At 40.7% G+C, this 54,923-nt stretch overlaps 1 protein-coding gene across 7 annotated transcripts; it reads left to right on the top strand.

Annotated features, from left to right (window-relative positions):
• Positions 1-18,971: 18,971 nt before the first annotated feature.
• Positions 18,972-48,653, top strand: LOC101431419 (zinc finger protein 616-like). 7 transcript variants are annotated; one of them, XM_058279424.1, is made up of 5 exons: positions 18,972-19,140; positions 37,667-37,749; positions 37,876-37,905; positions 40,384-40,510; positions 45,592-48,653. In XM_058279424.1, the coding sequence occupies exons 2-5, from the start codon at positions 37,735-37,737 to the stop codon at positions 47,988-47,990; spliced, it is 2,571 nt and encodes an 856-aa protein (XP_058135407.1). In that variant the 5' UTR covers positions 18,972-19,140; positions 37,667-37,734; the 3' UTR covers positions 47,991-48,653. The 7 variants fall into 7 exon arrangements, with proteins under 7 accessions (XP_058135407.1, XP_058135410.1, XP_012375900.2 ...); XM_012520446.3 differs by having other exon boundaries at positions 19,039-19,243; XM_058279425.2 differs by lacking the exon at positions 18,972-19,140 and adding an exon at positions 19,327-19,498.
• Positions 48,654-54,923: the final 6,270 nt, after the last annotated feature.

Genomic DNA, 54,923 nt, shown 5'->3' with positions numbered 1-54,923 from the left:
TTTTCCACCTTTTTCTGCTCTCTCTCTGCTCCTATTCCTTTAAGTTTCCTTTGTATTCTCTGCTTCTCTTTATATAGGAGCTGCTTTTATGTTACTACTATCAGAATATATGATTGGCTCTTACAGTGGCGTACCTATCATGTTACACATACTGATTAGCTGGCACATGGTTCAGTTGGAATCAAGTCCACCCCAGAAGCTGAGTGCAGTTTTGCTGTGTCACTGTTTCCCAGATGTGGCCAAGAAGTATCTAGGACAATTAGGCCATTTTACTATTGGGCTCTAGCTACTCCTACATTCCACCCCTTAAACAGCCGGCATCTTAAGGACTCACTGCCACAGGGCTGCACCCTGGGCCCAAAGGCCACAGCAACAATATAAGGCACAACAAAACATAACATAAAATTACAAAACCAATGCCAGTTAACACAACCCATTTCCAAATGGATCTTAGATGTTCCCACCAATACCTGGTTCAATTATTGACTACAGTACAATTGCAAAGAAATTGGATGGGGCGAGGGGGCCCATCCTACTCTTCTCTGGGAATCATTGCCACATTGTTCAATACACTGGGCTATTTCCCTTAGTGTTAAGTGTTAAGCTGGAAGCCTCCCCACACCATTATAGATAGCATAACCTACTGGGGGGGCAGATGCTGTCCACATCTCTGTGGAGCAGTGCTTCTACCTGTCTTCATGGTGTTTCCCATTCTGGTATGGATCAGTTGGTTGGGTGAAGCCATGTCCAGTTAGCCTTGGTTGCCAGGACAAAGATCCATGGAAGGCCTTCTGCTGCCTCTGCTGGCAGGTCAGTGCATACCCAACACTGGGTTATGTTGTGAACATGGGCATAGGTATGCGCCCGTGTTGGTACAGTATTGGCTGTCGTCAACCTGGGCAGAAAAACAGTAGGGCCAAAGATACCATGAAAGGTAGATCATGTCCCTCAGATAATACACATGCGACCTATTCATCTTGGGACAGAAAGGTGGAAGGCACTGGTGGCTGTCCTGGTCTGGAATACCATACATTGTCTCTCCGCACTGAAGTTGACCACAAAGGGGATAGCTCCACTGGGAACAATGGTGTGGCCCACATTTGTAAGACAAAAGCTCTCCCCAGAAGGGTTCCCCTGAGTTTCAGACTGTGCGACTCATACCTCAGATGGCCATTTATAAACCCATGGTGTCAATCCCCTCTTCACGCCATCTCCATATGATAACAGGACGGATCTCCAAGTGGGGACTTTAGTTACAATGGTCCATGGCCACGCCCATTCTGCTGTTTGTCCTGGCCCCAAGGCAGTGGGGCCAGGCAATACCAAAGTTCCATTTAAAACTTTAGGAAATGCAAGAGAGTCTGAGGTGCCCATTATTACATGTAAGGGTAAAGCATGTCCCTGTACAACCAAGTCTAGGGGAGACTGCCTCATTTGCACAGCTACTCATTTAGGAGACATACTGCCTGTGCCAGGCAGGTAACCCACCCCTGCAAGGTCAGCTCTGTTGGAGACATCATGGGTAATTTGTCCTTTAATAAACCATTATAACATTCAATCAAGCCTGCAGCCTGCAGTTGATATAGAACATGTAAATGCCAATCAGTGTCTTCATTTTTTGCCCAGGTTTGCACTTTGGAATCTGTGAAATGGGTGCCTCTGTCACTCCACACTTCAAGGCGACAACCCTACCAGGCACTCAAAATATTCAATGCCACAATGGTACTCTTTTGTGACTATTTGGAATGGAAGGGCAAAAATTAAACCTGTGTTAGTATCCACAGCTGTGAACAGGAACTTATATCCTTATCAGAGGGCAGGGGTCCACTAATCTACCTACCATACCTGTAGGGGTCTATCTCCTTGCTTTACAACCCCTTCTTTCATGGGTACCCGATGTCTATGTGGGTATTGTTTAGCACAGCTCATAGGCTGTTACTGTGTTCATTGCATCTGTAGTAGTTAATGGGATAACATATCGCCTGGCTCTTTGCAGGAGGGTTCGAGCTCCCACATGCCCCATGTGCCAATGTAACCAAATGGCCTGTCCATCCATCTAATGGTATAAAGCTTTTGCAAGTGCTAGACTGTCTGCAGCATCATTTCCTGGGCCTATGAGAGGTTTATGCCCTGCAATATGAAACAGTTATGCTGCACAGTTGCCCTTTGAACCACAAGTCCTTCCAAAAATTTTGTCCCCAGAGAGGTTTTTACCAATCATCCATTCTTGCTGTTACCACTGGGGCAGCCACAAAGTTAGTCCTTTGTGTGTTTTTTTTTGTTTGTTTGTTTGTTTTTAAGATTTATTTTTATTTATTTAATTCCCCTCCCCTCCCCCGGTTGTCTGTTTTCTGTGTCTTTTTGCTGCATCTTGTGTACAAAGTTAGTCCTTTGTACACGGTCCAACTATCTACACACAGTAAGGGGGCCAGATTCATGCATTATATCTAGCCATACAATTCTCAGTTCAGCCCACTGGCTGCTTTGACCAAATCCAGTTTCAAACCAGATATCTTTTGTATCCACTCAGATACCTACAGTAGTCCAAGACATCACCATGCTTTTCCTGGACTCATCAGTATACCAGGCATCAGCTGGTATAGCTCCCCTAGCCTGTTCCATCTTTATATGGGCTAGGCTTTAAAGCCTGGGGACCAGGAAGTTCTCTGGCCTGGGGGGTCAACTTGACACTCTACTGGTCCTAACATTTTCTGCAACTGTATAGATGGGGCTAGTACTCAAGATTGCCTAGTGTTTCAAATATATGCCCATTTGGCCAATGTGGGCATCTGAGCCACCCCAGTCCTGGGGGCATTCAAACACAAACGTAACCATCCTGCTACCAGGAGGGAGGTTTGTACTAGGACTCATTGTGGTCCTGAAGGGTGGCATACACTGCTGCTAACTGGCACTCGGTGAGAGAATAGCAGGGTTCTTCCCCTTTCCATAGTTGGGACCAGAACCCTATGGGTACCCTGCATTACCCATGTGTTTGCCAGAGGTCCCAGTCATACCCGGCATCATGACAAGTGACATCAAGGTGGAAAGGCAGGGAATGATCAATAACTTGGAAGGCCCGAGCCTGATTAACTGACTGCTTGGCAGCTTGAAAAGCATGTTCATGGGTATCAGTCTAATCCCAAACATTTCCCTTCTCCTAGAGGGCATACAAGGGGTGGAACATCTGTGCCAAATGAGGTATAAACACCCTCCAATATCCTAATAGGCCAGTAAATGCCTGTAACTGTTTTACAGTAGTAGGTCTGGGGTACACTTGTACCTTATCTATGATTGCCTCAGGGATAACTTTTGTCTTACCCACCCAAACAACTCCCAAGAACTTGACAGATACTCCAGGCCCTTGGACCTTTGCTTCATTGACTGCACAACCCCATGTTGTCAGCCTATCTCGTAGGTCCTTGGCTGCTTTTAAATCTGAAAGAGAATCAGAGGTTAGCATAAAATTACAGAGGATTTATGCATCCAAGTAGAGAGATCCTGCGCAACTGCGCAATCAAACCTTGACAGATGGTTGAGCTATGAATATTCCCTTGAGAAAACACCAAAAAGGTCCACTGGCATCCTTCTTACATAAAGGCAAATTGTTCTTGACTCTCTTGGGCAATATCTACAGAGAAAGAAAGCTTTAACCAAATCCACCACATAATGATATTGTCCCAACACATGTGATAGCTGATCCATGATCTCAGTCACTGATGGGACTGCTGCATGTAAAGGTGGAGTCACTTATTTAGTTCACGATAATCTACCGTCATGTGCCACATTCTGTCAGGCTTCTGGCCAGGCCACACAGGGGACTATGTGCAGCCTCTGGTCCTCCAACCCCCCTAATCAGGCTACTTGGCCCACTTGCCAATTTTCATAGTCATTGCCCTTTGGTTCTGCCTGTAAAACATCTTGTAAATGGAGAGGACATCCCATTAGTGCAGACTTTTCCCCCCACAACTTTGTGTACTGCTATTCTGGCATCAGCTCCTTCCAGAATGTAGTAGCACCTCATTAGGTTGCTGTTTTATCTTATCTGTGTTCACACAGGCAGCAATGAGGTCTGCCCACATTTGCAGTCTAGACACTTCCAGTGGCTTCAAGGTCATGCTCCCCCGGGGCCTGTGTTGGATTGGTCCCTTGCCCCCCACTGGCCCCCTCCATCTGCTGCTGTGGAAGGGGGAGGGACCTTTTGGACTCCACAGTCTTGCTTTATCCATGTATGGGCTAAGAAGGCTGCTAAGGAACCAAAAGTACCTAGTGAAACTAACCAGAATCATGTCCTTCCTACAGGTGGAAGAGTTCACTGTCCGGGCCTGTGGAATTCTCTTGGAACATCATGTGGTGCATTCCCATCTCACACACAATCTGAGCCAGGTCCATATAAGTGACCCATGTACTAACAGTCTCGGGAATCTCCCCAGCGCTGTGCCATATCATCCAATACAGAGTCCTGGGAGTGGTGTGGGGACCCCACACGGGGCTCATCCCGAGTACTTATAGCACCATCGGCCTCCCCAAGAGCCGTCTCTTCTTCCAGTGCACTCAGGCAGGCCTCCAGTCCCTCCTGCTGCCCTGTAAATCTCTGAACATGGGCTTGTGCAGCCAAAATTTCCTTGTGCTGTTCCCACAGCATAGTCAGGAACAACCACGGCATTTTTTCAGCCCATTCCTTCTGGGAAAGGGTTAACATGGCTCCCAAAGATTCCAGTGCCTTTGCAATAAACTCTGGAGTGGGATGAGCCATATCCCAGCTCTCCAGAGGGGCCCAGTACAGGAGAATCACTGCCATCAGATACCAAGGACCCGAAAGAGGCCACAGCATGCACTGTCAGGTCCACCAAGGCTAAAGATCCACTCACTGTGCTCACAACATCCTGCTGACCACACAAAAATGTTGGGGTCCCAGCCAGACCCCTCAGTCAGACTGGGGGAGGCAGGGCCATTATCAAAGTTAAAGGCACATGGAGCTGCAGGGAGTTTATGCAATTGAGTTTATTCCATGCTCTTTTCCACCTTTCTCTGCTCTCTCTCTGTTCCTGTTCCTTTAAGCTTTGCTCTCTCCACTCCTCTGTTTACATGAGAGCTGCTTTTATTTTTCTTTTTTTTTTTTAAAGATTTATTTATTTATTTCTCTCCCCTCCCCCCCACCCCAGTTGTCTGTTCTCTGTGTCTATTTGCTGCGTGTTCTTCTTTGTCTGCTTCTGTTGTTGTCAGCGGCACGGAAATCTGTGTTTCTTTTTGTTGCATCATCTTGTTCTGTCAGCTCTCCATGTGTGCGGGCCATTCCTGGGCAGGCTGCACCTTTCTTTCACGCTGGGTGGCTCTGCTTATGGGGCGCACTCCTTGAGCGTGGGGCTCCCCTAAGTGGGGACATCCCTGCGTGGCACGGCACTCCTTGCGTGCATCAGCACTGCGTGTGGGCCAGCTCCACGTGGGTCAAGGAGGCCCAGGGTTTGAACCACGGACCTCCCATGTGGTAGACGGACACCCTAACCACTGGGCCAAGTCCGCTTCCCAAGAGCTGCTTTTATGTTACTACTATCAGAATATGTGATTGGCTCTTGCAGTGACATACCTATCATGTTACATATACTGATTAGCTGGTGCATGGGTCAGTTGGAATCAAGTCCACCTTGGAAGCTGAGTATAGTTTTGCTGTGTTACTATTTCCCAGATGTGGCCAAGAAGTATCCAGAATGATTAGGCCATTTTAACTATTGGGCTCTAGTTATCCCTACAGGGTCCATGAGCTTGAATTTAAATCCATAAAATCATTGCTTTTGTGGGGATGTCTTGGTGCAGGTGTGATATATTTATTAAATAATACGTGGACTCAGTAAGGGGTACATGGTTTTCACCTGACTGGTAAAGGGGTCTGTGGAACAAAAAAGATTTAGAATCCCTGCTCTAAAGTGATGAAGTAAGTTTAAGGTAAAACTTTGCATTAAACTTGGAGCAGTGGAAGGAAAGCCATTTGGAAGGGAAAAATCATGGATTATGGGACTTGTGGGATTCCAGTGGAGCAAATTTGATATTTCCTCAATTTTAGGAGAGACTTAATATTGATTTCTCTATATGTCGGAGTCACGGACCCGAAGGGTATCGGGAATGAAAGACAGAGAGATTGGGATCAGGGGATCTGAGAGCATTCAATCCTCAAGCTCATCAGACGAATTTATTGGTCTCAAGGGCTTGCTTGTATATCCTAACCGATTGTGAGAAGCAGCAACTATTCCAGATAACTATTACCATTATCTCATTCTTAATAATACAGTGGATTAGAAAGTAACCAAAGCTTATAATCTTCTATTATGTTATTGAAACAAATATATACATAAATCTTGTTGCCCAGGTCATTCTGTACTAGCAAGTTCTGGTTCCGCCAGAATGTTACATTTCCCTGAGAGATCCATGACCTGCACGTATGCCTCTAGGGACAGCATGACCCAGTGGTCAAGGAAGTAACTTGCTATTATGAAAACAACATGCCTTTGTTTCCCACATCTATATTTCCATTGGGAAGATGATGGAATGTGTTAAGGATACAGTAATTTGAAAAACAGATTTAAATTGGCCTAATAGATATTTATTATACCTTGTGTCACAAATTTACAGAGAAACACATTTTTAACTCACAGAAGACACTTAAATATTTAAGACATTAGATGACAAAGGAATAATTTATTACCTACATTTGTGTGTATGTGTATACATGCATATACTTTGTATGTGTTTACAGGTTTTTGTATATGTGTGTATATATATATAAATACACATATACGTATGAAAATGTCAAATTATGTTTGTTATTAATTGTGGCAGTTTGAGAGTATTTATGAATCCTCAAAAAGAGAGATTATATTTGCAAACTAGCCTGTTCCTCTGGGTGTGATAACCTTTGAGTACAGTAGGTTGAGCTGACATGTTTTGATTACATTACCTAAGATTAGGGCTTTGATTTGACCACATCACTAGGGCGTGTCTCAGGGTTGAATCCCCGCCTCCTTGGTGGGCTGGTATAAATGGACACTCACTCAAGAAGACACACAAAAGAGGAGAGAAATTGGTCATTTTGGTCCTGCCATGTGACAGAAAGGAGAAGCCCCAAACAACTGAAGATTTGCCATTCACATGATATTTCGCAGCTGAAGAGACCAGTACCCTGAGCAGCTGAGAAGGCCCAGAAAGGAAACACACTTGAATAAAGACATACAATTCTCAATTAAGTGTCCTAGATACTGATTTTTTTTTTTAAGATTTATTTTTTCTTTATTTTTCTCCCCTCCCCTCGCCCCCCATTGTCTGCTCTCTGTGTCCATTTGCTGTGTGTTCTTCTGTGTCTGCTTGCATTCTCGTCAGAGGCACCAAGAATCTGTGTCTCTTTTTGTTGCATCATCTTGCTGCGTCAGCTTTCCGCGTGTGTGGCGCCACTCCCAGGAAGGCTGCACTTTTTTGCACAGGGCAGCTCTCCTTGCAGGGGCGCACTCCTTGTGCATGGGGCTCCCCTACATGGGGAACACCCCTGTGTGGCACGGCACTTCTTGTGCACATCAGCACTGCATGTGGGCCAGCTCACCACACAGGTCAGGAGGCCCTGGGTTTGAACCCTGGACCTCCCATGTGGTAGGCAGATGCTCTTATCTGTTGAGCCAAATCTGCTTCCCGATAATTTTTTTAAATCATACAATATGTTACACAGAATATTTGGTTCATAGTAATGCAGACATTCAGTATTGCCCTTTTGTGTCTGGCTTGCTTCATTCAACATAATGTGCCCCAGTTTCACCCATGTGGTCATATGCTTTATGACTTCATTTCTTCTTGTCCTAAGAACACGAGTAAGATACAGAGAGCACACAGTGAACAGACACAGAGAAGAGACAGCAGGTGCAAACAGTGGGGGGGGGGGGGCGGGGCATGACTAACATGACTAACTTTTTAAAAGTATGCTGAAATATCTAGGTTAAAAAAAATGATAATGAGAACAGAGCTTCTGAGAAAAAGGGTTAAATATATAATTATTTTTTTAAATGTATACAGAAGAAGCTAATTTAGAAAGAATACGAAAATGAAACAGAGTCATTGTAGAGAACAAAAAGACTGAACATTCAAACCCAAATACATGTTTTTATATTAACTATAAATATTCTAATTGTTAGAATAAATATTCTAAATGTTACCATTGAATCAAACCATTTTTTACTATATTTAATTGGATGTTTCTCAAGTGAGAAACTAAAATATAAGAATTAAAGTAAAGAAAAATACTTTCCATGGAATTTTAACTTTGCTATAGAAAAGAATCTGCTGCCTTTTCTTTTCCATCTCCTAGAGGCTGCCCACCCTCTTTGAACTACGGTCCCCTTCCTTCATCATCCAAGCTAGCAATCATAAGTTGAGTTCTTTTCACATTAATGTCTGACACTCAACTCACTCTCCTTCAGGCTAAATTGAGGGGAGCAGATATGGCTCAAGCGGGTGCTTGCCTGCTTTCCACATGGGAGGCCCCTGATTTGGTTCCCAGTACCTTTTGGAAACAAACAGGCAAACGGGAAAAAAAAAACAAAACTTGGGAGAGATGACTCCTGTGTCTCAGTGGTTGAGTGCCAGATTCCCACTATGAGGTCCCTGGCCCTGGTACCAAAAAAAAAAAAAAAAAAGGTTAAACTGTGTCCCCAGATAATTCAGGTTACCCTCCCCATTTCAAGATTTTCATGTTAGGGAACACATTCACAGGTTCCTGGAATTAGGGATGTGGACTCTTGGAGTTACTATTCTGCCCCCATGTGAGCCAATGGTTTTGGGAAGTCAAAGAAATACCTCATGGGCAGAGATCACTTCAGGAACAAAGCAAGCCCAGGGTTTTCATGTTGTGCCTGAACAAGCTTAACAGGATGAAGCTAAGGCCTTCTTCCACTGTGACCTCAGGCCATGTCTCTACCAGTAATTTGCCCACTCCTGTAACTTCCATCCAACACACTGACTAATGGAGACCACCAAGCAGCCACTGCATTAGGTTTGCATGATTTTCTCTGCCTGAACAGTTTGTCTCCACAATGTCTTTAACCCCTGCACAATGACATTCCAACCTTCAACAACAAACTTTGCTGAGTGTCACAAGCAGAACCTTGGCTTCATTGGCAAGGTCAATGGTTATAAGCCATTAGGGGGAAGAGGAGGCCCCTCTCCATGAATCTGCCTGGTCCTCAACAACTGGCACCTCAAAGGAGGCATCCTGCCTTCAGAGTCCATGAGTCAATGGAATATGCAAAGACACTTTCCACGCCAGGGTTGGTTCTCTGTTCATAGCTAATTCTGGTGCTTAAACACACCCAGGCTGAGGCCCAAGGGAATGAACCTTATCTTGGTGCCCATGGAGGGCAACCCTAGAGTCATTGTTTTAAAGAAAATGGAGGGATTATTCCCCTTTTTGTTGCCTTGGTGTTCATTTTATAATATAATATGTATTTTGCTTAAACAGTGTCAAAGATAAGGGAAATTATACCTGTCAATCTCCTTGTCTATCTGCCTGTGTTCTGTAATTAAGTATGTAAATAACAAAAATAAACCTTAGTTTCATGCTGCTTTAACCCTCCCACTTGTTTATGTCTGTGGATGTTTCTCATTAAGGGATACAGTGTCAGGGACTTCATGACCCACAAAGCCTAAATGTTTACTGTCAAGCCCTTTACAGTAACTACTGTCCCTTGATCTAGGTGTTTAGATGCCGGATGCGAGGAATGTCCCAAAAACTCTCCTTACTGGGCTCTTGTCTCAGATTTACTCTCCCAAAGTGTGTTCGTTCATTCCATAAACGTTTCCTCCCCTTGCCCCTTGGGGCTGGGCCTGCACCGGCAGCTGAGACTCCTGGAGGACTTCCAGCTGAACACACCCCTTGAAGAGCTCCTCTGGTGGTGGAGAGAGAGCCAGAGGGTGGTGGTGCTATGACCGAGGGAGGAGGCTCCAGGAAGTGTGGAGACCAAAGGATGGAAAAAGGGTGTTTGAGACTCCCCCACCCCGAATTTAACAATCAGCCCAAATACACTGCACAAATAACCCTCTTCTCTCCTGTCCGTCTGTGATTCTGCCTTTGCACATGGGAAATTTTTTTTTTAATTTTTTATTGATTTTGTAAAAATATTACATTAAAAAAAAATTATATGAGGTCCCATTCAACCCCACCACCCCCACCCCACCACTGCCCCCCCAGCAACACTCACTCCCTTCATCATGACACATCCATTGCATTTGGTAAGTACATCTCTGGGCATCTCTGCACCTCATGGTCAATGGTCCACATCATGGCCCATACTCTCCCACATTCCATCCAGTGGTCCCTGGGAGGATTTACAATGTCCGGTGATTGCCTCTGAAGCACCATCTAGGGCAACTCCAAGTCCCAAAGGCGCCTCCACATCTCATCTCTTCCTGCCATTCCCCATATCCATCAGCCACCATGTCCACTTTTCCCATTCCAATGCCACCTTTTCTCTGTGGGCCTTGGATTGGTTGTGTCTGTTGCACCTCTATGTCAGGAGGAGGCTCAGATTCCACATAGATACTGGATGCAATCCTCCTGTTTTCAGTTGTAGGCACTCTAGACTCCATGGTGTGGTGGTTGTCCTTCTTCAACTCCATCTTAGCTGAGTGAGGTGAGTCCAATAAATCAGATTGTAGGAGCTGGAGTCTGTTGACGCTCAGGGCCTGGCTATCCTATTGTCAGTCCAGAGATTCAAATCCCCTAAATATATCTTAAACCCCAACACCAACTACAATTCCAGTAAAGTAGGATGAAAGTCTTATGAAAAGAGATCCCATCTGAGTCCAGTTCCATCATGCAGAAACACCAGCTCCAAAGAAGGGCCATCTGACATGGCAGTGAACCCCATCTGCCATGACCATAGAACCTGCACATGGGAAATTAGATGTAAAAGGGGCCGTTTTGGGGATGCTTTTCAATTCCTCTCTACTCTGTAGCCTAAAATATATGCAACACAGTTTAAAGAGACAAAAGTAAGAAACCATAGCAAAACTAAAAGAAAAAACTATCAAACTTCTAGGTGAGGGAGGAATTTATAAATTTAGAAGCAACAAGAAGTAAAATGGATCCGAATGGGGGTGTAAGGTTTATATAGAAGGATAATAATAAAACATTAAACTAACTGATGATAACATACTATTTGGAGCCAAAGAGTGGCTCATGTTTTTAAAGTACAGCATGAATTTCTTTGGTCGGTGTGATGGTTAGGCTATTGTGTCTACTCAGCCAGGTAATTGTGCCCAGTTGTTTGGTCAAGGAAGCACTGGGCTAACTAATGCAAGGGCATTGATGAACTTCAGTCACCATTGACTTTACTGCAGTGGTAAATCATAGACAGCTGGTTATAATTAATCAATCAGGGAATTGCCATCAGCAATGAGGGATGCTTAACCCAATCAGCTGAATCCCTTAAAAAGAGAAGTGATTCCAGCATTGAGAGAGAATTTCCCAGCTTGTCTTTGGACAGCCAACGTCTCCCAGAACACATCAAGAATTTTCAATGGACTTTCATCGGAGCTCCTGGTTGCAGCCTGCCTGTGGGACCTGGACTTGTGCATCCCCATGGCTGCGTGAGAGACTTTTATAGAATCGCATCCTATTGACTGATATCCCTTGTTGATTCTGTGTCCATAGAGAACCCTGACTAATACAGTCGGTCTGACATATCCCTCTCAGTTTGGCGGGAAGCTGTCATTTTACACAGCTCCCTGCTATACTTAAAACAACTGGGTCAGCATAGATCATTATTTTGACCTGTCTCATGTGACAGTTTCGCTACAGCATCTCCCTGACATTGGGTCCTCACAGAACCACACCAAAAACAGGGGCCAGTCCAGGGCAGAGAGGTTCTTCTTGTCCTCCCTTATGTCAAGGAGGAGAATCTTTCCTGGGAGCTTCTCAGTGGACTTCCCTTATGTTTCTTTGTGAATTAGTATTCAGATTGGCTGTATGATATAACTCCAAAGAGCAGGGACTTAAATAAGCTTGAAATTTATTTCTGACACATGATTCAGAAGTCTGATGGCAGGCCAAAGCTGCTATGATACTCCATGGCAGTAGGGTCCTGTTTCTTACCATTGTCCTCTGCTTGCATTTTTTTCCAGTCCCATGCCACTCCCACCAGGATACCTCAAGGTTCCAAGATGGCTTCTGAAGCTCCGCCCATTATGGCTCTATTCTGGGCAGAAAGAGGGGAAGAAGGATGTACACTCCATACCCCCATAAGGACACTTCCCAGAAGTTGCACATAATATATCCACCTGGATTTCACTGGCCAGGTCTTAATTTTGGAGTATTTCCAATTTAAGAGGATTTTCTGTTCTTTTATGTGAAAAATAAAATTAAATAGAAAAACTAGAATTCCAAATCTTTGGAAGCATCATTTATAACATTAATAAGTTTTCATTTGAAAATCTGAGTCTTTTCTTTTTCTTTTTCTGTGGAAATTTTGAAGGTAGTGCTGGCTAAATTTTGGCCCTACCAGACCACAACTGCATGCTGCAGAAATTTCTAAAAGATAATTTCCATTAGAGGGCACCATTCTGTTTTTCCCAGAAATAATACCAGTGTCTTAAGCTTTTAAGAGTTTGGGAAATTTTCCCCTAATATTTTATAGAAAATTGTTTATTTATTAAAGATATATATATCACACAAAAAATTTATTTTTAAAAAATAATTACATGTAGTACCTTTTGTGTAGTTTCTCTCACTTGGTATATTTTCATTCTTTTTTTCTTTTACTCTTAATGGGTGATTTTTTTTTTTTTGCTTTTGTTTTTTTTTATTTTTATTTTTTTTCATTCATTTTTTAAAAATTATTAAATTCAAAAAATATGAAGTCCCATTCAACCCCACTGCCCCCACCCCCCACTCCCCCCACAGCAACACTCTCTCCCATCATCATGACACATCCATTGCATTTGGTAAGTACATCTCTGGGCATTGCTGCACCTCATGGTCAATGGTCCACATCATAGCCCATACTCTCCCACATTCCATCCAGTGGGCCCTGGGGGGATCTACAATGTCCGGTAATTGTCCGTGAAGCACCACCCAGGACAACTCCAAGTCCCAAAAACGCCTCCACATCTCATCTCTTCCTCCCATTCCCCGCACCCAGCAGCCACCATGGCCACTTGTCCCACACCAATGCCACATTTTCTCTGTGGACATTGGTTAATGGGTGATTTTTAATATACTTTTATACACTACTGAGGGAGGCTAGATTAGGAATCAATCGACAGATCTGGAACCTGGCAGTAAAACCACCACCATTAAACATGTGGCCATCAATACCCCAAAAGATGGCTGGTGGAAGAACTTGCAAAGAACCACAATTCAGACTGAGATTTCCTCCAGAAGCCTGTTGAAGCCCTGGATATTCTTCAGGGGCCTTATCATTGGTTTGTCCCAGGATATTGATGGGTGTAATGAATGGTGTAAAAAGCAAGTGCAAAGTCCAAAGCACCGTGTTCTTGTGTTTTTCCTCTGTCTGGAACAGCACAAAAGTAAACCTGGGCATTTTGTAATCTGTAATGGGGAATTGTACTCTGTAAATCAGCCCTCTTTATCCCTTTCCAGCCCCCTTTCCTCTCTACGTGGGACCCATAATCTGTTCTTTTCTCCCATTTCTCTTCTCTCCATTCCTTAATAAACTACTGGCTTAACTAAACTGGTTTGCACTTAAAATTCATTTTTTGTAGCTTAGCCACGAACCTAGAGAAAATCCGGCAATACTGCTGTCCATATTTTGCATGTCGTTAGACTCAGTCTATACAAAATATAAATACAAACAAAATTAAAAGATAGAAACAGAATAGCAGCTATGTATTACTACAGTAGGGGAAGTATAGAGAAATTGAGAGATCACCATGAAGGAGTAGAGCTTTTTTGGTTTATTTTTTGTTTATTATTCGAATAATGAAAATGCTCTAAGAATGTTTGAAGTGATGAATGCACAAACTATGTCATTATACCAAATACCATTGACTGTAGACTTTGGTTGGACTGTGTGTGTTGGAAACTGAGGCACAGTGGTCTCACAATGAGAGACGTGCTGTTTCCTTGGCTATGCTTTCACCCTAAGGAGTGCAGTAATTAAGAGTTCCTGGCAAACAGGATGAAGCTGTTCAAGGCTGAAAGAAAAGATGAGCACGTACCTTTTGTAGTAAATACAACACTTAGACTTTGTACCTTGAGATAAGATTTTTTGAGTTCCTTAGAGTTCCTTAGTAATGCTAATAGTTAACTGGCTAGTTGCTGCTTGTTGTCACGTAGACTGGGGTATATAGAGAGCCCCTTGTAAACAATGAAGTTGTCTGAGGAGTCTTTACTGCAGACCCCCTGATCCCAGCTCTCTCGTTTTTCCTTTGTTTTTCTTTCTTTCTCTTTCATTTCCAATACCCTTCCGGTCCAAATCTCCAGCATGTATGCTTTATTAATACATATCAATATAATTGATTATTTAAAAATCAAGAAATTAGATGCTTGAACTTCAATGGGTTAAAACATTGGTATATGAATTTATCTTTGGTAAGAGGACAAAACAAATAAGGCTTATATTGATGTGGGCTATGGGTGGGAGGCTCTTTGTCTCTTAGGAGATAACCTAAGCTGTCTGTCCTGACTTGTGAGTGTGGGATGGTAAGAAGCTGCAGTCCTGCCCTTGGTAACCATGGCAATGACTCCAGTCCCAGGAGGCAATTTAGTAGTGCAAACTATACATACCAGTCAGTCCAGGGAAACTCTGATGGTGGTGATGCTGAAACTTAAGGGAACTTGGACTTGGCCTTGAATGGAAAATATAGCCTGTGCATAAATTCAGAATCATCTAATTCTGTATCCAAGTGTGCCTAGTCTCTAGAAATCCAGTTAAGTGATAAAGGCTTTGAATGTTCAGAAAGGATGTAAGACTGAATGTGTATTCAAAGTTGCATCCAGACAGAACGTGGGCAAGATGCTAATTCAAGCTCACCTGAAATGCAGGTGATATGTCAATTCAAAACCTATCTGGTACTCAGGCAAAAACTTAACAAAGAAAGTAGTTTTCTTTGATAAAAGCACCATTTGACTCCCCACCCTGTATAAAAGGCACTAGAAAATCTTGTTCAAGGTTCGGGTTTGAAACAGAAAGCGTCCGAGTCCTGCCGGCTATCAATCATTTTTCCTTCTCAAAATCATTCCTGAGTCCTGGCCTTTCTATACGCAAATAATTGAACCTCTCTCAACTTCTACAATATAGGAGAGATACGTAGAGGACCAGCCCTGCCCCATCCCATTCCCCGCCCCCCGGGTTCCCAAGTCTGAGTTGAGCTCTGCTCACTCCTCTCAAACCTACAATGAAGCAGACTCAGATTGAAGAGCCAAGGGTCAAGGGGCTCCTGATACCCGAACTCCCCACTTACTATTTCTTTTAGTCTCATCTGACATGGGGGAGCCCAACCCACCTTCTTCACCAAATATTCTCCTCCCATATAACATGTGCTTAGTAATTCCCCAAATTAACTGATTTTTTTTGTATCTACATCAGATACATTAAGAGCCATAAGATGTTTCTAAGTAAACCAAGATCTGTCACCACCTCTTAGGGTCTCTGTTTTCCCAATTCTTATTAAAACCTAAACTGCTTCCTATGCACACATCATTCTGTCCATTTTTACCTAGAAGTATTTTAAATATGCTACTTCACAGCCCCAAGTCATATATTTCAACTGATTGCCTTTCCTTTCAGGATTTAAGGTAAAAACACAAAACTGGTCTTCAGTGCCCTGCAGTGTCTGATATATATCCCGCTCCATCCAGGGCTACATGCTACAGAGCCATTGTTTCTTTGGCATATCATATTTCAAGGTAAATGAGTAGACCAGTGATGAGAGGGCCAGGAATCTATGACCTACACCACCATTGAACACACACATTCTAGCATACTGTCAGAAAAGGATGGTGCAAATTAGCTTTTTATATCTCCTAGCATTCTGTATAGCATGCTGTATATTGTGGTGGGCTCTTACAACAACACAGAGAAGAATCCATCCAGTTAAGTGCATACAAAACCCTCCAAATGAAGGGATTCCATTAACAAATTCCTCTAACCAAGGGTACCCTATGGGATCTGGTCAATTACTTAAGAAATGACTCATTTTTTAAAATGTTTCCACATTTAAACACTATTTTCATAAATTATATTTGAATAAAGAATTTATATGGAATTACATATGAGTTATTATAAAGTGATTACCTCTGGTGTTGTTAGTTTGAACTAGCACTCCTTAAGGAATAGCCATACTCCTGAGTGATTGCATTTATTAATGAATGCCCTTAGTCTATTGGAAGATTTTTTTTTTTACCAACTTGTAGGGCTCATGAATTCATAAATTAGCTGTAGATATCAGGTGCTTTTTAAAATATATATATCAGGTGCTTTTGATGAACTGAAAATTATACCATACCTGTGGGAAACATCATGTAGCTATAATGTAGGTAATTATACATTTACCAAATAAGATAGGGATTTTTTCCCTTTTTACTTGAATATCATCCCTGTACATTGCATGAATGAGAGATTTCCCATATTTCCATCAGAGTAATATACTTGCTTTCATTCTTTTTTTAAGATTTATTTATTTCTTTCTCTCCCCTTCCTCCCCACCCCGGTTGTCTGTTCTCTATGTCTATTTGCTGCGTCTTCTTTGTCCGCTTCTGTTGTTGTGAGCAGCACGGGAATCTGTGTTTCTTTCTGTTGCGTCATCTTGCTGTGTCAGCTCTCCGTGTGTGTGATGCCATTCCTGGGCAGGCTGCACCTTCTTTTGTGCTGGGCGGCTCTCCTTACGGGGCACACTCCTTGCGCGTGGGGTTCCCCTATGCGGGGGACACCCCTGTGTGGCATGTCACTCCTTGCATGCATCAGCACTGCACGTAGGCCAGCTCCACAAGGGTCAAGGAGGCCCCGGGTTTGAACAGCGGACCTCCCATGTGGTAGACGGACACCCTAACCACTGGGTCAAGTCTGCTTCCCTAAATATTTTTATTTGTAAGACATTGCTTATTAAGTAGTTGGTTATTATACTCCTGTTCTAATTTGGTGGTAAAAGTATTCTTCAGAATTTGCAAGTACCTTAGTTTTTCAAAATTGAATGAGAGCACACTATAATAACCCTGCTGTTCATTTAGTGTAATACAGCAAAACTCTGAAATCAAAATATATATATATACATCTAATCTCTTTAATTTTCACTTTAAAAATATTCTTCTAAATAACTAATAAAGATAAATTTTAAATTACTAAATATATTGAATAATTAATGTCTTAAGCAAAATACAAGATGCAAACCAGTATGTCTCCCAAGTATTTGAATTTAATAGTCAGAAAAGTGTGTATTAAGGATCTTCCTCATGTAAGCAGGTATAAAAATCTCTAATTCTCCTTCCTAAAAATAGCTGAGCCGGCTTTCCATTGGTCTTCCCTCAGTAGCTTGTTAGCTCTTGTACTTAAGACATTAACCAGACCTTCTCAGTCCTATTTGCAGGAATAAGATACCTTGTAAAGCCAGACCAAATGGTGTCAGCCGGTACACTGTGGCTCAGTAAACAAGTACTTCACCTTTAAGGACTGAAGGCTGGACATGCCCGACTCTTCAGCAGAAAAAGGAGTTTTGGAAGCCCTGAATTTAGGGTACTGTATGAGATCTAACTCTGAGCCGTGACTGATTAATTACTGAAATCAGGATAGCAAGAAGGCTGACCTGCTTGAAAAAAAACAAAATTGAGGAGTGTACCGTTTCTCATTACAAGGCCCTTGAAGAAATCTTGTATCTTTGCTGATCTGGCAAAAACTGTACCATGTAGCCTTAAGTCATTTTGTGTTTTCTTTCCCTGCCTACAAAAACCCTAACGCCTATTCTCTCGGGGTGTTGGTTTTGGGAATACTCTCCCAGTTCTTTGCTTGTGCACTTGGAGTAAGTCACTGTCTCACTGAAATAAATGTAGGGTGGGATTGGGTGGTTCTTTTTTTTTAAAGGAGGTACCCAGCATTGAACCCAGGATTTCCTCCTGGGACATGTTAAGCAGGCACTCAACCACTGAGCTATATCCACTCTCCAAAGAGAGTTGTTTTTTCCTTTTTTTGCTTTTAGGGGTTACCAGGGATCTAACCCAGGACCTCTTATATGGGACGCAGGCGTTCAACCACCCGATCCCCTGTGCCCTTCTCTTGTAAATATCCATGCTTATAGTAAAAAATGCACGAAGTGCGGACTAGAAAAGCATGCTAAATGTAAAGAAACAAAAGTGAGTTTATATCTACACAAGCAAAAGTTTTTCTTGTTTTAGAGCACCTTCTCAGCCCCCCCGTCCCCCCGTTCCTCAATCCCGGATCTTGGCCCCATATTCCCTGAACCCTGGGTTGCTCTGCCAGGGGGGAATGGGGGGTGGAAAATGAAGGGAGGCGACACTAAACTGCACATGCTGCACCAGCAGTTTCGCATTTCACAGCCTTGTTCCCATCATCAACGCAAACAACTACAACACTCCCTCGGTTAGATAAAAATTTCTGATGGCCTGGAAGGAACCTCAGTGTTCCAGGAACCAGCCACAGCCGAGGTCCCAGCGCCCGATTTACTCGCAGGACGCAGGCCCCACCCGCCAGCACAACGTGCTGGTTCACTTAAACCGCTCTGAACATGTGGGCTTCCAAGAGCTTTGAGCTCTAACCGTGCACAGTTTGAAACAATCACATGAAATAAGGAGGACGCAGTCTCGCCCCAAACGTGGGACCAGCAAAAGATTGAAAAGCGCAGACTCCACTTCGTTGGGCGGAAGGAGAAACGCGGTCACAACCCAGCCCAGGGCAAAGGCGGGGCGAGGGCGGGGCGACACCCGCCCCACACCGCCCTTCCCCGGCCCCGCCCCTCTACGCGTCGTCAAAAGCCCGGCCGCCCCGCCCGGCCCCAGCTTCTTCCTTTTACCTTCCTCCTTACCCCGCCCCTCGTTAGCTCCTCTCCCGTGGCACCCTCGCCGAACGTCTCCCGACCCCGCGCACGCGCAGCTGCCTGCAGACCCGGAAGCAGATCGAGCCGAAGGACGGACGCGTCAGGGTGAGAGTGTCCAACTGTCCGGTTCAAAACTGCGGTTCGCGGTCCCCTAGGTCCCCTTCCGCACACCCGGGGGTCGTCCCGGAGGTTAAAATCCCTGAACCTGGTGAGTCCCGGTGCTGTGACACATTCCGAGTCATGCTGCAGGGTCACGGGCTCCCCGTCCGTTTCCGGTTACAGTCACTTAGGGGCCATTATGCCTTTCTGCCGCGTAGACACCGCCTGCCGGCGGGGGGGTTGGGAAGGGTTCCTTCTTGAACAGTTCCCTGACTGTCTCCACCACTCTCCGGCCACCTGCGCGGAGTAAAGTGCTATTCCGGGAGATGGGTTCAAGCACTACGCGACCCGGCCCTCAAAGACAGTAAGGGTCCCGCGTCCTCCCTGGCACTGGGGTTCTCCAGCCTTAGTCTTGTGAGTCAGCCGCTTTCTCAGGGCCTATGGAATAGGGTCCCGGCCCCCCTAGCCTTTCTGGTCGCAGTCCACGCCGTGGGGTAGCTCCTTACCCCGGCTTTCGCAGAGGTGGGCCGCAGCTGTTTCGTGGCGCTGCGTGTTTTTCCGGCGCAAAAGTCGCATTGCACTGGCTGTGTTTGTCGTAGTGTGTTTACATTCCCAGTGCCCTAGTGAAAATGCTCCTTCTGGGCAGGGGACAACTGTTCGTTACCTGTAAATGGGCAGGGCCGGCATGGGGGTTGGGGGTTGGGGGTTGGGAGAGGGTGAAAGAACGCCTGAGGGAGGGGAAAGTCTGTAACAGTGTGGGGAATAAAGACAGAATGAGGCCGAAACGGGGCAATGTAGAAAACAGAGTGGTGGACTTGGGGAGAGAGAAAAAGAGTGAACCACAGAAAGAAGCAAAGAGAAAAGGAAATAAGAGAAATCTAGAGAAAAAGCAATCCCTGGAATGATTTGTAAAATTGTATGTGGAGGGGGGCAATTTTCTGGGAGTTGGTGCTGGGTTGTAATTAGAATATTAAATGTTCCTAGTTCTTTAAATAGTGAAAACAATGGGAATAAAGGCAGCATCATAAGGGCAATAAATAAAGAGACCTTCCTTCCTACCTCCCTTCCATTACCCCTCCCACCCTCCTGTCTGGTTGTGTTTCTCTCTGTCAAGAACTGCCAAAGTTGAGTCTGCTCAGACAAAGTGGCCGTGAGTGGTCACTTCACTGACTTTCTGGTTGAACTTGAAATAGGAAACTTGGAAACATCAGCCAGAGGGTGAACTAATATCACTGAGCTTCTTAGTCATTTATCTGTTCAGTACCAATGTAGCCTCTACCGTGTGACAGGACTTTTGACATTATATCGGATTTTTTAAAGTGCTAAAAAGATGGTATATTCTCCTGAACTTCATTCAGATTATTTTTGAGTGCTGGAGGGAAAAAAAAACCCGTTCAGTTAATAATTATACAGTCAAAAGATGACCCAAAGAGATGATGTGGCTCAACCAGTTATGCTCCTTCTTCCCCGTGGGAATTCCTGGGTTCAGTTCCCAGTGCCTCTTAAAAACAACAAAAAACAAAGAAACCACCTCAGGGGGGAGCCCATGTGGTTTAGCGGTTGAGCGCCAGGTCCTGGATTCAATCCCCAGCTCCAGTACCTAAAAAAAAAAAAAATTAACTCAAAGGCTCCCTAATGATGTCAGGACTGATGTAATCATTCTCTCCCATGTCCCCAACCTCCTCGCTGCTTCTTCAGATCATCATCACATCCACATTTGCCTCCTGTGTGCTTATCCTGGTGTGGCTGACGACAGCTAGAGGAAAACTGGTCTCTCTTCATATTCCTGGCCAACTTTCTCTTGAATTTCTTGTATATCCCATACCTTTTCTTCTAGTATGTCTTAAGTCCAACTCTTTCCCCATCTCTCCTCTCAGCCAAAAACCTTGCTTCTTACTCCAGGAAAGCAGTGGCAGAGGCCTTCCCCCTCTGGACCACCTACTTGCCTCTGACTTGGATCCTCAGATTTGTGTTGGCTGGGAAAGGTCTGGTCCTACTTCTGGCTGTTGCCAACCTTGCAAATTGTGCACAAGTCCCTAGCTCCCCTCATAGTCTCAGGAGAACACTCATTCTTCTGCCACTGCATCATAGTTTTTTTTTTCTTATTTAATGACAGAAGTTGTAGGTGTGTGTAAAATCAAGTAAAAAAAAATTCATTATTCCCATATACCCCTGTATTGTTGACATTTTGCATTAGAGTGGTATCTTTGTTACAATTGATGTAGGAATATTAAAATTGTATTATTAACTGTAGTAGATAGGTTATATTAGGTGTCTTTCCCCCCACATGATACTCTTATTAACAGCTTGCATTTATGTGGTACATTTGTTATATAGTTCATGAAAGATCATTTTTATGCTTGTACTATTAACTATTACCCATAGTTTCCAATAGGGCTCACTGTGTTTTACAGTCCTATGTTTTACCTTTTAATTTTTATTCTATACAGCCTAAAATTTTCCATTTTAACTGTATTCACATGTATACTTTATTGCTATTAATAACACTTGCAATATTGTGCTACCGTCACCACCATCCATTTCCAAAACTTTATAAAATATAAATTTTGTACAAATTAAGCATTAACTCCCCATTCTCTACCCCCAACCCAGCCCCTGGTAATCTGTGTTCTAGTTTCTAACTTTGAGTTTGCTTATTCTAATTATTTCATATCAGTTAGATCATATAATATTTATCCTTTTCTGTCTGGCTTATTTCACTCAGCATAATGTCTGTAAGGTTCATCTGTGTTGTCGCGTATTTGAGGACCTCACTCCTTTTTCCACCTGAATAATACTCCATTGAAGGTATATAGCATATTTTGTTTATCCATCTTCAGTTGATAGACCCTTGAGTTGCTTCCATCTTTTATCAGTTCTGAACAATACCCTTGTGAACATTGGTGGGCAAATAGCTATTTGAGATCCTGCTTTTAATTTTTGGGGTATTTATCTAGCAGTAGGATTGCTAGGTCATATGGTAATTATATACTTAGCTTTTTGAGGAACTGCTAACCCATCTTCCACAGCTGCTAAAACCATTTTGCATTCCCAGTGGCAATAAATGAGTGGTCCTATTTTGCCATAGTTTCCAAAACTTTTAATTTTCTGTTTTTTCAAATACTAACCATTCTAGTGGGTGTGAAATGGTATATCATTGTGGTTTCGATTTGCATTTTCCTAATAGCTAGTAATGTTGAGCATTTGTTCCTTGTGCTTCCCCCCATCCCCCAATTCATCCATGTTCTCATTTAATTACATTCTCTCCCTTGGAAAAATGAGTATTCAAGTCTTACCCCATTTTAAAAATAGTGTTGTATGTCTTTTTATTGTTGGATTGTAGGATTTCTTTGTATATTCTGTATTGTAAAGCCTTATCATATATGTGGTTTCCAAATACTTGTCTCCCTTTGACTAGGTGGTCTTTTAACTTTTGTGATAAAGTCCCTTGATGCAGAAATTTTTAACTTTTGATGGGTCCCCATTTCTCTGTTTTTCCTTTTGTTGCTTATACCTTGGGTTAAAGCCTCACAAACGATTGCCTAACACAGGATGCTGAAGATAACTTCCCTGCAGTTTTATCTGGGAGTTTTACAGTCCTGGTTCTTTTTATCTAGGTCTTTGATCCAATTTTATATGTGGTATGAGATAGGGATCCTCCTTTATTCCTTTACATATGGATATCTAGTTCCCCCAGCACCATCTGTTGAAGGGGCTATTCTTTCCCAATTGAGTGGACTTGACAGCCTTGTCATAAATGAATTGGCTGTAAATGTGACAGTCTATTTCTGAACTCTCAGTTCAGTTCAGTTCAGTTCCTCTGTATATCTTTATGTGTGCCACTACCATGCTGTTTTCACCACTAAAGACTTATAATAATTTTTTGTTCTGGGTTTTTCTTTTTTTTCTTCTTAAATAATAAGTTTTAAAGTTAAGAAATATGAGTCCTCCAATTCGTTCATCTTTTTCAAGATGTTTTTGACTATTTAGGACCCCTTACCCTTCCAGATATATATTTAATAATTGGCTTTTTTTTTTTTTAAGATTTATTTTTTACGCCCTGTACACCCCCCCCCCCCCCCCCCCCCCCCGTCGATTGTCTTCTCTCTGTGTCCATTCATTCACTGTGCATTCTGTGTTTGTCTTCTCTTTAGGCGGCACCAGGAACCTATCCTGGGACTTTCTGGAGTGGGAGAGAGATCCTCAATCTCTTGCACCACCTCCAGTCCCTGGTCTGCTGCATCTCTTATTGTTTATCCTCTGTGTCTCTTTTTGTTGCATCATCGTCCTGCACCAGCTCTCCAGACAGGCCAGCACTCCTGTGCAGGCCAGGACTCTGCTCAGACCAGCTCCCTACACAGACTAGTACTCCATGTGGGGCAGCTCTCCATGCAGGCCAGCTTGCCTTCACCAGGAGGCCCTGGGAATCGAACTCTAGACCTCCCATATGGTAGACGGGAGCCCAATTGCTTGGGCCACATCCGCTTCCTATAATTGACTTTTTAAAAAAATTTATTGAAGTATATCACTGATACATAAACATATATAAACAATAAGTGTATAGTTGTATAGTAATAGTTGTGAACTTACAAAACCAAACATACATAGCATCATGCAGGACTCTTATAACTCACCCTACCACCAATATCTTGGATTATTGTTAAACATTTTAAACTAATGATTGAAGAGCACTGTCAAAATACTACTACTAGCCAAAGTATTTCCACCAACCCACCCTGTTATTATAACATTTATATGAACATACATAAACAATAAGTGTACAGTAAAAGTTGTACCAAAGCACACATGCAAAATATTATACAGGGGTCTCATACATTAACCCTCCACCAACATCTGACATTGTTATGAGAGATTCATTACAGATTATGAAAAAATATTGTAAATATCTTACTACTGGTTACAGACCTTAAATTACATTTGATGTATTTTTCCCATAACTCATGCTATTATTATTTTTTAAATGTATATTTTTTATGACAGAAGTTGTAAACTTATAAAACAATCAGGCACATGTGCAGAATTCCCAAACATCCATCTATCAACACACATCACTGTGGTGGAACATTTGTTACAGATAAAATAATATCATCTGATTGTAACCACAATCATAGTGTACATTTGGCATACATTCTCCATATCGCCCCATTTTCACCACAGTAGATCTTTGGCATAGATGCAGGCATATTACATTTTACTGTTAACCACAGTCCATAGGTCACTCCAGTTGTATTTTTCCTATGTTTCTCCACTTTCCCACCACCCTGCAGTGGTGATGTACGTTTGCTCTAGCTCACAAAGGACACTATTGCATCTGTACCATCAATCACAGTTCTCATCCACCTCTTGGTTTACTGTGCTATTCAGTTCCTAGATTATTCTCTAGCGTTCTGTCAGTTGGCATTTATATCCCTAGACTACCATTTTCAGCCACATCCCCATTTATAAACTAGCTGTTACTCAATATTTGTTACCATCCACTCTATGCATTCCCACACTTTTACATTAAAGCTAATTAAAACTTCTACATATTTTAAATATCAGTAGTACATCTCAATCCTCCTCTTATCTCCTTTAAGAATCCACCACCTACCACCAGGCTTGAAGGTATTTTCCTACAATTTCTTCTAGAAGCTTTATGGTTCTTGCTTTTATTTTTAGGTTTTTGATAGATTTTGAGTTAATTTTTGGATAAGGTATGAAATGGGGACCTCTTTCCTTCCTTTGGCTATTGATATCCTGTTCTTTCAGCAGCATTTGTTGAATGGACTGCTCTGCCCATGTTGTGTGGGTTTGGCAGGCTAGTCAAAAATCACTTGACCATACATGTGAAGATCTGTTTCTGAACCATTAGTCTGGTTCCATTGGTCTGTATGTTTGTGTGTATGCCCGTACCATGCTGTTTTTACCATTATAGCTAGGTAATGTAATTTAAAGTCTGGAGATGACAGTTTGCTTTTCTTTTTTAAGATGTTTCTGGCTATTCAGGACCCCTTGCCCTTTCAAATAAATTTGATAATCATGTTTTCAAGTTAAAGAAAAATGGTGATGAAAGTTTTTCGAGATTGCATTGAATCTGTATATCAGTTTGAGTAGAATTGACATTTTAATGATATTTAGTCTTCCAAACCATGAGCATGGAATGTTCTTTCAGTTATTAAGACCTTTTTTGATTTCTTTTAACAATGAATTGCAGTTTTCTGAATACAAGTGCTTTACATTGTTCATTAAGTTTATTCCTGTTTGAGTTTTATCTGTTATATTTTATTTCCCGTACTCTTTTGACACTTTTGGTTACTTTTATTGATGTTATCTTCATTTCTAGACTCTCTTCCAGGCCTTTCTCTCCTGTCTTTTCTTTTCAGGCTCTAGCACACCCTTTAGCATTTCCTGAAAATTGTCTCGGTTAGATATTCTCTCAGTTTCTGTTTATCTATTAATATTCTAATCTCACCCTCATTTTTGAAAGAGAATCTTGCTGGATATAAGATTCTTGGTGGAAGTTTTTCTCTTGTAGTATCTTAAATATATCATACCACTGTCTTCTTGTCTCTAGGTTTCTGGTGATAAATCAGCACTTAATCTTATTGGGTATACCTTATATGTAATGCAGTCCTCACTGCCAGAGGAGGGGCTGAAGCCTAGGCTAGGGCTGCAGAACAATCTGCGTGAAAGAAACAGGTTCCTGCGAAGGTGAGAGTTTCAGTCACCCCGGCCTCCCCAAAGGCTGGGGGTAGAGTCAAAATGGCAGCTACTGGCCTCTTTCTGACTTGGGCTGGTTCACATCCCAGCTGTTCCCAGGGTTATAGCTTAGCCAGCCGAGTCTACCAATCAGTAGCCGAAATCGGTAGCCAACCTTCTCTTTCTCCCTTGTTTTTGGGAAATGGAGCTTCCAACTCCAGCCACAGAATACCTCCTGGGGCAGCTCTTGCTGCCAGAGTAGGATAATCACTGGCCACCACGGCTTGGCCAGTAATTTCTAGAGAGGTAGTCGCAGGTCCCCACAGCTTCCTCCCTCCTGGAGGTGGCACTGGGGCCAAGACTGGAACTGCAATCTGATCTGGATGGAAAGAAGCCAGTCGCCACCATCACTGGGATTCTCAGTCTGACCTGTGTCGCCCCAGCCTCTTTCTAACTTGGATAGGCTCAAACTGTAGCTGTTCTCAGGTTGATACTTGAGCCCGCTCAATTTACTCCTCAGTAGCTGAAATTGGTGCCCAACTGTCTCTTCCTTCCGTTTTTGGGAAGTGGAGCTTTCAATTCCAGCCGCAGAACAGTTCCCAAGGTGTCTTGTGCCTCCAGTGGAGAATGGGCACCAGTCTCCGTGGCGTGGAATGCTCTACTTACAAATCTTCTCTGCAGATGGGCAGTCTCCTCCTTCCATTCCTTCAGTGATGTAGCAGGATGCTCTTCTGGCCTCCTGGAGCCCCCAAACAGGTACTTCAGTTAGCTCCAGATAGCTCTTGGTATTTACTAACAGCCTGTAGCAGGAACTGACTCTAGGAACTCCTTACTCCTCTGCCATCTTGCTGGTTGTCCCCCCATAATTGCCTTTTTCATTTCTGCAAATAGAAGTTTGATTTGAATTGTGTCAACTCTTTTTAAGTCACTTTGAGTGGGATGGACCTTTTAATGGTATTTAGTCTTCCAATGCATGAACATGGAATGTCCTTCAATTTATTTAGGTCTTTTATATCTTTTAGCAATGTTTTGTAATTTTATGTGTGTAAGTCCTTTACATCCTTGTTTAAATTTATTTTGAGGTATTTAATTCTTTTTGTTGCTTTGTAAATGGATTATTTTTACTTGATTTCCTCTTTGGAATTCTCATTACTAGTGTATAGAAACACTAGTAATTTTTCCTTTGTGATCTAGTACTCTGCCACTTTGCTGAATTAATTTATTAGCTCTATTGGTGTTTTTTGCGGATATTATGGGAATTTCTATGTATAGGATAATTTCATATGCTAATATTGAAAGTTATATACTTCTTTTCCAATTTGGTTGTCTCTTTTTTTTTTTTTTTTTTGAGAAGGTACCAGGGATTAAACCTAGGGACTGTGTACATGGGAAGCAGGTGCTCAACAACTAAGCTACATCTGCTCCCAGTCTAGTTGTGTTTTATTTCTTTTTCTTGCCTAACTGCTCTGGCTAGAACTTCCAATACAATGGTGAATAACGGGTGATATTGGACATCCTTGTCTTGTTCCAGATCTTAGCTGAAAAGCTTTTATTCTTTCACCGCTGAGTAAGATGTTAGGTGTGGGGTTTTCATTTGGGTCCCATCATATTTAGGAAATTTTCTACCAAATAATTTTATCAAGAAAGGAGACTAGATTTTATAAAATGCCTGTTCTGCATCAGTTGAATATTCTGGATTTTTCCCTTTGTTCTGTTAATGTCGTGTATTATATAAATTGATTTCCTTGTGTTGAACCCTCCTTGCAAACGAATAAAACCCACTTGATCACGGTGAATAATTCTTTTCAAGTTCTACTGGATTCAATTTCTAAATATTTTATTAAGGGTTTTTGCAGCTATATTCAAAAAAATTTGTAATTTCCTTCTTTTATCTTTATAAATTTATTTATATTTACATTTTATATAAATGGAATCATATAAATTACACAGTATGTTTATTTCATAGTATTGCAAACAGTATTTGTCCTTTTGTGTCTAGCTTGCTTAATTCAACATAATGTCCTCCAGGTTCATCCATGTTGTCATATGCTTTACAACTTCATTTCTTCTTATAGCTGCATAGTATTCCATTGTGTAAATACTCCACAGTTCATTCGTCCATTCATCGGTTGATGGACACCTGGGTTCTTTTAACTTCTGGCAATTGTGAATAATGCCATTATCAATGTAGGTGTGCAAATGTCTATTCATATCACTGCTCTCAATTCATCTGGGTATATACCCAGTAGTGGTATCGCAGGGTCACGAGAAATCTATATTCAACTTCTTTCGGAACTGTGGAACAGTCCTCCACAGTGTCGCTATCATTCTACATTCCCACCTACAATGAATTAGTGTTCCTGTCTCTCCATCTCCTCTCCAACATTTGTAGTTCTCTGTCTTTTTAACAGTGGCCATTCTGATGGGTGTAAAATGATATTTCATTGTAGTTTTGATTTACATTTCCCTAATCATTAGTGATGTTGAACATTTTTTCATGTGATATTTTTGCCATTTGTATTTCTTCTTTGGGCAAAAAGCTGTTCAAGTCTTTCGCCCATTTTTAATTGAATCTTTTGTCTTTTTTGTTGAGTTGTAACATCTCTATATATCCTAGATATTAAACCCTTATCAGATATGTGATTTCCAAATATTTTCTCCCATTGAGCTGGCTACCTTTTCACACTTTTGAGAAAGTCCTATGAGGTGCAAAAGTGTTAAATTTTTAGGAGGCCCTATTTATCTATTTTTTTCTTTTTTTGCACATGCTTTGGGTGTAAGGCCCAAGAAACCACCACCTACCACAATATCTTTAAGGTGTTTCCCTACATTTTCTTCTAGTAGTTGTGGTCTTGTCTTTTATATTTAGGTTTTTGATTCACTTTGAGTTGATCCAGGTATAGGGAGTGAGATAGGGGTCCTCTTTCATTTTTTTGGTTATAGATATCCAGTTCTCCCAGCATCATTTGTTGAGGAGACTGCTTTGTCCCATTTACATGAAATTGATAGGTTTATCAAAAAACAAGTTAAGAGTTGAGGTGAGGGTTTATTTCTGGACTCTAATGTTATTCCGCTGATCAATGTGTCTATCTTTAAGCCAGTACCGTGCTTTTTTGACAACTGTACCTTTGTAAGATGCTTCAAGGCTAGGCAGTGAAATTCTTCCCATGTTACTCTTCTTTTTCAGAATGCTTTTGGCTATTCAGGTGCATGTTTCCTTTCAAATGAATTTGGTAATTGCCTTTTCTATTTCTGTAAAGTAGCTGTTGGCTTTTTTTTTTTTTTTTTTTAGATTTATTTTATTACTATGCCCCCCATTGTTTGCACTCCCTGTCTGCTCGTTGTTTACTTGTGTTCTTTTTAGGAGGCACTGGGAACCAAATGTGGGACCTCCTATATGGGAGGGATGTGCCCAATGACCTGAGCCCCTTTCACTCCCACTTGTGTCTCTCATTGTGTTACCCTGTTGTTTCTCATAGTTGCACCATGTTGTGTCATCAGCTCGCTCTCTTGCTCATCTTCTTTGGGAGGCACCGGGAACCAAACTTGGGACCTCCCGTGTGATAGGCAGGTGCTCAACTGCTTGGGCCATATCCTCTTCCTGGCTGTTGGAATTTTGATTGATATTGCATTGAATCTATAAATTAGTTTGGGTAGGATTAACATATTTTTGGTATTTTAGTCTTCCATTCCGTGACCATGTAGTGTCTATTTGTTTAGCTTTCCATCAGTTTCTTTAGCATTGTTTTGTAGTTTTCTGCATGTAGGTCCTCTACTTCTTTGGTTAAATTTATTCCGAGGTATTTGAGTCTTTGTTGCTATTGTAATTCTTCCCCTGATTTCCTCGTCAGGTTGTTCAGTACTGGTGTACAGAAACATTACTGATTTTTGTGTTTTGATCTTGTATCCTGCCACTTTGTTGAACTCATTAGCTCAGGTAGCTTTGTTGTAGACATTTCAGAATTTTCTAACTATAGGATCATGTCATCCGCAAATACTGAAAATTATAGTTCCTCTTTTCATATTTGGATGCCTTTAATTTTTTTCTTGTCTAATTTCTCTGCATAGAACTTCTAGTATAATGTTGAATAACAGTGGTGACATTGGGCGTCCTTGTCTTGTTCCCAGTCTTAGAGGGAAAGTTTTCATTCTTTCCTGAGTACAGTGTTGCCTGTGGCTTTTCATATATGCCTTTTATCATATTGAGGGATTTTCATTTTATTTCTATCTTTTGTAGTATTTTTAATCAAGAAAGAATATTGAATTTTGTTGATTGCCTTTTCTGCAATGATTGAGATGATCATGTGTTTTTTTCTCTTTGTTAATGTGGTGTGTTATGTTGATTGATTTTCTTATGTTGTACTAGCTTTGCATATCAGGAATAAATCCCACATTCTTGTGATATATTATAAGTTTTTTGGTATGCTGTTGAGTTTGATTTGCAAGTGTTTTGTTGAGAATTTTTGGATCTATGCTTATTATAGAGATTGGCCTGTAATTTCCTTTTCTTGTAGTGTCTTTTTCTGGCTTTGCTATTAGAGTGATGTTGGCTTCATGAAATGTGTTGGGTAATTTTTCCTCCTCTTCAGTGTTTTTGGAAGAGTTCAAACAGGATTAGTGCTTTTCAAAATGCTTGATAGAATTCACCTGTGAAGGCATTTGGTCCTGGACTTTTATTTGTGGGGAGATTTTTGATGATGGAGTCAATCTCTGTGTCAGCAAAAGGGGTCCTGATGCAAAATACCAGAAACTGGTTGGTTTTTTTTTTTTTAAACATTCATTTTATGTATTATTCCCCTCCCCACCCCACCCCGGCCCAGTTGTCTGTTCTATGTGTCCATTTGCTGCGAGTTCTTTTGTCCACTTCTGTTGTTGTCAGTGGCACGGGAATCTGTCTCTTTTTGTTGCGTCATCTTGTGTCAGCTCTCCGTGTGTGCGGCACCATTCCTGGGCAGACTGCACTTTATTTCGCACTGGGCGGCTCTCCTTACAGGGCGCATTCCTTGCGTGTGGGGCTCCCCTACGAGGGAGACACCCCTGTGTGGCAAGGCACTCCTTGGCGCATCAGCACTGCACATAGACCCGCTCCACACGGGTCAAGTAGGCCCAGACTTTGAACCGCGGACCTCCCATGTGGTAGACGGACACCCTAACCACTGGGCCAAGTCCACTTCCCTGGTTGGTTTTTATAAAGGGTATTTATTTGGGGCATGATCTTATAGATACCAGGTTATAAAGTATAAGTTACTTCCCTCACCAAAATCTATTTGGAGCAAGATGGCTGCCTACATCTGTGAGGGTTGAGGCTTCCTGGGTCCCTACATTCCTGGGGCTTGCTTTATTCTGGCTTCAAGGTTCCTTTCTTCCCAGGGCTTGCTTCTTCCTGGGCTCAGCGTTCCTCTCTTCCTGGGCCTGGCTTCTCTTTCCTCTGTGGGCTTACTTCCCAGGGCTCTAGCTTTAGGCTTTAGCATCAAACTTTAATGTTAAAATTCCAGCATCAGAAACCCTCCCATCAAAAGCTCCTCCAGGGAAGCGGACTTGGCCCAGTGGTTAGGTCGTCCATCTACCACATGGGAGGTCCACGGTTCAAACCCCGGGCCTCCTTGACCCGTGTGGAGCTGGCCCACGCACAGTGCTGATGTGCGCAAGGAGTGCCGTGCCACGCTGGGGTGTCCCCCGTGTAGGGGAGCCCCAAGTGCAAGGAGTGTTCCCCTTAAGGAGAGCCGCCCAGCGCGAAAGAAAGTGCAGCCTGCCCAGGAATGGTGCCGCACACACGGAGAGCGGACAACAAGGTGACGCAACAAAAAGAAACACAGATTCCTGTGCCACTGACAACGGAAGCGGACAAAGAACACGCAGCGAATAGACACAGAGAACAGACAATTGAGGGGGTAGAGGGGAGAGAGAGAAATAAATAAATAAATAAATCTTTTTTTTAAAAAAAAGCTCTTCCAACTCTGTCCTTTGCCATGCCTTTTATCTGAGTCTCCACCCACCAAGGGGTGGGGACCGGGTGGGGACTCCACGCCCTAATGATAAATCAGTCATGCCCAGGTACAGATCAGAATACAAACATAATCCAAGATTTCTTTTCGGAATTCATCAATTATATCAAACTGCTACACTCTGTAAATGAGGTTGGTATGTCAAATTCTTGTATTTCTTGTAGCCTCAGTGTAGGTTTTGCATTTCTAGGAATTTGTCCATTTTATCTAGGTTGTCTAGTTTTTTGACATACAGTTTCCAATAATACCCTTTTATGATTCTTTTTAATTTCTGTCGGGTCAATTGTAACTCCACCCCCTTTCTCTTCTGATTGTATTTATTTTCATCTCTTTCTTTTGTTAGTCTAGCTAGGGGTTGTCAGTTTTATTGATTTTCTCAAAGAACCAACTTTTGATTTTGTTGTCTTTCTCTATTATTTCATTCTCAGTTTCTCTTCTTATCTTTAGTATTTCTTTCCTTCTGCTTACTTTGGGATTGAATTGCTGTTCTTTTTCTAGTTTCTCAAGTTGTTCACTTAAATCTTTGAGTTCAGTTTTTTCTTCTTTTTTATTATAGGCATATAGGACTATACATTTCTCTCTCAAGACTGCCTTCTCTGTATCCCCTAAATTTTGATAAGTTGTGTTCTCGTTTTCCTTTGTCTCAATATACTTACTGATTGCATTTGCAGTTTCTTCTTTGACCAACTGATTGTTTAGGGGTATGTTGTTTAGCCTCCACACTTTTGTGAATTTACCTTGTTCCTGTATATTATTGATTTCCAGTTTTATTCCATTATGATCTGAAAAAGTGCTTTGTATAATTGCAGTCTTTCTATAATTAATGACAGCTGCATTGTGCCCTAACATGTGGTGTATCCTGGGGAAAGATCTATGGGTACTTGAGAAGAATGTATAACATGCTGAGTTTGAATGCAGTGTGTCTATTAGGTCTAACTTATTTATCGTGTTGTTCAAGTTCTGTGTTTCCTTGTTGTTCTGTCTGTCTAATGATGTGAGTGTTGTGTTGAAGTCTCCAACGAATATTGTAGAGATATCTCTTTCTCCCTTCAGTTTCCCCAGAGTTTGTCTCACATATTTTGGGGCACGCAGGTTAGGTTCATAAGATATTTATGCCTGTTTTGTCTTCCTGGTAGATTGTCCCTTTTATAATTAATATATAGTGGCATTCTGTATCTCTTAAAACTTTTCTGCATTTAAAGTATGTTTTATGTGATATTAGTATAAGCTATCTCTGCTCTTTTTGGTTACTATTTGCATGGGTTATATTTTCCAGCCTTTTACTTTTCAGGTGATTTGTATCCCTTGTTCTAAGGTAAGTTTTTTAAGTAGCATATGGATGGTTCATGTTTTTTTTTACTCATCCCTTCAGGCTATATCTTTTGATTAGGGAGCTTAATCCATTCACATTCAATGATATTACTGTAAATGCATTATTTACTCCACCATTTATTCTTTGGTTTTCATGTTATATTTTTGTCTGTTTTTTTACTCTTTTCATTATCCTTTCTTCTTTTCTTCTATACTCTCCCCCAAGACTCTCCTGTCTTTTTCTTTCAGGCTCTAAGGCTTCCTTGAATATTTCCTGCAAAGTTAGGTTCTTTTTTTAGGAACTCTCTTAGTTTCTGTTTCTTTGTGAATATTTTATACTTATCTTTATATGTGAAGGACAGTTTTGCTAGATAAAGAATTCTCGGCTGGTAATTTTTCTCTTTCAGTCTCTAATTGTATCATACCATTTTCTTGTCTCCATGGTTTTTGATGAGAAATCTCTATGTCTTACTGGGCATCCTTTGTATGTGATGATTTGCTTTTGCCTTGCTGCTCTGAGAATTTTCTCTTTATATTTGACATTTGACATTCTGAGTAGTATGTGTCTTGGAGTAGGCCTGTTTGGATTTATTCTGATTGGGGTATGGTGTGCTTTCTGGATATGTAAGATCATTTCAAATTTCATGAGTTGGGAAGTTTTCAGTTATCATTTCCTTAAATACTTTTTCTGCCCCTTTTCCCTTCTCTTCTTCTGGAACTCTCATGGCATGTATGTTGTTGCATTTCATGTTGTCATTTGATTCCCTGAGCCCCTGCTCAGTTTTTTCCATTCTTTTCTCTCTGTTCTTTTTTCTATTTTTGCTATTCTTATATTTTGGTTATAATTAGAGGAATAGTATTTATTCTTTCTTCTGTCATTTCAAGTCTGTCTCTAATGTATTTTTGAGTTCACCTATTGTGTCTTTCATTCTCATGAGTTCTGTTACTTTTCTATTCAGGAATCCAAATTCTTCATACTTGCTTATATTTGTCTTAATGTTGTTTATTTCTTTAGCCATATTGTCTTTTGACTCATTAATTTGATTTTGGAAATTTCTGTGCATCTCGTTAGTTGTCTGAAATCCTGCATCTCTTCTGGGGCTTTGTTATATTCCTTTTCTTGGGCCATGTCTTCCATTTTCTTAGTATGGCTCCTAATTTTTTACTGATGTCTAGGCGTCTGATTAGGATGGTAGTGTATTCAGATACTCAGTTTCTTTTTCCTTTGGATTTATTGGTGGATGGCTGTGTGTTACTGCTTCTCTTTGATTCTTGGTTCAATCTGAATCTAAAGCATTGTCCCTTTAGTTGATCAAGATTGGCTCTTAGGAAGTGGATTTGGCCCAACTGATAGAGCATACGCCTGCCACATGGGAGGTCCAGGGTTCAAACCCAGGGCCTCCTGACCCATGTGGTGAGCTGGCCCACACACAGTGCTGATGCATGCAAGGAGTGCCGTGCCCACACAGGGGTGTCCCCCGTGTAGGGGAGCCCCATGCACAAGGAGTGCACCCTGTAAGGACAGCCGCCCAATGCAGAAAAAGGGCAGCCTTCCCAGGAGTGGCGCTGCACACACGGAGAGCTGACATGACAAGATAACGCAACAAAAAGAGACACAGATTCCACGTGCCGCTGACAAGAATACAGGCGGACACAGAAGAACACAGAGTAAATGGACACTGAGCGCAGACATCTGGCGGGGTTAGGAAGGGGAGAGAAATAGAAAAATAAACCTTTAAAAAAAAAGCAAAGACTATGGTACTGGCATAAGGACAGACATAGAGACCAATAGAATAAATTGTTTTCCGATAGGAACAATAGGTTCAATTAACATCCACTGGAGCCAAAGTAATGCTTTTGTTTGCTAGTTTACTAGTCCATCTAAGAGGTATTACATGCTAACTAGTGAGCATTGTCTCTGTAGTAGTCAGTATCTTTGAGAGCAAAACTATTTCCCCTTAAGGCTGAAACTAAGGAACAATAGTTGGGAAACTTGTAAAATGAGCCAGTCACATTTAAAGAGAGTGATTCAGTCATCAAAAACTTCCCAACAAAGAAAAGTCCAGAACTGATGTCTTCAAGGGTGAAATCTACCAAGCATTTCGAGAAGAATTATCACCAATCCTGTTTAAACTCTTCCAAAAAATTGAAGAGAAAATTACCCAGCACATTTTATGAAGCCAATATCATTCTTGCACCAAATCCACATAAAGATACCACAAGAAAAGTAAATTTAAATGGTATAGCCACTGTGGAAGACAGTTTAGTGGTTCATCAGGCAGCTAAGTATAGAACTACCATATAACCTGGCAGTACACTGCAAGGTATATATCCAAAAAAAGTTTGTTTGCAGGGACCCAAACTGATATTTGCACACCAATGTTCATATTGGCATTATTCACAATTGCCAAAAATGGGAGAAACCCACGTGTTCATCAACTGATGAATGGATAAATAAAATGTGGTATATACCTTTAATGAAATATAATTTGTAAAAAACAATGAGGTCCTGATACATGCTGCACATGTATGAACTTGGAAGACATGATGTTCACGGAAATAAATCAGACAACAAAGGGCAAAAATTGGATGATCTCTCTGACTTGAAACAATTAGAACAAGCAAACTCATAGCGTTAGACTCTAGAATATAGGTTGCTAGAGGCCAGGGTGGGGATAGGGAATGTGACATTAAGGCTTAAAAGGTACAGAGTTCCTATTTGGAATGATGGAAATGTTTTGGTAATGAATGGTGGTGATGATAGCGCAACATTATGAATGCAGTGAACAGCACTGGAAACATATCTGAATACGGTTAAAAGGGGGAATGTTTGTATAATATGGTAAGAGAATATATATATATATTTTAAATCCGTGGAACTACATGGCGAACCCCAAGTTAAACTGTGGGCTTTAATAGTACAGTTACAAAAGTGTGCTGTCATCTTGTTGTAGCAGAGGGAAATCGGGTGTATGCGGTATTGAAGGCCAGGATGTGAGAATTCTGAGAAGGAAGATTTATTTTGACTGGCCAGACTCCATGGACTCCTGTCCTAATAAAAACCAAGCCCCAAATGGGATTTTTGGGTCCCTTTTGTACAGGGATGTAGGAGTGGGGAGTTAAACAGTGGTTATATGCAAAAGGACTTTTTGTTAGTTTCTTCAAGTGTTTTATCTGAGTATCAGGTTATATCCTCCAGGTAGCTTGAATTAACACATATCCCCCACATTCCAGGTAAGCTTTTAACACGAACCCCCCCACCTTCCAGGTAAGCTTTTAACACACACACACACACACCCCCAACATTCTGGGTAAGCTTTAATTAACACATTTCGTTTGCATCCTCCATGAATATCCAAAGCCTATCGCGTTTATACCTCTCAATTGGCTTTCCAGGGAACTAGGCGTACTTGGATATAGAATAAGTTTGAATTTATGCACAGGCCGTATTAATCTGTTGTAACAAATGTTTTATACCAGTGCAAGTTGTTGCTGCTGTGGTGGTATGTGGGAATCCTTTATTTTGTGTATGATTGTTCTAAAAAACAGACAATTTCCCTAATAAAAGAAAAAAATTCCCAAAGCACTTTATTTACTACATTTTCTTTACCAGATTCTTGCATTTTTTAAAACAAAAAGCCATCTATTGACTACCTCTTCCATTTAGTAAGTTTCCTTCTCTATTTTCCATTTTAAAGCAAAATATGCTAACAACTTGTTCATAGTGTCTGGCTTCAATTATTTTCACCACTTGTCACTTGAGCCCCATCCAATCATGCTTTCACATCCGCCATTCCACTGCTAGTTCCTTGTCAGAGTCACTAAAGACCTGCTCTTTTTTAAATCTATTCAACTAATTCTCCGGTCATCCTATTTTCCTATCTGTAGCATGTTTCACAGTTGATTTAAAACACTATTCCTCATCAATGCTACAATTTCTTCCATTACTAATCACAATAGTTCTATAGTAGAATATCAGTAAGTTCACTCTAATCCATTTTCAGGACTTGGAGTTGTCCTAGGTAGTACTGCAGTGACAGATGCTAGACATTGTATGTTCTGCCATGGCCCAGTGGGTGGACTGAGGGAGAGTGTAAACTACAGTGTAAATCATTATCCATGTGGTGCTCCAAAATGTATTCACCAAATGCAGTGGTGAAGAAAGAAGTTGTTGATGTGAGAGGAGTGGGGTGGAAAAAAAAAAAAACACCACTATTTCTGTCTTTCTGGATAATAGGTTGTTTTTGGAAAAATTATTTCTCTGTGTAGCCCAAATCCCCAGTCTTGTAGTAAAATTTGTGGTTTTTGCTAGGAAAGGAGGATATTCTGAGGAAAGTGTGGAAAACTCACAGCTGGTCTCCATGAATTATTATATTGTCCCTGAATCCCTCCTGTTGCAGTGGACAGTGGAGGACCATCTTTTTCCCTGTGTTAAGGTCCTTCCTGTACTTGTGGTTTGGGCACAGGAATGGAGCATGTTAAATCTAAGCATTAAACAACATATTTTCAACACTCAGGATTGACTTCTGAAGACTGGTCTTACCTAAGAAGCCCAGAGAGCTTCCCTGAGAAAGAAGTATCAAGAATGTCTCTTTCCCAGGTAAAAGTCACATTCTTGGTTAATTCTTTTTTCTCTCTTTCCTGAAATGCAATTTTTTTGGACATTTATTCTTCTGTGACTCTGACTGATATATCCTGCCTGTCATGTTTGTTCGTGCTTACCCAGGAGATCATCATGGAAAAGCTTCCTAAACAGGTATGGATTGGAGATGGGTGTGGGTCTCATGGTGTCAGAGTAAGTGGGCGGCAAGGATTCTTTAGTATTGCACATCTGGATGCACTGTCAGCACTTTATACACCAAGATTCATGAAACTACAGGAACACTGGGAAATTCTGTAAAATGTTGAGAAACCTACCCTCCCTGATTCTGTAACATATTTGAAGGTAAATGAGTGAATCATTGTGTTTCTGGCTCTAAAATATTAATGGTGTGGGATAGTGTAGACCGTTCAACAACAGACAGCTGCTACAGAGAATGTTTTATTCCATAATTGGTTTTAAAATACTTAATCCATCTAAAGTCCAATAGTAAGAGATTCTTTAAATCATTCTCAGCACACCATCCCAAGAAGACCACGGTATTCCCGTAGAGGTCTCATGCACTAGGTGCTTTAGGTAAAAATGGCTATAATTCAACACATTGAAGAAGATATTTTTATCTATGCTATCAGAGAGCATGAGCCAATTATTGGTTCCACCACTTTTTTTTACTAGTTTGTGTAGTATAATGTTGAAAGCCTCATTTCAATGAAGTATAATTTATACATGTTTATTACCAAAAATACTGAAATGGATTTTTGTATAAAGGGAGAGATCATGAAAATTCAAGAAAATCTGTCATTCAAAGATGACTACAATTGCAATGAATTGTGGGTGTGTTTATGTACATGCCCAGGAGCCTGTGGTATTTAGTAAAAACACATTGTCATTTCATAAGGAAGTTTAATCTTTATATTAACATTTGAAAATATGTCTTAAATGCTTTCCTTTAGCTTAAAAGTTTTATACATTATTATGTGGTAGAATTAATAATAGTAACTCATTGTCTTTTATTGTGTCTTTTATCAGTTCCATGTTGTTAGACCTGAACTTGTTCCTTGTTTTCTCATTTGGGAAACCCTTTGCCAGCATACTTTTTTTTTCATTTTTAAAACAATTTATTGAAGTATATCATTCATTCATGAACACATGTAAACAATAAGTATATAGTAAAAGTTGTGAACTACAACACAAACGTGCATAACGTCATAGAGGGCCCCCATACATCCCTCCACCGCAGGTACCGTTCATTGTTGTGAGACATTGGTAATAAATTATGAAAGAGAAGCATCAAAGTATTACTAACTATAGTCTGTATCTTATATTTGACGTATTTTCCTCATATTATTTTTTTGCTCATGAACCATAGAGTTTATCTAAAGTACACAATCAATTGCATTTAGTATAATCGAGTTATGCATTCATCAGCTCAATCAATATTAGAGCGTTTTCATTACTCAAAAAAAAAAAAGAAGGCAGCAGAAAACAAAGTACTATCACACCCATATGTTAGGACTGGTAATTACAAATCGTATGATGTGTTTTCACCATTCCTATTCATTTCTAAGCATTTACAAACAATTTTTTACCAATTCTGTACAGATTAAACCTTGCCTTTCCTTTTTGTAACCACATTATTTTTCCTCTGGTGACTTAAATTCTAGCTGTAAACTCCATGAGTTTGCTCATTATATTCAGTTCATAATAGTGAAGTCATAATATTTGTCCTTCTGTGCTTGACTTGCTTCATTCAACATATTCTCCAGGATCATCCACGTTGTCATATACTTTGCAACTTCATTTCCATGGATTTAAACCTTTTCTACATTATCATGTTACTGAATTAATGCTAATAAGAATAGTAACTCATTATGTATTTCAGTGTATACACATGAAAATGTACATATATCTATATAATCTGTGAAAATTGTGTTGTTAGATTTGAACGTGTTTCTAGTTTTCTTAGAAACCCTCTGCCAACATACTTTTAATGCTGAATTTGTTACTTAATTGATTCTTTAGGTTCAGTTCTAAAGCTCAGCATCCTGGATTCAGGTGCTGTCTCTGCCATTTATTAGCTGTTTGATCTGAGGCAAATTCCCTACATGTTTTGTGACACAGTTGTCTTGTGCTAATAAACTTTTATGTCATTAAAAGAGTTAATTCAAGTAAAGCATTTAGATAATGCTTAGCATATGATAAGTATGGAAAAACTTAATCATTCCTCTGTGGTCTCCTCAACAGTTCTTAGATTCTGACTTTCCTAAACCATTTTGTTCTTTGGCATCTCTGAGCACACCAGTCCTGTTCTAGCTGATCTAAAAATTGACTATCACTTAGTGTTTACAACATCATGTCTATGACTTCTGTGTAGAGGACCATGTGTTGAATATTTTTCACTTCTATGTTTCTTTTTTAATCCACAAAAATTTAAAATCCATACTGATTTAGTATGTTTCACATATCCTTTTGTGGAAAAGCATATGAAATAAAATTAGGGATATATAGATTGCTCAGAATTGACTTATATGAATCTGTGAACACACATCAATTGAGTTGATCCTTGATACCTCTCATTTCCTTTTGTGGGAGGCTAACAACTCTTCCCATAGTAAAATGTGTTTTCCATTTCAGGGATTGTTAACATTCCGGGATGTGGCCGTAGAATTCACTCAGGAGGAATGGGAATGCCTGGACCCTGAGCAGAGGGCTTTGTACAGGGATGTGATGATGGAGAACTACAGGAACCTGGTCTCCCTGGGTAAGGATAACTTCCTTCCAGAAGTTAGGATGTGCCCTTGGGTATCTTTTGATTTTGACCTGAGAGTCACATGGGATCCTTAGCCTTACTTAATTGAGATTAACTTGTATCAATTTCAGAAATGGAAAGAGTAATCCTATAGCATTTGGACATTAACCACACATTTCATGCTATTTCTAGTGGTAGTTCTAAGGGCTTGAGTAAGTACCAAAACCTTCCATCAAACTTTTTTCTTAACAGCTTACTGAGTTATAATTCACATACTGTACATTTCACTCATTTTAAATGTACACTTAAGTGGTTTTTAATGTATTCACAGATACTTACATCAACTCGAAAAGAAACCCTCTACCCATTAGCTATCAACCTCTCTTCCTCCTATCCCATCCACTCCTAAGTACCACTAATCTACTTTCTGTCTCTATAGATTTCCCTATTTGGGACTTTTCTTATGAAGGAATCACATGGTATTATGGTATTTTGTGGCTGGCTTCTTTCTTTAGCATCATATTTTTACCTGTATTGTAGCAAGTGTCAGTACATCATTAACTTTTTATGCCTGGATAGTATTCCATTGTATAATATCCCATGTTTTGTTTCTGCATTTGTCACTTAATGGATAGTTCAATGGTTTCCAACAGTTTGGTTATAATGAATGATACTGTTTTTATATAAATATTTTTATTCACTTATTTGAATAGATAATGTTTTTATTTCTCTTGGGTATGTATGTAGGATTGGAATTACTGGGTTGTATGATAATTCTATTTAATCATTTGAGGACACACCAGCATGTTTTCCAAAGTGGCTGTGCCAGTTTACATTCACGCCAACAGTGTATGAGGGTTCCTGTCTTAGTTTCCTTGCTGATAAAACAAATAGCATACAGTGGTTTGGCTTAAACAACAGGAATTTAATGGCTCATGGAAGGCTTGCTAGTTCCCAGGGTTGGTATCTTCTTCCTGCTCATTAGTCTTTGGGTTCCTCAGCTTCTCTTTTCTTCTCTATGTTCTGTTGACTTCTGCCTTCTCCTCAGGGCCTTATAATGGACTCTAGTAATCTTGATTAAAGCCCAGCCTAATTCATTTGGGTAACACCTTAACTGACATAACATCTTCAAGAGATACAATTTATAGTGGGTCCACATAAACCAGAATTTGGACCGAGACCAAGAACATGTCCAGAATAGGGTACACAATGCAGTTTGCCACAGTTCCAGTTTCTTCTTATCCTCACCAACACTTATGCTGCCTGACTCTTCTTTTTTCTTTTTTTTTTAAGATTTATTTTTATTTCTCTCTCCTTCCCCCTTTCCCCCATTGTCTGCTCTCTGTGTCCATTCGCTGTGTGTTCTTTTGTGTCCGCTTGCATTCTCAGCGCCACCGGGAATCTGTGTCGCTTTGTGTTGGATCATCTTTCTGCATCAGTTCTCCGTGTGGGCAGCGCCACTTCTAGGTGGGCAGTGCTTTTTCGTGCAGGGTGGCTCTCCTTGTGGGGCACACTCCTTGCGCAGGGGCCCCCCCTGCATGGCATGGCATTCCTTTGCATGCGGCAACACTGTGCATGGGCCAACTCACCACCTGGGCCAGGAGACCATGGGTTTGAATCCTGGACATCCTATATAGTAGGTGGATGCTCTATCAGTTGAATCACATCCATGTCTGACTTTTTGATTCTAGCCATCATATAGTGCGCATGAAATGGTTTTCTGTTTTTCTTGCTGCAAGTTCCTCATCAGATATATGGTTTTCAGATATTTTCTCCCATTCTGTGAATTGCCATTTCACTTTCTTCCTTATGTCCTTTGACGATCAAAAGCTATTTATTTTAAACAAAACTCCATATCCACCAAATACATATTCTCTCTCCACTCCCTTCCCCTGGTAACCTGTAATGTACTTTCTGCCCCCCTGTACTCCCCTTGCCACTTTTTGTGGGCTATCTGCTCTCTGTTCTCATTTGCCATGCTCTCTTCTGTGTTTTTGCTTGTCTCCCTTTTTTGTTGTGCCACCTTGGTGAGTTGGCTCTCCATGGTGCCTGCAGGCCAGGTGGCGCTCCACAGTGTGCAGGTGAGCCTGCCTTCACAAGGAGGCCCCAGGACGCAAACCCAGGGCTTCCCATGTGGTAGACGGGAGCCCAACTGATCGAGCCACAGCTGCTTCCCTGTAATCTACTTTTGACTGTAAATATACCTTTTCTAGACAAGTGACATGATACAATATTTGTCCCTAGGAGTCTTCTTCATTTCACCGAGCATAATGTTTTCAAGATTTGTCCATGTTGCACCATGTCTCAGGTCTTCATTCTTTCTTACAGGCAATTAATATTTCATTATGTATATGTACCAAGTTTTCTTTATCCATTCATCTGTTGTTTGACATGACTTCTTTCCCCCTTTTATCTATGGTGAATATTGCTGCTATAAACATTATTAAGTATCTATTTGAGACCCTGTTTTTACTTTCTTTGAGTGTATATCTAGGAGCTGAATTTGCCAGATCATATGGTATTTGTTTCTTTAATTCTTTTTTTTTTTTTAAGATTTATTTTATTTATTTCTCTCCCCTTCTCCCCCCGCCCCAGTTGTCTGTTCTCCACATCCATTTGCTACATGTTCTTCTTTTTGTCCCCTTCTGTTGTCAACAGCACAGGAATCTGTGTTTCTTTTTGTTGTGTCATCTTGTGTCAGCTCTCCATGTGTGCAGCGCCATTCCTGGGCATGCTGCACTTTATTTCGCGCTGGGCGGCTCTCCCTACGGGCACACTCCTTACTCATGAGGCTCTCCTACGCGGGGAGCACCTGTGCGTGGCATGGCACTCCTTGTGCACATCAGCACTGAACGTGGGCCAGCTCCACATGGGTCAGGGAGGCCCGGGGTTTGAACTGCAGACCTCCCATGTGGTAGACAGATGCCCTATCTACTGGGCCAAGTCCTCCTCCCTTTAATTCTTTTTTGAAACTACCATATTGCTTTCCACAGTGACTGTACCATTTTACATTCCCTTCAACAGTACACTTCAGTTCCAGTTTCTCCAGATCCCAACACTTGTCTACTTTTGTTTTAGGCAAGGGAGTAAGAAATTTATTAGAAACAAGAAAAGCGTAAACAATCTGAGACGAAGATTAAGGGCATGCTGCAGGGTGAGAAGAACACACCATAGGGTAGGCAAGGAATAAAGAGTTTATTAAGAAACAAGAAAAGAGTGAACAATTTGAGACATAGATTGCAGACATCCTGCATGGTGAGACTCTATTTTTTAATAAAAATTTTTTTTTAAAGATTTATTTTTGTATTTATTTCTCTCCCCTCCTCCTGCCCCCCCCCCAGTTGTCTGCTTTCTGTGTCCATTCGCTCTGTGTTCTTCTGTGACCGCTTCTGTCTTTATCAGCGGCACTGAGAATCTGTGTTTCTTTTTGTTGCGTCATCTTGTGTCAGCTCTCCATGTGTTCAGTGCCATTCTTGGGCAGGCTGCACTTTCTTTCGCGCTGGGCAGCTCTACTTACCGGGCGCACTCCTTGCACATGGGGCTCCCCTATGCAGGGGACAGCCCTGTGTGGCACGGCACTCCTTGTGCACATCACTGCACACCACTGCACATGGCTCCACTCGGGTCAAGGAGGCCAGGGGTTTGAACCGTGGACCTCCCATGTGGTAGGCGGATGCCCTATCCATTAGGCCAAGTCCGCTTCCCAACAACATCTTTGTAAGTTTGATGTGATACCTCATTGAGAATTTGGTTTGCAGATCCCTAATGCAAACTTCTCTTGAAAAGTTTTTAATTTTGATGAAATCTTATTTATCTGTATTTTCTAAAGATTTTTGGTGCCATATCTAAGAACCCATTGCCAAACCTTAGGTCACAAAAATTTACTATTTCCGTCTTATTGTTTTGTAGCTTTAGCTATTGTATTTTTCTACTTTAAGTTGTGAAATTAGGCAAAATAATGACAAGCTCTTTGAGGTATTCCTTCAGGGAGCCATGAGCCAGGTTATTTTAAAAAAAAAAGTCCACAATCGTCCAAGAAAATGATTTACTCGCTCCCTGATACTGGGCACTTGTATGCTGGCAATAGGGACTGCCTTCTTCAAGGCTACTGCTGATTATGGGAGCATGGATTGTGGCCAAGTTAAATTAAAACACTACGGTGCTTTCCTGCTGAGATTTATCTGTCTTTTACTTAAGTGTTCATTTGATTCCTAAATATACCTTTAATTAGCTTCCAGGATTGTGATAAAATTGAGTCTGCCAGTTTTTGCCAGTTTATTTGCTGTTTTTTGTCAAGATGCACTTTTAATTAAGAGTTCCCTACCCAATATTTTCTTTGGCATCACCCTTCCCCAATTCCTAATCTTTATTATAATTTGTTTTTGTCCAAGATTGATATTTCAGCCATCAGTGATTCTGAACATATTTTTCAGTTACCATATTTTGTGCTCCTCCTAGTATGTATTATTGCAAAATGTTTATAGTGAGTGGATAAAGTCAGTTTTATAGCAGCTATTCAGAAAAATGCTTTATTATTTCTCCATTGGTTTCTGTTAAGTTCTTCCTGATTTTCCTATTACCATTTTAGTTTTGCAGTTTTAGATTGCCATTTATGTTATTCATTACATATGTTTTATTGTGTATTATTTACATTACATTCCCTAATCCTGTGACTTAGTATTTCCTTGCATGCAGCAATTATGCAGTAGATATTCTATAATAAAATCTGTTTCTCTCCAAATATCACACACCCATGTCTACTGCCAATTGATTAATTGATTTGTGCTTTCAGATGGCACTGGGAAAATACTCCTTGTTTCAGGAAATGTGTAAATTTACATAATGTGAGTGGTTTGGTCATAGGGTATTTGAAACTAACCTTCGCTTAAGAGTTTCAATTACATGTAATCACTCTTTATTGAAGGATCCTGGTCTGTCTGTGTTCCTAAACATTTGAGGGCCATGATTGAGAAATTTTGCAAATTCTGTTCACTCTGAGTATCACTTTTGGGATAATATTGTTTTCCAATGCAGAATATTCATGTTCCAACTCTAGTTAATAGGAAACATATGGCCTTTTTTTTATCTTTCAGAAATCCCTCCTAATTGTGCAATCAAGGTATTATTGCCAAAAGAGGACATTAATATGGGAAAATTATGCCAGCCAATGATATTTGAAAGGCATGAAAGTCTTGGCATCAAGGATTTTGACTACAGGGAAGTCTGGAAAGATATGCATGAATTTGAGAATCCGCAGGGATATGGCAAAAGAAATTGTGAAGGAGTGCCAGTGACCCATAACAATAATGTTACTTGTAAAAAAGATCAACATTCCAAATCCTTTAATAATTTCTCTCTAAAACAGAGTGTTTTTGTTAGAAATCGTACATATAGATATTTCAACCATGACAAGCCATTTTTAAGGAATTCTTTGAAGCCGAAAAATAACATAAGCAGTGCAGGGTACAAGTATGTCAAATGTTTTGACAATAGAGTTGAATTTCAGTCAAATCAGATGGAAATCCAGAGCTTTCAAACTGAAGAGAAAATTTATGAATGTAATCAAGTTGAGAAGTCTAACAAAAATTGTTTCTCAGTTACACCACTTCAACAACTTCCTTCTAGTGTTAAAACCAACATTTGCCATAAATATAGGGTTTTCATGGATAAATCGTCGCTTGCACAACAGGAGAAAACTCACAATAGAGACAAAGCTTACAAATGTAATGACTGTGGCAAAGCCTTTAACAAATTCTCAAACCTCACAAGACATCAAAGAATCCATACCAGAGAAAATCCATACAAATGTGTTGGATGTGGCAAGACCTTTAGGCATTGGTCTGGCCTCAAGAGCCACCGAAGAATTCATAATGGAGAGAAACGTTTCAAATGTAACGATTGTGACAAGGCCTTTAGGCGAAGGTCTGGCCTCATGGTCCACCAAAGAATTCACACTGGAGAGAAACCTTATGTATGTAAAGAATGTGGTAAAGCTTTCAAGCAACTCTCTCATCTCTGTAAGCATCAGAATACACATACACATTCTGAAGAAAAGCCACACACATGTAATATTTGTGGCAAGGCTTTTATCCATAATTCAAGCCTTGTGAAACATCAGAGAATTCATTGTAGGAAAATACCACACAAGTGTAATGAATGTGGTAAATCTTTTGTCCGAAGATTATTCCTTGTGGAACATCAGAGAATTCACACTGGGGAGAAACCTTACAAATGTAATGAATGTGATAAGGCCTTCAGGCGACGGTCTAGCCTCAAGATCCACAGAAGAATTCACACTGGAGAAAAACCTTACAAATGTAACGAATGTGGCAAAGCCTTTAGTCAGTTGTCACATCTCTCTAGACATCAGAATACACATACACATCCTAGAGAGAAGCCACATGCATGTAATGCTTGTGGCAAGGCTTTTATCCATAGTTCACGCCTTCTGAAACATCAGAGAATTCATACTGGAGAAACACCACACAAATGTAATGAATGTGGCAAGTGTTTTATCCGTAATTCAAACCTTGTGGAACATCAAAGAATTCATACTGGGGAGAAACCTTACAAATGTACCGAATGTGACAAGTCCTTTAGGGGACTCTCTGGCCTCAAGATCCACCAAAGGATTCACACTGGGGAGAAACCTTACATATGTAACGAATGTGGCAAAGCCTTTAATCATTTCTCATACCTCTCTAGACATCAGAATACACATACACATCCAGAAGATAAACCACACACATGTAATGTGTGTGGCAAGGCTTTTATCCGTCGGTCAAGCCTTGTGAACCATCAGAGAATTCGTACTGGAGAAAAAACACACAAATGTAATGATTGTTGTAAGACTTTTATTAAATGTTCAGACCTTTCTCTTCACGAGAGAGTTCATACCAGAGAGAAACCTTACAAATGTAATGAATGTGGTAAAGCTTTTTCTGAACGTTCATACCTATCGGTTCATAGAAGAATTCACACTGGGGAGAAACCTTACAAATGTAATGAATGTGCTAAAGCTTTTACCAAACGTTCATATCTTTTGGATCACAAGAGAATTCATACCGGAGAGAAACCTTACAAATGTAATGAATGTGGTAAAGCTTTTACCAAACCTTCATACCTTTGGGCTCACAAGAGAATTCATAGTGGAGAGAAACCATACAATTGTGTTGGATGTGGCAAGGCCTTTAGCCATGTGTCTGGCCTGAAGAGCCACCGAAGAATTCACACTGGAGAGAAACCTTACAAGTGTTACGAGTGTGGCAAGGTCTTTAGTCATGTTTCTGGCCTCAAGAGCCACCGAAGAATTCACACTGGAGAGAAACCTTACAAGTGTAATGAATGTGGCAAAGCCTTTAGGCATGTGTCTGGCCTCAAGATCCACCGAAGAATTCACACTGGAGAGAAACCATACAAATGTAATGAATGTGGCAAAGCCTTTAAGCAGTGTTCACACCTCTCAAAGCATCAGACTACACATCCTGGATAGAAGACGTGTAATATGTGTGGCTGGGTTTTATCCATTGTCCAAGCATTGTGAAACAGAATTCGTACTGGAGAAACACCACAAAAATGTAATGAATGTATTATGTCTTTTATCCAGTGATCAGACCTTGTGGAACATCACAGTTCATACTGGGGAGAAACCTTAAAATTTAAGTTTAGGAAAACTTTTAATGTGCATTCAAGATTCAATAAGCATTAGGTGACCCATATTGGAGAGAAATCTTATGAATGTGGTAAAGCCTACACCCAATTTGCAGATCTGATTAGACATCACAAAGTACATGCTGAAAAGAAACATTGTGAATCTAATATATGTAACATGAAACAGACCAGAACATTAAATGACTGAGATTTTCATGGGAGCATAATGTTATTTGTGACTGCGTATGTCATGGGGATAATAAAAGAAATGATGTTCACCCTCTCCTTTGAAAGGAATTAACTTATCTATGAAAAAAGTAATGGAAAATTTTCCTTAATCTTGGTAACTGAAGAGATAGAGGAGACTTAAGAGAACCAGAGTACAGTGTAGGATTTTCACATGTAGTCACAGCTCTGCTTGTGTTTGGTACCATTATTTAGAATATATGATAGTTCTCATGTTTCATGTTTCAATTAATAAAAATTAATCTTTAATAACTCTGAATGAATGTGTTTTGTTCTGTCAACTCAAGCATCCCCCACATCATTGCAATATTTTGTAACAAATGGCAGTCATAACAATTCCTTTCCATTGTAGAATCAAATACTGCACAATTTAGGCATATATCTTTATAGTTTGCACTTTAGTTATTCTCACTACACTCTGGATATTTATGCAACTGCAATTAAAATACCAAAGGGTTGTAATTTCAGACTGCTTTTCCAATACCTGCATTATTCATATTTAAGTACCATGTTATAATTGTGCCTCAGCACCCATGGCTTGCGTTTTTGGCCTTGATTTCATGAGGTGAAAATATATTAAGCATATGAAAGGTGTTAAGAAATAAAAAATTGCAGGAATAAAGATAACTTGTTTTTCCTGGTTTGAGTCCTCAATAATGTGAAAAGATCCCTGATAACAAATTTCCCCTTATGAATGAACATATTAAAGGAGAAATGTTTTTGTAGATAAGAAACTTCATATAGTCACCCCTAAAATAGGTATAGCTAATTTGTACTGTTAGCCAACTCAAAAACAAACTTGGTTCCAAAATTTGGATATTCTTTATTTTTGTATGTGTTAGGAGGTACCAGAAATTGAACGCAGGACCTTGTACATGGGAAGCAGGTACTCAACCACTTGAGCTACACCCATTCCCCCAATTTGGATATTGATACTGATAATTCCACACAGAAAAGGGGATTGAGAATTCATTACTTAGAGGCTTTCTGGAGAGAGCAGAGCAGGTTCTTAGAGGCTTTCTGGAGAGAGCAGAGCAGGTTCTCAAGCTCTTCAAAAAAAGGCTTCAGAGATCAGGGAACGGAGACTGACTTGAGCTGTTTATAGGACTTAGAGTTTGAACCTGTGTGAGTGTACCCATGCATGGTTTGATATTCCTGCTTGTTCCGAAGGAGGGGAACCCTTGCGATTACCAGCTTACCCAGCCGTGCATCAGAAAAGGAGGGAAGTTTAAAACTGTCATAATCAACAACAAATGCAAATTAGGCTTTTTAATGCAAGATTGAATGTTTCCTCTTGTAGCCCCTGACTCTGGTTGCAAAGGACCACAGTTTTCCTCTTGCTTTTATTATCTTACGTACCCTTTCCTGATGCATAGCTTAGATCCTTTGTTCAGTACAGTGAAAGTGCTTGTGAAATGTTTTTTAGGTAAATTCCTTAGGGTAACTGTAAATGTGTGAATGTACTTACACAATAAATATACTAGGAGGGCTATTTTCAATTTCTCCATGTATTTAACAGTAATCTGTTTCTGTTGTTACTGTTTTTATTTTTGTCATTATTGACATCCTAATAGGTTATTTCATTGTGATTTGCATTTGTATATCCTAATGGCCAATGATAATTGAGAGTATTTTCATGTGATGCTGGCCATTTGTATATCTGTTTTGGAGAAATATCTATTCAAATCCTTTGTCAATTTTTAAATTCATGTGTCTTTATTGTTGAGTTGTAAAAGTTCTATTTTCAGGGTATTAGAACTTGAGCAGATATATGATTTTAAAATACTTATTCTGTCGATTGTCTTTTCACTTTTTTTTTTCTAAGTGGATGCTGAATTTTAATATTGTAAGTCAATATCAGTACATAGCAGTGAATAAGGCATATATTTTAGTTATTTTCCTCCCACTCTAATCTATATTTTATTCCTCCATCCTGAGGACCCTGGGATGCGATGTCCACTCCACCTCTAAATCGAGATGGGGTTTAGATCCCACATGGCTGATGGGTGGGATTCTCCTACTGCAGTTGTAGTCTCAGTTCCTTGGTATGGTGGTTGACTTACTTTCTTGATAGTATCCTTTAAAACACAAAGGGTCTAATTTTGTTTACATCCACTTAATTTTTTTTGGTTGTTTATAGTTTTGGTGTCATATCTAAGAAACTACTGCCTAACCCTGTGTCTTGAATATTTACACCTAGGTTTTCTTCTAAGATTTTTTTTTTTTTTTGAGAAAAGTAATTTTTTAAAAGATTTATTTATTCTCCATTTTTTGCACTCAACTTCTGCTCTTTGTTCGTTGTGTGCTCTCTGTGTTTGTTCATCTTTTTTTTTTTAGGAGGCACCAGGAACCAAATACAGACCTCCCATATGGGAGGGAGGCACCAATCACTTGAGCCATCTTTGCTCCCTGCTTGTTGTGCTCATTGTGTTTCCTCATTGTGTCATCTTGTTGCATGAACTCACCACATCAGCTTGCTATCTTGCTCCTCTTTAGGAGGCATCAAGAACCAAACCCAGGACCTCCCAAGTGGTAAGCAGGCACCCAACAGCTTAAGCCATATCTGCTTCCCTCTTCTAAGATTTTTATAGTTTTATCTCTAGCAATTAGATCTTTGATCCATTTTGAATTTTTTTTGGGGGGTGGTGTCTATGGTATGAGGTAAAGGGTCCACCTTCATTCTTTTGCATGCCAGTTTGTAACTGTCCCAGTTATTTTGAAGTCAGGAATTTGTGCATACAGCAACATTGAGTATAAGAACTGTAATGGAAATTAGGCAGAAATTTGAGAGGAGGTTGAGCACTGAAATATATGGAAGACTGCAACTGATGGATCACACAAATAATGTTGACTTCATTGTGAATCTGTATAGTGGGGGAAACAGTCTGAGGAGTCTGTGATGTCATTGTTTCTGGCTGCTTTGGGAAGTTAAAGATGGTGGAAATATCTGCTAGGTCTGCATGTGGTCACTGGATTCTTCTGAAATGAATGGCTTCTGCTTCACTTCTGCCATCTAAATTCCAAATTGGTTTCCCCAACTCAAAATGTTTAGCTAGAACCATAGAAACAAGTCTTTGGAAAACAGATCTCCTGCACTAGAATGGAGTGGTGTAATGCTAGTGAACAATGCGATACAGAAGAGACATTGATCAAAGTTGTAGGTGAATTTGGAAATTTTGAGAGGGAATAGGATCCCAAATTATTTGATTAATTACATTGGGGCATCTACCATATCATCCTTTTTAAATAGAAATGTGAATACAATGTGGTCTTGGAAGGTAGTGACTATCTAAAGTGATTGGGGGAAGTGGATGTGGCTCAAGTGATAGGGCTTATGCTTGCCATATGGGAGGACCCAGGTTTAATTCCTGGGACCTCCATCTTGGTGAAAAAGAAGAGAAAACATGCCTACATGGTGTGCCGAGTACCTGCATGGGGAACCAAGTGTCCATTCCAGTGCTCGTGTGGTGAGCTGAGTGCTCATGCAAGTACTCCCGTTGTGAGCCAGTGCCTGCACAAGTGAGTCACACAGCAAGATGATGACACAACAAAAGAGAGATGAAGGGGAGAGTCAAGATGAAGTGCAGCAGAAACAAGGAACTGAGGTGGAACAGCTGACAGGGAACCTCTTTCCACATCAGAAGTCCCCAGGATCAAATTCCAGTGAATCCCAGAGGAGAAAAAATGAGAAGTGATAGGTAATAGAATATGATCTACAATGAATTAAGAACTATACACTCACAGTAAAATGTAGCTTTGAGTTAATAAGTGGACAGATATCCGGCTCCTATGAACAATTTATGCTTAACAACTCTTCGTTGAATATTAACGCAGGGACACCTTAACATGACTCCCAGGTCTGTAGTTTCTGCTTTGTTCAAGGAGTCATAACAACTGTCTAAGATGATGAATATTGAGTACTGGAAGTATGTGTTCCTATAGTTTTTCCTTGCTGGCCCATGTATAGAATAGAGCACTTGGGAATGTGATGTTCCTCCTCGGGGGAACTGGCCATTCCCCTGGAGATGGGCATCATTGTTCCAGGAGGAGTTGATAAATCCCAAGTTGCATGGCCACCCTGAGATCATAGATTTCATCTCTTATGAAAAAGGGATCCTCTTTTGGCTGCTGGTTAAAGTCTCACCCAGGAGAGGATCCTCTGCCTGGGACCATTTTCCAATTAGGACTGATTGGCCGCGGAAGGGATTTCCTGGCCTCATAAAAGATCAGATATTGTGTTTTCCCCCAATTTGTTGAGTGTTTGTATATACTTTCTTTATAAATATATATACTTTCATTCTTTCCTATATCTCTAATTTTCTACTGTGCTTACGCAATTACAATCATTTGATATAACCTGAAATGCATTTAATTGAATAAAGCTGCTTTTATTTATTTATTTTTTAAACATACCCCTGCCTACCAAGTGATTCTTAATCTCCTAGAGTGTTATGGTCTAAATGCAAATAAACTTTATTTTATTTCTTTTTTTTTTTTTTCTCTCCCTTTCTCCCCCCCCCCCCCCCCCCCGGTTGTCTGTTCTCTGTGTCTATTTGCTGCGTTGTCTTTGTCCACTTCTGTTGTTGTCAGTGGCACGGGAATCTGTGTCTCTTTATGTTGCATCATCTTGCTGTCAGCTCTCCGTGTGGGCGGCGCCATTCCTGGGCAGGCTACACTTAACTTTCACGCTGAGCGGCTCTCCTTACGGGGTGCACTCCTTGCGCGTGGGGCTCCCCTACGCGGGGACACCCCTGAATGGCAGGGCACTCCTTGCGCGCATCATCACTGGACATGGGCCAGCTCCACATGGGTCATGGAGGCCCGGGGTTTGAACCACGGACCTCCCATGTGGTAGACGGACACCCTAACCGTTGGGCCAAGTCTGCCTCCCTAATGCTGCTTTTATATAGCATTTAGAGTTTCTGCCTTTTCCTTAGCAAAACATTTTGGCACAGTTGGCAGGATGCCTTTGTTTTACCATACCCTCTCGGCTCAAAGTTTGAATAAACCTATAGAGTCCATCCCTGGATGGGAGGATCCCCCCTTTTTCTACTTTGGTAATGGAATGGGCAAAATATTCAGGATTGTGTGAGAACTGGGATTCACAATTGAAGTGCCCTAAGCCTTCACAGGTAGTTCAAGCTTTGCAAACAGTTCCTGATGTGAGAAGAAAAGAACTTGTTTACTTAGCACATAGGGAATGGTGTTTACTTACAGCATACAAAAATATGGTTCTGTTAAGAGACAAGGCTGTTCAAGAAAAATTAGCTGTAGAAAAAACTGATTTGCAAAATTCTTTCTATGTTACAGTGTCAGACCTATATATTGAGTGATCAAGTTCATACTTACCAGAGTATAGGTAGCCGTATGGGTGGCCAAGTATAAATATAAGAAAAGAAAGGGAAACGGTAATGTGAGAAAGGTGCAATTGGCATTAGCGTGTGCTGGGCACAATTGGGATCCAGATGAATGGGATGGAAATATTTGGAATGAGGATTCAGATGAGGACCAGGAGGCCCCGTTAGACCCTCCTGAAGATGCAAAAGCCCCCAAGGCAAGATCATTAGTGAGAAGAAGGATAGAAAATAATGGGCATTCTGTCACATGTGATGTTGAGGATTTTACCCACCAAGAAATCAATGATACTATCTCTCGAGCTAGTCAGAATTCAGGAGAGTCACTGCTTGCATGGCTGGTGCCTCTCTCTGAGTTTGGAGCTGGAGGTATCAGGTTAGACCAAGGAGATGCTTTTAAGTTTATAACCATTTCATTGGAACCTTCCATACAATAATCATTTCAGGAATGGAACTCTAATCAACATCCACCTGATGCCCAGAGGTATCTGTAGTGTCTACAGATAGTGCTACCTTGTTAACTCAAGTTCAGGGAGCAAAACGATATCCTTCTGAAGAGTTGTGGCCTAATGCTGATTGTCCCTGGTATACTCTCAAGGATTGTGTGCAGAAAAAAAGGAAGAGGCAGTGAAGGTAGCAGTTGTTATAGACCATGCAGAAGAGCTTTTGAATATTCCTTTATAGGTAAGAATCAGAAATAAAATCATTAAAACTGCTCCTCTTGCATATAAACATCATGACTCTTCTCATGAATGAGACTGATCAACCATTAGATCGAGTAATTGACCCAGAATTTTGCAATTAGGAGATTTAGGAGATTGGAATTTGCATAAGCCTATGCAAAAGTCCTGTTTACAGGACTTGCAGGGGCTGGAATGAAGCTGGAAGATATTAATGGAATAGACACAACGGATTTATGGAAAACATAAAGACAAAGGTTTACATGTAAAACAAGCCCAGATTAAAGATTCTGAGAGCCAAAGAAGTAAACTAATCACTCCTGCTCCTTCAGTAGAACCTAGTGCATCTTCCTATACAGATTTGTTGTCAGGGTTTTGAAAGGATGGCCAAGCCCCAGATAAAAGCTATTGGCCATTGAGACATGCAGCCTCACGTTAAAGAAAAAATCTTTAGGAAAAATAGATGACAGATTTTACTAAGCCTTAATAGATACT

The sequence above is a fragment of the Dasypus novemcinctus genome, chromosome 18 (genome assembly GCF_030445035.2).
Source record: "Dasypus novemcinctus isolate mDasNov1 chromosome 18, mDasNov1.1.hap2, whole genome shotgun sequence".
NCBI lineage: Eukaryota > Metazoa > Chordata > Mammalia > Cingulata > Dasypodidae > Dasypus > Dasypus novemcinctus.
The sequence above is the reverse complement of the archived record's forward strand: the minus strand, read 5'-3'. Positions and strand labels throughout refer to the sequence as shown.

Bases quoted from the DNA above. Each gene is read 5' to 3' on its own strand.
- LOC101431419 (XM_058279424.1), top strand. The intron at 37,906-40,383 runs GTATGGATTGGA...TTTCCATTTCAG, and splicing joins TGGAAAAGCTTCCTAAACAG to GGATTGTTAACATTCCGGGA. The intron at 40,511-45,591 runs GTAAGGATAACT...TTTATCTTTCAG, and splicing joins CAGGAACCTGGTCTCCCTGG to AAATCCCTCCTAATTGTGCA.